This window comes from Dasypus novemcinctus, chromosome 10 (genome assembly GCF_030445035.2).
Source record: "Dasypus novemcinctus isolate mDasNov1 chromosome 10, mDasNov1.1.hap2, whole genome shotgun sequence".
Lineage (NCBI taxonomy): Eukaryota > Metazoa > Chordata > Mammalia > Cingulata > Dasypodidae > Dasypus > Dasypus novemcinctus.
The window spans coordinates 93,121,075-93,182,022 of record NC_080682.1 but is presented as its reverse complement, the minus strand read 5'-3'; the positions used below and the strand labels follow the sequence as shown (position 1 = coordinate 93,182,022).

General features: G+C 38.6%; 1 protein-coding gene, 1 non-coding gene and 1 pseudogene across 4 annotated transcripts; 2 read left to right on the top strand and 1 right to left on the bottom strand.

The window, feature by feature from the left end:
* The first annotated feature begins 1,313 nt into the window (after positions 1-1,313).
* LOC101417671 (olfactory receptor 52H1-like) lies at positions 1,314-2,253 on the top strand (annotated as a pseudogene).
* A 17,184-nt stretch (positions 2,254-19,437) lies between these two features.
* Positions 19,438-44,109, top strand: LOC101416095 (tripartite motif-containing protein 5). Of its 3 annotated transcripts, none has more exons than XM_023587812.2 (8): positions 19,438-19,494; positions 22,381-22,864; positions 23,425-23,520; positions 24,170-24,400; positions 36,252-36,274; positions 38,130-38,230; positions 38,517-38,543; positions 38,799-40,120. In XM_023587812.2, exons 2-8 carry the CDS (start codon positions 22,442-22,444, stop codon positions 39,440-39,442), a joined length of 1,545 nt encoding a protein of 514 aa, XP_023443580.2. In that variant the 5' UTR covers positions 19,438-19,494; positions 22,381-22,441; the 3' UTR covers positions 39,443-40,120. The 3 variants fall into 3 exon arrangements, with proteins under 3 accessions (XP_023443580.2, XP_071074328.1, XP_004455066.2); XM_071218227.1 differs by lacking the exon at positions 38,799-40,120 and adding an exon at positions 42,374-44,109 and having other exon boundaries at positions 19,459-19,582; XM_004455009.5 differs by having other exon boundaries at positions 19,459-19,582.
* Positions 44,098-44,200, bottom strand: LOC111763314 (U6 spliceosomal RNA). Its single transcript, XR_002796196.1, has one exon. It is a non-coding gene; the product is annotated as a U6 spliceosomal RNA (small nuclear RNA).
* Positions 44,201-60,948: the final 16,748 nt, after the last annotated feature.

Sequence of the window (60,948 nt, the reverse complement as noted above, 5' to 3'; positions counted from 1 at the left end):
GTAATTTCTAATAAATATGATGTGGAAACTAGGGTTGAGGCTCTCAGTTCCAGAAGCTGTTGAGTCCCCTGGTCCCATATTTATTTTCTCTCTTGTGTCTTTCTTTCTGTCCTTTTATTTCTTCAGTTCTGCGTCATCTTCCCTTCGTGCAAATCAGTTGCTGAGCTGGTCTCAGCAGAACTTCATATAATAGATGATACAATCTGTGCCAGAACTCATGGGACACTTTCAGTGCAAAAGCCACTTCCAAAGGTGGGCTCTGTTTAGGACAAAACTGAAGATATCCACAGATGGGGTCCAAATATTAGTGACCAAAAAGAAAACATTAAGTCAAGGACATTTTTTATTATTCCTGATTTCATCCCGAGAAAGTGAGAATCTTCTCATTCTCAACTTGACTTCAACTGTGCCAAAGGACACTGATTAGTATTTGTTATGAAACCATTGCCAGACTCACTGATGGGCAGCTGCCTCTCCCTTACTTAGGGAACACAGATTTTCCAGATGACATGAGGTCACACGTCATCTCTCAGCCCACTGCTCTCTGCCTAAGACCGGAAATGTTGCTCACTGCCAGTGTGTGTTTTCTAGTAGATGCATTCTCTTTGAGAGTAAGGGTGCATCCTAAAATGAACCATATTCCAATCCTGTGTGGCGAAACTTGCACCAGTACAAAACTAGAATCTTCCCTTTCTTTTTCCTTCATCACTTTTTCCAGCTTTATCCAATCTCTATTTTATTAAATACATTTATCTGAAACATAACTTTATATAAAAGTCAATCATTCCATTTCTTCACAGTAAATCTTATTGTATATTTTTATCATTTTGTCTTCCTCCTCTATCTCTATTTGTCTTCCTCCACCACCTCCTCTTCCTCCTCGGCAATCTCCTCCAACTTCTCTTTTTCACTCTCCTTCTCCCTCTCTCAGCTGATACTTTTCATTTTGAACCTGAACCCATCCTATATAAATCTGCATTAAGAAAGGAACCCATCTATTTAGATTTAATATAAAAATGCTAATTGTCAGCTCCTTTTTCCTACAAAAAGAACATTCCCATTCAGCTCATTTGTGAATGTAGAGAGAAATGAAGAGAGGTGAACAGTAAAGAGAAGGGGCAATAACTAGTCATTTCTCTAAGTGCCAGTTCATCCAGGGAATAGGAGATTCTTCTAATGGAGGAATTCTGAGTGTGACAGTGACAGTCCCTATCTGACTTCAGAACCTGACTGGAATTAGTTTTCATGGCACATTCTGACATCTGTGTTGTCCTCAGGGCTCAAGACCCAGTGGATCCCAGACTGAAGAGGACATGTATAACTTGAGCTGTTATAACCCCAGTTCTTTTATCCTTGTTGGGATTTGTGGCCTGGAGAAGTTCCACATCTGGATTGGGATTCCCTTTTGTGTCGTCTATACTGTGGCTATGGTAAGGAATTGCCTCCTCCTGTACCTCACTGCAGTTGAGTGTAACCTCCATGAAACCATGCTTTTTATCCTCTATCTGCTGGCCATAACCGACCTCATCTTGTCCACAACTGCAATGCCCAAACTTCTCAATAACCTCTGGCTAGGCACCCAGAAAATAACATTCTGGTTGTCCCATCCAAATGCTCTTCCTCCACTTCAGGTTTTTAGTGGATCCAGCCATCCTATTGACCATGGCATTTGACGGCTATGTAGCCATCTGCTTCCCCTTGAGATACACCACCATCCTGACTCCGCAGTTGATCATCAAGCTTGTGGTTAGCCTTGTTGTAAGGAGTTTCTCAGTCACCCTGACAGATGTTGTTCTGTTAAAACTCTTGCTCTTCTGCAGGACACATGTCATCCCACACATGTACTGTGAACATATAGTTGTTGCTTGACTTTCCTCCGCTGACAGCTCCATCAAGATCTGGTAAGGATCTTCCATACCTCTAATGACAGTCATCTCAGATGTCAACTTTATTGTTGTATCCTACACCTTCATCCTCCATGCTGTCTTTCAAGTCTCCTCCCCGAGTGCCTGCCAAAAGGCACTGAGCATCTGTGGTGCCCACATCTGTTTTATCTTCATCTTTTACACACCTGCCTTCTTCTCCATCCTTGTTCATCGCTTTGGGCACAGTGTCCCTCGACATTTGCTCATCCTATTTCCCAACCTCTATGTGGCTAGGCCTCCTGCTCTAAATCCTGTTTTTTATGGAGTGAAGACCAAGCCGAACCAGGACAAATTTATTCTAGTCTTGTCTTTGAAGATGACACAATGAAAGGGTGCACCACTGAAGAAGCACTTCAAGTAACTTGATTTGGTGAAATTTTATATGACATAGATATAAAAAGAAAGCTGTAATCTGTTTAATTTGAAATTTCAGTCTCCTAACCATGGGTAATAAATAGACAGGGGGAAGAAGGGAGGAAGAAAATCTTTTACATTTTTAGACAATCAAACATTTTCTTAGATTTAGCTGTTTCTCAATATTTGTTTGGAGAAGATGAGGAGAAAGAAGAGAGCTAAGACTAAGGCTTACATATTTCCTATTGCTAATTATAGGACATTTGAAGTCATTCTAGACATTTCCTAAGATGCAGCTAACCTGTTTTCTCAGTTTCTGTATTAGAGACAAGGCCTCCTTCCATCCTTCTTACTGCTTTTTGCTTTTTTTAGTCTAAATTTTGTACATACTCAAGAGATGGCCTCCTGTGTTCCACTGAACCCAATGGAATTCCTTCTCCAACAAATTTATCCATCATCATTAACTCTTCACAGAAACAATGTTTTCTTTTATGTTATTTTTCTTCTCTTGTGATGTTCTTTCTTTTCCAGTTCTCTAGGATGAAGGCTGCCACTTCCCACAAACCCTTTTTCAGAAGAATCCAGTCATGCAAAACAGAACCAAATCTGTTAAGGTTACAGGTCATTAATTTTTCATCACATTACAATGATTTTGAAAAATATCGTTTGGTTAAATTTCCATACCATCTACCATCTTATATCTGTTATCTGTCAAATTCTGCTACTACCTTGATTCAGGGAAGACTTATTCTATTTGTTCTTTCTTTTCCACTTCAAGCATCCATTCTGCTTCATCTTCTGTGAATACCTGGATTTTGTAAGTTCTCATACCTACAATAATCAACAAATACTAAATACAAGTTCCCCTATCTGACTGAGATTACAGCTCTTGTGCTTCTTTGCTATGACTTCATTTGCTCCTAAAATAAACTGTCTACTGTCCTGGCCAGACTGACTTTATTTCTTTCTCTAACCGTCTCAGATTACATCTTGTTGCATATTCTTTGTATCCATTTTCTTCAATTACATGCTCCAAGAAGAGACTAAACTTAGTTTTTCACTATCTTTTGCCCAAATTTTATATGTATTTTACATGTACATTGACATTTAATTTTTAAAAAGTGATTGTGAAATGAGTTAACAATAGTCAACTCATTTCACAAATGAGGTATAGACTTATAAAAATGACAGAAATATAATAATTATATCTTGGATTGAAGCCCAGGTCTGTCTGATTCCAAATAGTCAACTCATTTCACAAATGAGGTATAGACTTATAAAAATGACATAAATATAATAATTATATCTCGGATTGAAGCCCAGGTCTGTCTGATTCCAAATTCTGAATACTTTATCCATTTTGTTTGGATCCCGGAACATCTGTGGGTCACTGCCTCCACACAATGGTTTTTCTTCCATTGCTAGAATGACAATAAGTCTATAGTACAATACTAGTAAGTTTATTTATAGTCCATAGTTCTTTTCCCAATCCTGAGTATTCTGTGATGTTGATGCGCATTCCACCATTAATTGAGTGGGGCTTCTATCCTATTCATCTGATGGCTAGGACTCTCTTGCTTGCAATTGTCGGCACTCTTGGTTCCTTGGTATGTTGTTTATCCATCATCTCCTCCCCATTTGTTTTCCTGGGTGAGTCCATTGAACTGGAGAGTAGGTATTACAACTCCGTTGAAATTCAGGGCTCAGCTGGCATATGGATAGCCCAAAGATTTACATGTCTTGGATGTACACGTACCAAATCTAGTACTAATTATAGTTCAAAAAGAAGGACAGAAGAGTCAGGCTTAAGGAAACCACTGCTGCATCTAACTCTGACACACTGGGGACCATAAATACCAGATTAGGGCCCGCTGGTAGGGGACCACATTCCTGTGCTATCTGCCCTGACTACAGTCTCTGGAAGTCTAGAAATAGCCCTTTGTCATTAGAAATTTTGCTGACTTTTGATCTTGATTTGAATCATCATATTGTCATATTTCATTGTGACTTCAGAGACTCAACTCCACATGCACTACTTTTTTTCTTTTCTAAAATTATTGATTTCCATAATTTGTATGTTTAATATATTTATATTCATTTTTAAAAATAATTTGCTTAAGACTAAAAGTTTGCATCTCAGAACAGCTTTTATTATTTTTCAAGTTTTACCATGTAATGTGGTACTTGGTGTTATTTTCTAGTCTGTATTTGCAGGTTTGTCTTCCTCCCTTATTAGTTGTTCCTTATTTATTTACCTAAACATATTTCTTAAAATCTTTATTCCCATTCAGATTTCAGATAGATAAACAAGTTTTATATAATGTGACAGTTCTCTTGCGATTACTTTTACATCCCCTCCCACCACAAGATAGTACTGTTGCCTCTTTGCTCATTGTTTGCTCTTTGTTTTTGCTTGTTGTCTGCTCCTTGTTTGTTTTGTCTTCTTTAGGAACCAAACACAGGACCTTCCATGTGGGAAGCAGGCATGCAACTGCTTGAGCTACATCTGCTCCTACATTTATTTTTGATTCAGGAGGAACTTTATTTACTTAGTATGAATTGTGGGTCTTGGCACATTTTTCTTACAATAAATAATGTGATTTCAATCATTTATGGAATGACCCACTACTTTTTTTACTGATTTTAATTCTTCCAAATTCATAAAGCATTATTAAACTAAATGCAGTTTGGTGTTATAAATTCTGCTGTATGTATATATTTATTCTTCTGCAAGCAATGGACTATATAATAATTTGTATATGAACTTAATAAATGTAAGTTAATCATCATATATTTAAATTTTAACTAAAGGGCATGATCCACTTCTTTATTACCATTTTAAAAACTTTCATTACATTCTTTAACCTTCCAAATATTTAAATGTGCTCTGAAATTATGTCAAAACTTAAAAAGAATCTAAAATGAATATTGATTAATGTTGCTTACTTATAAAAATAATTCAGTGAATAAGTTTTCATACTTTATTTTAATAAAAGCCTATTTCATAAAACAAATAGATTGCATATCTATGAAGTTAAAAGTCAAAATACTCTCCCCCATCCACCCCTTCAAAATTCTCTGTATCAATACTGCTATTAAAGATGTTGCATATTCTTCCAGGCTGTTTAATGCAAATATGAACTTGAATAACAGCTCAACACTAGTTGCATATACTAACAATTCATTATAATTTTCCTTTTTAATAAAATATACTTTGGCATCTTTTGATTCCCATACACATATTTTTACCAAATGTTTTTTAATGGTTTCATACTCTTCCACTGAATGTATATACTGCAGATTTGAAAATTATTACCCTATTAAAAATTTATGCTGACACCTGCTTTTCAATATTATACATGTTGCTTTGGTGGAAATCTTAAGTTCTTGTTCATTTGTATAATTGTACCTTCAGAAAAAAAGTCTACATTTGCAACTACCAGAGCAATGTGTATGCATTTTACGTTTTGGCAAGGATTGCCAAATTAGTCTCTTATAAGGTTGTAGTAAACCCCTCTGAAATAGTCATAATAGTTCTTATTTCCTCAGACTCTTAAAAGAACTGAATAATAGCATAGTACCATCAATCTTTTTTAAGTCTTTGCCAATTTGATAAGTAATGTATCTCATTCCTGTTTTATATTCAATTTAATAATTTAGAGATTGAAAATATCCATACACTTAATAAAAATTAACATCTATTTTTATTTGACTTACTTGCACATATCCATTTCCCCCCCCTTTTTTAAATTACTGCATCAAAGGATTGCCTTTGCAATCTGTAGGACTACTTTAAAGAAATATTAAGAGAATTATGTAAAAAGTTTCATTTGGATTAGTTATTGTTTGTGGCATCTGTGTCATGGAATTCATTGCCTCCTGTTTATTTATTCTCTCTTTATTGTATACCAGTTTGTCCTTTATATTTTCTCTTTCTTTTTTCTTCCCTCAGGTAGCATCACGCTGCCTATGTGATAGGAGATATGGGGTGTTGAGCTCCTTTACACAAAATGGTATGTTAGGGAGGAGAGAGCCTTGGATCTTGTATCCTGATCCCCAGTTCAGTGTCTTTATGCACTGGCCTTTGCACTAACTGAGTCTTTTGATAATGAAATGGACCTTGCCTAGATTTGAGTATAGATGATATCCACTGACTGCCAGCCTTTGAGGACCCCTGGCTCAGCAGCCCCTACTTCCTGACCTGTTCAGCATCCCGGTGTCTTCTCAACAGAGCACGTGAGTAATTCTGGATTCAGTGAATGACGTGCAGGTCATTGGGAACAAGTTGCATTTCACTTTACATTTCTTAGCACATGTCTTTGTAAGAAGTAAAATATAATTTCCCAACCCATATCAGACATGCCACAAAATCAAATGTCTGTGTTTTCCTTTTACCACTTAACCGACCTGGTCTCTCCTTAAAAAAAAAAAAGGCAGGAAAAAAAACAAACAGGTTTTTACCTTGTGGGGCTACATGTTACCCCATAATCCCCTAGGGGTTTCTACATACTAAACTCACACGAATGTTTTTCCAAGAATTAGGGCCTCAGCATCTGCTCTCCTCTCCCTAGCTTGTTCTCTCTTCTTCGTATGGTTTTTCCATCTAAAAGTGGTAAACCTTCACTTTTTTTCCCTTTTGCTGAAGTAACCTCTATATCATATTTGCCTTTTTGTGGGAGCACTAAGCCTCCAGACTCAGCCTTAATGGTGGGTAAATCTTAAAAATACATTGGGAGATATATAAAAATATTCTCATTTTCTCTGTATTATTTCTAGTACTTTTCTGCGCTCTAAAATTGCTCAAGGAAAATGGATGCACTTGAGTTAGGAGACCTCTGCAAAGGTCTTGGTGAGGAATTATGGTATCTAGGGTAGAGCAGTCAATGTAAGGGTAGCAATAAGTGGATGTGATGCAGAGATATTTAGGGATTGAATAATGCAGTAAGGCTCTTGTTTAGAAGATAAGACAATTGTGCTAATAGCTAAGAGGAGAGATGTATATTAGAGATTATAAACTTGAGGATCTTCATCCCAGAAGTGGAAGTGAAAGCCACGGCATTTGTGGACATCACTCAGGTGGAGTTTGTTGATGAAGAAAGAAGAGCGCATGGGCAAAACACTGAACAATTCCAATAATTATGGGACAGAGGTAAAAGGGAAAATGAATGACTACTGAGGGTTGGCAGGAAAGAGTTGTGTATCACATCATAAAGTAGAAGAGTTGTGGAGGAAGAGCTCTACTCTTTCCATGAAGTCTCACAAGAATGAATCGCTACATGGATTAGGCAGAAACAAGAGTTTCATTACATAAAGTTGCAAGGTGACTGGGCTCCCCCACTCACCGTCTGCCTGCTTAGAAGGTTGTGAGCAGAGTTCTGTTTTCTTCTCATTGGGCAAAGCCGCCAGAGTAAGTAATCTAGGGTAGGCCTCTCTTTAAAATTTTCCACCTAGTTTAAACCACCTCAACTTTAGATTTTAGTGAGGAATATTCATTGCCTCTTTGTTAATTCAGTGAACCTTTCTATAAAAGCGGTGAGAAGCAGTGGGGATGTTTTCCTGTGAAGAGAGGAGTAAAGAAGAAAAGAGACTGCGCAGTCTACTTAGGTTTCAGGTATTATTGACTCTGCCTCCATTAGGCAGAAGATATTAGTCTGTGACCCTATAGAGTAGCTATTGCAATTCACCAGGACTGGGATTTTACACTGAACTTTGGTCTATAAACTCTGCCTAGTAATAGTGTTACTTTGTCTAATATTAATTTTGGGCACACATTTTGTTAAGAATCTTCCTGAGTTTCTGGTAGCTAGCAGGTAGTGGATTAAGAGTTAAATGATGGGAGTGAATGTGGTGTATGCAGTTGAATGCCCACCTACCATATGGGAGGTCCTGGGTTCATTTGCCAGAGCATTCTGAAGAAACAAAAACAAAATAGCAAGCAATACAATTGATAAGGCCAACTCAGGGAGGCCGATGTAGCTCAGTAGTTGAGTGCTGGGTCCTCATGTAAACAAGGCGCTGGTTTCAGCTCCCAGTCTCTAAAAGTTAAATGTCTCATGTCTCTATAAAATATTATTTCAGTATCGCTTATATTAACACTTAAGATTGTAACAAAGTTTGACAGCTATTTATCAATAAAGACAAGAGACAAGGGATAGTTTGTAATTTTCCAGAACAGAAATTGAGAGGGTGATATTGGATAAGTCTCAGAGGCAGATGTCTGCAGATAATTGATATGACCAGCCATGAAATTTTATTTCCAATTAATAAGATACATCCAATCTGACACCATGTTGGCCACATTCAATCTGGGCCATTCATCCTATCAGGAAACCCAGGAATGGAAACGTTCCATATCTGGATCAAGATTCCCTTCTTCACTATCTACCTTGTGGCCCTTGCAGGCAGAAGTGTTCTTCTCTACCTTATCTCCATGGATACAGTCTTGATGAGACCATGTTCTTTTACTGTTCCATATGGGCTGTGACCGATTTCATCCTTTTCAATACATTTGTACCCTAAACTTTCATCATCTTCTGGCTTCCTCAGGAAATCACCTTTACTGGATGCCTTACTCAGATGTTTTTGCCATAGATTCTGCCATCCCGTTCACCATGGCATTTGATCACTATGTCGCCAGTTTTTCCTCCTAAGATAAACCACTGTTCTCACCTGTCAGATTATTACTAAGGTTTTGCTGGGTATAATGAGCAGGAATTTTTTATAATCTTCCCATATATGCTCCTATTAAAGCAATGGTCTTTCTGCCCAACACTCATCATTCCCCACAGATAATGTGAGCACATAAGTATTGCCTGGCTTGCCTGTGCAGACATCCCCATCAACATCTGCTATGGGTTTGCTGGGCCAGTAAGGACTGTCACCACAGACCTAATCCTCATTGGCATCTGATATACTGTCATCCTCTCTGTCTTTACCTCCCATTCCAGGATGCCTGCCAGAAGACCCTCATCACATGCCCTTCCCACACTTGTGTCATCCTTATATTCTACACACCAGCAATGTTCTCCTAACTCACCCACCATTTTGATCACAATGATTCTGCGCTACAACCACATAATATATGCCAACCTCTGTGTAGCCATCCCTCCTGCACTCAATTCAGTTATCTATGGGTAAAGCTAAGCACATTCAGGACAATATATCCAAAGGGACCCAGTGACAAGAGACAAGAGCTTGGGAAGGAGACAGTTAACCCTATTGATTTTGAAGTGTTTTTCCATTTTAAAGAACTGGAATTCCTACAATGTTGACATAAATATACTTGAAATCTCAGAAGTCCACTATAGATTGTAGGAATTTGTGAGAAAAGATAGGCAGGTAGACATTGAGACAGTAAAAAATAAATAAAATGAAGAATTGTCTGTATTAAAAGATAGTGCAGAGGAGTGTAAACTATAATGTCAACTGTAATCATGGTTAGTAGCAATGCTTCAATATAGGTTCATCAATTTTAACAAATGTACCACACAAATGAGGGATATTGTTAATGTGGGAAAGTGTAGGAGGGAGAGGGAGGGGGACATATGGGAATCTGCTGCAAGCCCCCCTTTGGACCCCATGTTGGGCACCACTTGCTCCATTCAGGTCACATTAGGTTGGCTCGAAGGGAAGGCAACACAGAAATAAAGGTAGAGACACAAGGGAGGAGACAAACCTGGGACAAGGGGACTCAGCTTCTGGAACTGAGAGTCTCACCCCTAGTTTTACCATTGCATTTATTGGGAAACTCCTAAGCAGCTGTTTGCTATCTGAACTGCAACATCATTTACAACAACAGGGAACAACCGCAACATCTAACAACTGCTATATTTAACAGGTAAGCCAATTTCCCACAACAGGAATCCCTTATATATTTTATGTGATATTTATGTAATCTAAAGCTTTTTAAAAATTAAAATACATTAACTAAAGGATAGATTGGCAGAAGAAAATTTGTATCTCATTTTGAGGTGAGGTTTTTGAAGACTTATGGAATAGAGCGATCATCATATATAATGAATATAAAATATCATTCTTATACACAAATTAAAAGAATTGATTATAGGCCTAGCAATTTGAGGTAACTTTGATGGGCATTCCCAGTTGGAGGAGAGTCAGTAACATGTGATTGGTTAAGAGTACATCATTCATGCCCCTCTTTCAAGACCGCATTCCCAGGAAAGAAGTCACCTATGACAACAGTTCTCAAACTTTCGTAGGTATCTGAATCACCTTGGGTGGAAAAAAAGAATTGTCTGGAGAGTTTATTGAAGTTACAAAGGTCTAGACTCTATTTTGCTTTGACGGTCTCTGATTTGTAATTATCCAAGGTGATTCTGATACATAAGAAATACTGGTCTTTTCTTGTTCAGAAAAATACTAACCTTTTGCAAAACTCAAAATCTTAAGTTATCATGTTTTTTCTGGGCTTGAGAATAAATTACTATATCCTTTATGCTCCATATCCTGGATTCTAGACTACTGTACAACTCTATTGTAAACCTCCCAAACTTTAAATATCATGACATCAAAATATATTGTGAATTATCTCAATTTACAGTAGTAATATTCTCAGCCTGAGTCATTCTCCCTTATATGAATATTTTTAGCTACTAGCTCAAAGCCATTTCCTCCAAAATCATTCTTGTCATGATTCTTGATGGTTTAAATGTCCACATAAGTGGCTCTTCAATTAACCTGTTGTGATAGGTTATCCAAAGTTGGCCACAACAATGTATTCCATCCTCCTTGCTTTTCTGCCATGCGAACTTGTCATTCCCCCATCAACAGTTGGACTCTAATTTCCCTAAAATGAATCTGGGCTGGACTTAGGGATTGCATGACAAAAGGAATGACGTTGAAGTGATATTCTGAGGCTCCTGAGGCTAAGTCATAAATTTCTTTACAGATTATGCTTGAAATGCTTGATCTCAGTACACGTCTTAAAACCCAGCTATGATGGTATGGGGATTCCAAGAGACATGGAGAGGCCATGTCTAAATATTAAGATGAATGATCCCAGTTGAGTTCCCAGATAATAGCCAGCAACACCTGTCAACTATTTTAGTAAGGCATATTGGACATCGAGGCAAGTTGAGAGTTAAGTCATCTGTAACCTTAGTTGACACATTAAAGTAACTGCATGAGAGACCCAAAGAAAGAACTACCCAATGGCTCAAAGTCAAGTCAGAGAACCGTAAGTACTCATCATTTGTTTTTTTTTTTTAATTTTTGTCTTTATTTATATTTTTAATATTACATTAAAAAATATGAGGTCCCCATATACACTGCCCCCCACCCCAACCCCCCATTTGTTGTTTTAAGCCATTTAATTTTTGGATGGTTTATCAGGCAGTGATAAATAAATGATGCCAAAAGTGGTATCTGGAAATGGAGTGTTACTGAGTTGAAAATCTAAAACACATGTTGGCTTTGAATCCAGATGATAGGTAGAAGCTGAAAGGATCTTGAAGAGTGTATTAATGAAGACTGAAGTACAGTGGATAATTATTATATGCAGCAAGAGAAAAAGGTATTGTGCTATGCAGTCACAGATAGAAGGGCAAACTGTTAATTGCAGTAATATGGAAAATAGAAAATAACCAAATGAACTTGTAAATTTGGCTAAAGATATTTTTGAAGTAGAATGCTAACATTACTTTTTATGCTATGTATGATAGGTACGGTAAAAAGATAAATAAAAATGAAACTGTTCAGGGAAAGGATGTGGCTCAAACAGTTGGGCTCCTGCCTACAACTTGAGAGGTACTAGGTTTGGTTCCAGTGCCTCCTAAAGAAGATGAACAGATGAGTGACACAATGAACAGACAACGAGCAGCCTTCACAACAAGCTTGTTTGTTTTTTTCTTAGGAGACACGGGGAGCGGAACCTCGAACCTCCCATTTAGGAATTAGGTGCTCAACCAGTTGGGCCATATCTGCTTCCAAAAGGTTGCAATTTTACTTTCTTGACAAAGTCTTTTTGTTCTTTTTTTCTTTTTTGTGACAAAGTCTTTTGAAGAACAAAAAAGCATTTAATCTTGAAAGGGTCTCATTTATGTTTTTTCTTTCATTGCTCATACTCTGGGTGCAAGGTTTAAGAAATTACTGCCTACCACAATATCTTGAAGACGCTTCCCTACATTTTCTTCTAGAAGTTTTATGATTGTAGTTTTATATTTGGTTCCTTGATCTATTTTGAGTTAACTTTTGTATAAGGTGTAAGATAGGGTTCCTCTTTCTTTCTACTGAATATGGCTGTTCAGGTCTCCCAGCACCATTTGTTGAAGAGACTTTTTTGGCCCATCTTGGTGGGTTTGACAGTCTTGTCAAAAATCACTTAGACCATTAAGTGAGGGAATATTTTTCAGTTTTCTATTCCATTGCATTCAATATTATAACTATCTTTATGCCAGTACCATGCTGTTTTACACTGTAGCTAAGTAATTGGCTTTACTTTTTTTTTTTTTTTCATTTTTTATTCTGATCTTCTGTACACGTTAGATTTGTTTGAAGAACATGTTTCAGTTTTTAAAATTTTTGGAAAATAATATTTGCCTTAGATGATCCAAAGAGTGCTAATATTGGGCAGAGTTATAGGCTTTAAAGTTAGGAAGTGAGAGTCCTCCAAATTCATTCTTCTTTTTAAAGGCATTTTTGGCTATTCAAGGCTGCTTACTCTTCCAAATAAGTTTGATAATTGTCTTTTCCCTTTCTGCAATAAAAGCTCTTGGGATTTTTTGGGGGGATTACATTGAATCTTTAAATCAGTTTGAATAGAATTGACATCCTAACTATATTTAGTCTTCCAAATCATGAATATGGAATGTCCTTCCTTTTATTTAGGTTTTTGTTTACTTTTAGTGATTTTTGTAGTTTTTGGAATACAGGTCCTTTAATGTTCTTGGTTCCATTTATTCCTAAATATCTGATTCTTTTTTCAGTTTATAAGTGGATTTTTTGTCTAACTTCCTCCTCAGATAGCTCATCAGTACTGTATAGAGATGCTACTGATGTTTTTGTATTAATCTTGTATTCTGCTACTTTGCTGAACTTGTCTATAAATTGTCGTAGCTTTGTTGTGGATTTTTTGAGATTTTCTAGATATAGGATTATATTATAAGCAAATAGCAACAATTTTACCTCTTCCTTTCCTGTTTGGATGGCTTTTATTTCTGTATCTTGCTTAGAGGATCTAGATAGGACCTCCAGCACAATATTGAGTCACAGTGGTGATAGTCGGCTTTCTTTAGTCTTTCACCATTGAGCAACAATGCTAGCTGTAGAATTTTCAGATATGTATTTTACCATGTTGATTAATCTTCCTTCCTTCCACTGTCTTTTGGAATGTTTTTAATCAAGAAATGATCCCTTACATTTTTCATGTAACATTTATGTGATCTAAGAATCTTTTTTAAAAAAATAAAAAACATATATAAAAAAAGAAGGTATACTATATTTTGTCAAATGCCTTTTTTTGCATCAATCTAGAAGTTTATGTGATTTTTCTTTGATTAGTATTGTGGTTTAGATTTTTTTGTGTGTTGAGCCAGCCTTGCATACCCAGGATAAAACTCACATGATCATGGTGTATAATTCTTTTAATGGTTTTTTGGATTGGTTTGCAAGTGTTTTGTTGGGGAGTTTTGTACCTATATTTGTCAGTGTTATAGGTCTGTAATTTTCCTTTTTCCTATTATCTTTATCTGGTTATTAGTGTGATGTTGGCTTCATGGAATCAGTTTGGTTGCATTCCTTCCTATTTAACTTTTTTGGAAGAGTTTGAGCAAGATTGGTATTAGGTTACATTTGAAAAATTGGCAGAATTTACCTGTGAAGCCATAGGTCCTGGGCTTTTCACCTTTAGGAGTTGTTAATGTCTACTTTGCTTTCTTTAATTGTGATTAGTTTGTTGAGGTCTTCTATTTCTTCTAGGTTAAGTATAGGTTATTCATGTGTTCCTAGGAATTTTCCCTTTCTCTAAGTTGTCTGGTGGTTGCTATATAATTGTTCATAGTATCCTCTTATGATCTCTTCTATTTCTGTGGGCTCAGTGGTAATGTCCTCCGTCCCATTTCTGATTTTATTTATTTGCATCTTCTCTTATTTCCTTTAAATCCTTCACCCCAGATATAATAGCAGCTATTAAGTCTTTGTCTAAATCTGACATCTGTGCTATTTTGGAGTTCATCTCCATTGATAATCTTTTGTTTTGAGTGTGGGTCATGTTTGCTTTACTTTTTATAAAACATATTTTTAAAAAGATACTTAGGTCACACAACATGTTACAGGGAAAAAAATATAAGGAATTCCCATATGCCCCACACCCCACACCTCCTACATTTCCCCACATTAACGATTTCTTTCATTAGTGTGGTATATCCATTGTAATTGATGAACACGTTTGTAGCATTGCCGCTAAGTATGGATGATAATTTCCATTGAAGTTTACACTCTCACTCAGTTTTGTAGGTTATGGCAGTATATATAATGGCCTCTATCTGTCATTTCAATGGCATTCAGGATAAATCCAATTCCCCAAAATGCCCCCATTTTTCACCTCTTTTTCCCACATCCTTGGAATGCAAAGGATATGTTATAGATACTGGATTTTGCATGTTTCTCTCAAGAATATTAATTTTTGAGGCAATTAATTGGATATAACTCAAATTTTATATTCTCCCCTGCAGGATGCAGCTGCTGAAATCTTTGTTCATTTCCTGTAGTCTTATCTGGGCTGCTTTGCACCTGTCTGAAATGTGTAGTTCAGATGTTTATTCAGAGTTTATATACCCAACCTGGGATTCCCCCTCTCTGGATTTCTCCTTTACAAGGATTTTCCCATCATCTTCCAGATGCTATGGTAGCCCCAAGTCCTTCCTCTTGTTCTTCAAGCCAATAAGCCTATAGATGGTTACCTGAGTTTCACTGTCCACCCATTTCAGACTGAGGTTTACCCTCCAGTGATAAGGCATAAACTGAAACTCACCCAAAGTTGTTCCTTTCCTCCAAGATTCAGTTTCTGTTTCTTGCAGTTCCTGTTTCTTGTTGTTGTAATCTACTAGTGTCTCCAATTCTAGTTGCTTTTTAGAATTTTGTCCATATTTTAGTGTTGACCATGGGAAAGGAGTGTTTTTTTGGTTAGAATATTTGCCTCTATTAGTGGAGGAGGAAAGTTGGTTTTTCCTGTCATGCATCTTCTTATGAACCAAATCATACAGGATAAGCTCTACTGATAAGGCATCTTCCACTTTTTAAAAAAAACAATTTATCACATTTTCCATGCATTAGTTTTTTTTTAAGATTTATTTCATTTATTTATTCTCCCGTCCCTTGCCCCTCGTGCTTGCTGTTTGTCCTCTGTGTCTATTTGCTGCACATTCTTCTGTGTCTGCTTGTCTTCTTGTCTTCTCTTTAGGAGGCACCAGGAACGTCTCCCGGGGCTTTCTGATGTGAAAGAGAGGCACTAAATTGCCTGTGTCACCTCAACTCCCTGTTTTTTGTGTGTGTGTCTCTCATTGTCTCTTCCTCTGTGTCTCTTTTTTGTTATGTCATCTTGTTGCATCAGCTCTCCACATGGGCCAGCACACCTTCCCCAGGAGTCCCTGGGAACCGAACCCGGGACGTCCCATATGGTACATGGGGACTCAATCACTTTAGTCACATCTGTTTCCCAGTGGTTCATATTTAACATGAGGTGCTTTACATTACACTAATTCACCATGGTTTGTTTATACATTAAATTGTTGATATACTTCTGGATATTTCCATTTAGGGACGGTATGAGTACAATTGATATGAGGATTTTCGTAAAATTTCTTTGTGGATATATGCTATTATTATTGGTAGTATTTTATTGTTTCATGTTATAAAAATCTGTAATTTTTTTTTTTAACTGGTGGCATTATTTTACATTCCCATGTTGTTCAGAAAGGAGATGATGGGATTAGGGAATATGATGATCAGTGAATTCAGAGTTTAAAAACAGTAGATACATTTTTAGGTATATTTTATGATTGATTTTTCTTGTCATGCTGAGGGGAGAGAAGGGCTAAGAATGAAAATTATTTGTGTGGCAAGCAAGTAGGGAGATAGGGGTATTGATGGTAGTGACCAAAGGAGATGTGCTTCCTCATACAAAGACCTCTTTTTGGTCCAGTGCTTTCTTTCCCAACCCTCCCATGAATAAAATATTCATCATTTTTCTCCTCTTTCTTTTGAATCTCTGAAATGAAACCACATTCTGGTTGCATAGAACCGGCGGGTTACCTGCAAAAACTTTGGACCAGTTACTTGCCTGTGGTGCAAGCACTGCTAGAAGCTGAGAAAGACACATGCTGGAGTGGATGTTTAAGAGCTGACTCTTTCTCAGGATCACTTCTCTACAACTCCCAAGAATCTCCCTTATGCCTAATTTTTTTCCCCCATCAGTGTTTCAGCTTGAGCTTAACACCCCAATCTCAGGTTCTTGCAGGACATATTTCAGGTGTCTTCTGATTTTTTACATGTTCTTCTTTGCTTAACATCAGTTTTCTCTGGCTTCCTCTCCATGTTGTGCCTAAACTCAGACTCCAGCACACATTATACATTTCAGAGTAGATTAAGACAGGACAGCATAGGACTACGAAAGCCTTGAATCATGCTACAACTTGTAACTCATGCTGCCTTGGGATGTCTGGAAAGAGACTATAAGAAATTCATTTGGAAATAGTGAGCGGATGCCAGAGGTCAGGAGGACTGTGACGATTTTCCTGGAACCTCCTCTGATGCATTAGATTTGAGGAAGAGAGAAGCTAGAGGAGAAAACTAGACCAGTAGGAAACCGGAATGCACCCATGCTCTTCTCTCACCATACACAATTTATCTCCAGAGCGGAGCATGTTGGCATGCTCCATATTCCTGCTTACACTGTTCTTAGTGACCAAGGAACAATAAATCTTCACCGGGGTCCTGTGTTTCCCCTCCAGTCCTTATAAATTTTACTAAAGAGGAATCTAATGAAAAATCTCCCTCTCTGACCCGTTCATGGTGATTTAACATTTCTTCTTTGAGAAAGCTGTGGTCAAAGTAAGAATTACTATGACTAGAGTGTGGTGGGAGAAAGGAAATAAACACAAAGCATTGAGATAAATCTCTGAGTAAACCTTCGGAAGGAAACAGAGAGACTATGAAATACTGTGTGTTTAAAATCTGCAAAATGGTTTATATAAATGTTAATTCTTTTGGAATTTCCATGTGTACTTCAGCAATTGTGTTCATTAAGAACACCAATAGAAAAGAAGACTTTCTTATTGCCATGATGTTCAATTCAATTAAAATTATATCTATAGTTATATATCTATATATCTGTATATTTATCTATGAAACCATCACTCTCTGTGTATTACACTTTGTGGTCAGTTTGAAGCAATATGAACAAAAAATCAACATCCCTGCCTGCCTTGATGAAAAGTTAAGAGTTTGAAGGTTTAGAGTGGGTTTGTGGGATTCTCAGTGATAGTAACACATGATAACTAAGATGAGAAAGGGAAACTAGCAGCACTATGGATGCAATCGGTATAAAACTGAGATAAGTAGTATCATTAAATTTGAAAAACATCAGTTTCTTAGTTGTGAGAACAAACTTCACTTATTACAAGAAAGTGAAACAGAAAAATAGCTAAGTTATGCAACTGCAGTTTTCAGTTCCTGCCCCAGATGTGAGTCAAAAAATGTTTGTGAGGATTAGCTTATTATTCTGTGGGTAACAACACAAAATCATCTGTGCTTTAAATCCCCTGCAATTGATTTCTTACTCACCTTACATGTCTGACTCTAGTTAATGTGTGAAGATGTGTGTCAGTCAGGGACCCACTCTATGGATGCTCCATCGTCTTGAAACTGGATCATCTGACACCTTTTCAGAACAAGAACAGATGGACAAGAGAGCACAAAAGCATTTGCAGTAAATGTAAAATCTGTCAGTTCTGCTTTTTGAATGCTGGTGTAAAATTACGAAAGGGGGATGAAGGGGAAAAAAGCTCTGAAAATGTATGCAAAACTCAATAAAAAATTACACTTGCATAGTACCATCTATTAACTTCTTTGTTCTAACCTGTCTCATTAGTTGCTGTATAACAGGACACTGACACAGTTGTCCCTCTATAAGTACAGGAAAGCCTTCCTATTTCAGCTTGCTTTGATAAGAAGCAGAAATTGCTTATCAACAAATGGACTGGGAACATTCAGTGATATTTGGACAAATTTTCTTCATGAACTAACAAATGGAAGATGCTTTATTAACCTTATTTTCCCATTCCACTGGAAAGTTCTTAAACTGCACACATATCAGACCAAATTACACAGAGCTTCATAATTGATTATGTCCTCCATCAGACTCTCTATTACAACAGGTCACATGCCAAGGCTTTCTTGGCCATTATTTTATCCCCCATGACTTGCAAATGGCCTGAATATATATGATAAGCTCAACTAGTACTTATAGAATTGAGCTGACATACTGAGAGTTCTGGCAAGGCTGCAGAGATGACATAATTGGAACTCAATTTCTTCCTATTCAGATAGTGTGTCCTCATTAAAAATAACTAGTTTTTAAAACGTTCACCTAATATCTCTTATAGGATAGGATGGAGATTTGGCGTGAAGATGGAACCCTGCACCTGAGGTGTATATTTGGGGCCTAGAAATATTTGGGAGAGGAACAAGAAAGCAGTCACTGCCTAGCTGGCCAGGCGCCAGAATGGATTCCACCCCACCCCGCACCCCCCCTTTTTTTTTAAGTTGTATTTTTTTGAAGATATTAGATCACTAAAAATGTTACATTAAAAAGTATAAGTGGTTCCCATATATCCCATACCCCATCCCCTCACTCCTCCCACAGGAACAACCTCTTTCATCATTGTGGCACATTTATTGCACAATTGGTGAACACATTTTGGAACACTCCTGCACCCCATGAATTATAGGTTACATTGTAGTTTACACTCTCCGCCAGTCCATTCAGTGGGTTATGGTAGGATATTTAATGTCCAGCGTGTGTCCCTGCAATATCATTCAGGACAACACCCAAGTCCGGGAAATGCCCCCACCTCGCAGTATTCAGCCGCCCTACGTGGCGGCCTCTCATTGGTCCCCTGTCTGCCACTGAGAATTTAACTTGCATTTCTCCGCGGCAATTCTGGGGGAGCCCATTGTGGAGATCAACTTCCTGGGTTTGGTGAGTGATCCCGGACCCCACTGCCCCTGGCCTGCCTTTTGGGAAGTTTGAGGGAGACAGAGATGATAGAACCTGTGATGAAAAAACTGTAAGTGCTTGCGGGAGTTTGATTTGGGGCCGGAACTGTGCTGAAGTGAAAGAAGGAGTCTCTTGCGTCAGCCACCCGAGTGCCGAGTAAATGGCGGTCTTGTCTCCTGGAGGAGGACCTGGAGACAGCCTGGGTCGACAGGCTGGAAGAACTGATCGCTGCCCATCCCTGCAGTGGCTCCCGTGGTCACTTTCCCCCCAGAATTTCCAGGCACAGGAAATAGGTTTTTCCCTGAGTGCTGGGCTCTGTCTGCCTCAGGAGCCTGGCCGACCCCGGGTGTCCTCTGTGCGCTAGAGCTTGTTTCCTCATCTTAGACGCACCTTTGCATTGCTTACTACCTCAATTCCCAGTTCACTTTCGCGTGCTCAGGCCTAGGGAAAGGAGTTGGTAATATCTCAGAAAAGGCCACGGTCTCCTCACCGTGAGCACTTTCCACCCTGTTGCCTGTGTTGCACAGATTCTAATGTGTATTTTCCTTTCCTCCACCTTTTCAGAGTTCAAGGCATCTGCCTCCTCATGAGACTGTGACTTACACTTGGACTAGGTCCATATCTGATGGTGGTTGACTGTTTAATCAACAGGGTCTAATACATTGAAACCAACAGATTCATTTTTTTTTTTTTTAATTTTTCCTAAAGTTTTAAGGCATAATGCTCCTGGGGTGACCAAATTGTAATTAAAAGCCTTTCAAAATACAATAAATAAATATTAAGTGCCTACAAGAGATTACATTTTGTGGTGGGTTTAAAGAAAAATGAAACAACAATTAAATAATACAGTATGCAAAAAGCAGCAATGTCAATGATACAGCATTTCAACAACAAGCAGGGGAGTGGATGTAGCGTAGTGGTTGAACGCCTGCTTCCCATGTGCTAGGTCTTGGGTTCAACCCCTCGTAACTCCTAAGAATACATAAATAAATAAAAATTAAAAAGTGCTAGATTAGGGCTGTAGTCCTGAAGGACTTTATAACTGTAAGTAGATTTCAGATTTGACCTCATTGTAAGAAAGTGATCTTGAATGGTTTTTAAGGAAAGGAGGGATGTAAAGGCTCTCAGATGGGGTTTTGTCTGGAATGGTAAAAAAAAAACCTATGGGAGAATCTAGTGTGCATTGGAGAGCAATGTGTAGAGAGGAGCAGGGGGTGGGTCAGATGGATGAGGCAGTGGGAGGGGATGGGCCATGTGACCTGAAGTCTATAATTATAAATTCAGGCTTCACTCTGGAGGATTTGGATTTGAGAAGAGAAGGGATGAGACTGATGTCTGCTTTAAAACTCACTCTGGCTGATGGTGCTTGCACAGCCATGAGGGCAGGTGGCTACAGAGTGAACACACTGTCCCCTCTCTGAACAGGGCATTCATGTATGCAATTTCTTCTAGCTAAGTAATCTTCCTCTATTCTTATCCCATATTTCCATCATATTCTTCATCTTTCAGTTTGACCTTTATATTTTCAAGATGGAATTCTTAAATAACTGTCTGTCTGCCCCATCATTTGATTCCCCAATAACACATCTATCTCTCATAGTGTTTGACATATGTGCTCTTTTGTACATGTATGGCTAATTATTTAATTTTTTTGACTGTTCAGGTGACCATTGTTTTCATAATGATTTAAACTCTATTTAAACTCATCTTTATATTTTGGGACTTCAGTCCAGCTCCTAGCATATAATCTATCAAGGATAGTTTGTTGAATGACATCATGCTATATTTGGAGACTTTTCTCCAAAGACCAACAGACAACCCATCTGTGTTTCTTTCTTAGGTCTCTGACATGTGTGATCTTTAAATATATCTGTACCCCTTCGTTCTCTACCATCCATACACACACACATGTGGGCTCCTGTTAATGTCTTTGGCACATCTCCCAGCCAACATGAACCTTCTGCCTGCAAACAGAAGACTACTCAGAACCTGCCAGCTGGTCTGGATATATCCATTTCTACACCCCCATATCTTTGGGTGTTAATGGATTTGTGTATTAACTTCTACTGAATTTTTGAACTCTGTGTGGTAGGAGACAGACCTCGGAAGGAGGACACTGAATACATTAGGTTCATCCCAGCTTTGTACATCGAATATAAGTAATGCTTGTTATTCACTTGCCATATCTCATTCCTCACTGGTGAAAGGCTTGTTCTTATCATGTGTGCACTCATTGTCATGTATTGTATAGTAACAGTAAGAGAAACAGTGACAATAGAAATCGAACTGGTTATGCTGTAGATAAAAGGTAGATAGAGTAGGCCCTTCTGAAAGGAGATGTGTAAGGGGAGAATATGAAAGGACTTGTAAAGAGAGGCTCATGTATGGGACTCACGCATTGGAAGTAAGTCATAGCAGAATCAAGGAACAATCAGCCGAGAGAAGAGCAAGTGCAAAAGCCCTGAGGCATCAGTGCCTTTGGTGTGGAAAACAAAACAATACCTGATGGGCCCCACAAGGGTCTTGGTAGAAAGGGCACCAGGGTTTCTTTCTGTGCAGTAAGAGTAAAGGAAAAGAACAACAACAACAAACAAATAAAGAAGAATGAAATAACAAAATAAAAGAAAGTAAAATAATCATTGCAGATAAGGATGAAATTTATCACATGACATGAAGTAGGAAGAAGGTTTGGAATCATTATGGAAATCCATTTTTACCCAGCCATTGAACTCCCTTTCTTGTTTTTCTCACCCTTGTTTTTGTCGTTCAGTATTTTGGTCTTGGCACATCTTGAGTTTTGCATAATCAATATCCTTTTTATTCCTATCTTTCTTAACCTGCCTCCTTTTAATTATCCCAATCATGCAGGAATTTATGAAATAAAAGAGCCTCAGAAGTCAGGACAGCGAGAAGCAGGGGAGCAGCGGCAATGGCTTCAGAAATCCTGGTAGACATAAAGGAAGAGGTGACCTGCCCCATCTGCCTAGACTTCATGACAGAACCCCTGAGCATAGACTGTGGCCACAGCTTCTGCCAAGCCTGCATCACAGGGAATAGCAAGCAATCACAGATCAGCCAAGAAGGGGAAAGCAGCTGTCCTGTGTGCCGGACCAGCTACCAGCGTGAGCACCTCCGTCCTAATCGTCATCTGGCCAATATAGTGGAGAGACTCAGGGAGGTGGAGTTGGGCCCAGGGAAACAGCCAAAGTTAATTCTTTGTGCACAGCATGGAGAGAAACTCCAGCTCTTCTGTGAGGAGGATGGGAACGTCATTTGCTTACTTTGTGAGCGGTCTCAGGAGCACCGTGGTCATCACACATTCCTCTTGGAAGAGGTAGCCCAGGTGTACCAGGTGAGAGCCCAAAAAGGAGGGAGACAGGGCAGAAAGTGGGACCTGACAGGAAATCTCCACTTTTCACCCTACTTTGTCACTATACTATTGAGGGCATTTACCACTCTCTATAACCTGTGTTCAATTTCTAAGGCCTTAAAGACATTCCTGTGCATTCCACCCATTTAAATAAAAGATAAGCCTAATATATACTCTTGGCCAGACATAGATTATTTTGTACCTTATTCTAGATGGGTGGAGATTTAATGCCCAAGATAAGTTCTCATTGTGCCGTGAGCAAGAGGGCAACTAGAGAGCTTCGTGGTTTGAGAAGAAAGGACATTCCATTCTGGAGCATCAGATTCTTCTAGGACAAGATAGACTCAAGCTCTTAATCTTGGCAAGAGAATGATGACTTCTGCTGCTTGGGACTTAAAGAATATTTTCACCTCCTCAAGTTTTCTTCCAAGCCCATCTCACAATTTCTATCATTTCTCATCTTCTAAGATTATTCTGTATTTACCCCAATACGTGTTAAGAAAGCTCATAGTTTGACTCTGATATTGATTTCCTTCCCATAGGAGAAGCTCCAGGAGGTTCTGGAGAGGCTGAGGACAGACCAGAAGGAAGCTGAGACTTTAGAAGCAGACATCAAAAATGAGAGAGCTCTCTGGAAGGTAAAAGCAGACTCCTCCTGAGGAAATTGTGAGAGGAATCTGGGCAGCACCTATGCTTCTTGTCACAAGGAGGCCCCTTCCTCTTTGTTCACGGACAGTTAATCAGTCCAGAAGTTACATGATTCCTGCTTTTCTTAGTCTCTTCCCTGATGGGGCCTGGAGACTGGAAAGTGCGTATGTCACGAATGATATTTTGGAGGTGAATATATAAAGGGACTCTATAGGCTGGTGAATCCTGCACTCTATCCTTGTTATTTTGTTTGACTCTGTGACACCTTGTGGCGAAGATGCTTGGCAGTGGCCTAGGATTCTCTCCACAGGATTCAACATTAAGCAGGAGATAAAGGAGGGAGTTGGTGGAGAATCATGCTGGAAGGACAGCTGCCTGCCAACCAAGCTTCACCCAGTATCCAATCTGGGGTCAGGATGGAAATCCCTGAGACAGACTTGAGGTCATTGTTCTGGGATGTGATGAAGGGAAAATAATGGGGGGAAAAAACAGCTTCTTTAATAAAGTCCTCCTGCTCTAAGTCCTATTCCTATGAGATCTCCCCATAGTACACAGCTCCCTTTATGGCTCCCAGTCTTTTGAAAATTTAGCCTTCTGCCTGCTAGACTGACTGGTTTTCTCTCTTCCTCCTTCCTGAAGAGTCATATACGGAATGAGGGACAACATATCCAGGCAGAGTTCAAAAAATTGAGAGGTGTCCTGAATAGCGAGGAGCAGAGAGAGCTGGAAAAGCTGAAAACAGAGGAGGAGAAAGTTCTGGATACCATGGCAAAGGAAGAGAATGATCTGATCAAGCAGAGCCAGCTTTTGAGAGAGCTCATCTCAGATGTGGAGCATCATTTGCAGGGGTCAAGTGTGGAGATGCTGCAGGTAAGACTTGAGAAGGAGCCTCTGCCTCTCAGATTAGGGAAAAGGGAAGATTTAGTTTTGTTCTCTTGTGTGTTGCTGGGTTCTTTCTGGTGGTGACACTAAGGTTCCTTTGGCCCTGCAGTGCCCCTTCCCTGCATCTATTTCCAAGGCTAAAGGAATAATTGAATGCATGAAGAGCAGGGGAAAATACCATTTGTATTAACTTTTAAATTGTTTTGCAAAAATTTGACCTGAAGTGTATCCAGTGATACCTTTTTTTTTTAATATTATTTATTCATTTTTTAAAAAATGTTACCTTCAAAAAATATGAGGTCCCCATTCACAGTGATATCTTTAAGCTTCTCCTGTTTTATGTCATCTTGGGCAGAGCGTTTGTCAGGCACCTCTTAATGTGTTTTAGGCACCGGCAAACATGGAAATTTTGAGTTCCAAGAGGCGTTATTTTATTTTTCTTTTTGTACTTAAAGAATGAGGTAGAATTTGTCCCCTCCTGAATTTCCTGGAAAAAAATTTGTGACGGATTGGTATTATTTCTTCTTTAAACATTCTGTAGCATTCACCAGTAAAGCCATTTTAATCTGGGGTTTTCTTTTTCAGGAAAGTTTTACAATTTTAAATTCTTTACTTGATTTACTTAGATTTTCATTTCTTCTTAAGTCAATTTTTGTTAATGTGTTTCTGTAGGCATTTGCTCATTTCATTTAAGTTGTTTAATTTGTTGGACTAAAGGTGGTCCTAATACCCCCTTATAATCCGTTTACGGACTATAGCACCCATAGTAATGACTTTCTTTCATTCTTGATTTTGGTAATAGGTTTCTTCTCTCATTTTTCTTGGTCAGTTTACTTAATGTTTGTTAATTTTGTTGATCTTTTCAAAGAGCTTAATTTTCACTTCATTAATTTTATCTATTTAATTTCCTATGTCATTTCTTTCTTTTTTTAACTTTATTCTTTCTTTTTTTTTTTTTCGCTTTTTGTGTGGTTTGCTCTTCTTTTTCTAGTTTCTTAAAATGGAAGCTTAGGTTACTAATTTGAGATCTTCCTTTCTGAATGTATTTTAACGGTATAATTGTCAGTTATACCATTCCAGACATTTTAACTTTTGTGGTTTCATTTTTATTTAAGCCAACATATTTCCAAATTACCTTTGTGATGACATTAACAACCATTAGAATATTTACATGTTGTTTAATTTCAAAATAATTTGAGATTTCTCAAAACTATGTTGGATTTCACATTCAATTCCAATGCAATCAAAGAATATGTATTTTATTATTTCAGTACATTTAAATGTTTGAAGCATATTGTGTATCCATGAAAATGTTCTATATGCATTAGAAAATAATGTAAATTATTAGGTGGAATATTGATTTTACTTAGGCCAGGTTGGTTGATTGTGTTGTCTATGGCTTCTATATCCTTGATGGTGTTTGTACTAGCTATTTCTATCATTTATTAGAGTGACTTATTGATATCTCCAACTATTATAGTTTATCTATTTTCCCTTTTAATTCTTTCAGTTTTGCCTTGTGTATTTTGAAGATCTGTTTTAGCCTCCTTTCCTTGTGTGTTTGTGTGTTAAATTATTTTAGGTCGGATGTTCTCAAATTTGTTGCTTGTCAGTCATCTGGAAAGTTAATAATGAACTCGAGGACCCAGGTCCATTGTAGGCCTTTCCATTTTCATTTTTTAACACCTTTATTGAAGTATAATTGACATACAGTAAACTATATGCATTTACAATGTACAGTTTTAAAAGATTTTTCCTCTCCTTTTCCTTCCATGACTGTCAATCACAGTGTTTTAAATCTCTCTGTAGTTTTGCCTTTTCCAGAATGCCGTATAGTTGGGATCAATTCAGACTGACTTCTTACATTTAACTGTGTGATTTCGGTCCCTCCATGTCTTTTGGCGGCTTAGTAGCACATATGGTTTATCACTGGATAATATTCCACTTATGGACCACAGATTGTTTATCTGTCCCACCTTATGGAAGACAGCTAGTTGCTTTCAGCTTGGGGTAATTAGGAAAAAAGCTGCCATGAGCATTTTTGTGCATGTTTTTATGTGGACATAAGTTTTTAAGTGATATGGGTAAACACCTAGTAATATGATTGCAGGTACATATGGTAAGACCTTATTGAGTTTCCTAAGAAACTACCAAACTGTCCTCTAAAGTAGCTGTACCGTTTTGTATTTCCATTAGCAATGAATGAGAGTTCCTCTTACTCCAACTTCTCCACGACATTTGGTATTGTCAGTGTTGCGGATTTTATTCATTCTAGTAGGTATGTAGTGGCATATCCTTGTTTTAGTTTTCAATTCCCTAATGACATAAGTTTTTGAGCATCTTGTCAAAGTCTTATTTGTTACCTGTATATCTTTAGTGAGGTGTCTGTTCAGATCTTTTGCCCATTTTTTAACTGGATAGTTTCTTATTGTTGAGTTTTGAGTGTTCTTGGTAGACTCTGACAATAAATCCTTTATCAGATATGTGTTTGCAAAGATATTCTGCTTGTCTATGGTCTGTCTTTTCATTCTCTTAATGGAATCTTTCACAAAGCAGAAATTTTTCACTTGAGAAGTGTCTATCCTTTTTTTTTCTTCAGTCATTGAACATCCTTTTGATGTTGTATCTGAAAATGCATTACCAAATGTAAGATCCTCTAGATTTTCTCCTACATTATTTTATGCAAGTTATGAAACTATAAAGTTTTACACTTAAGGCTGTAATCCATTTTGAGCTAATTTTTACAAAAGGTATAAGGTCTGCTTCTAGATTCATTTTTATGCATGTGGTTTCCAATTATACCAGCACCATTTGTTGAAAATGTACTTTTTCCACTGAGTTGACTTTGAGGCTTGGTGGTAGATCACTTGACTGTCTTTGTGTGGGTCTATTTCCAGTCTCCTCATTCTTCCATTGTTTTTTAGTTTCTTCCTTTGTCAATACCTCCCTGTCTTGATTATGTAGTTTCATGGTGAGTCTTAAAATTGGGTGGCATCAGTTATGGTTTTCTTGTTCTTTAGTAGTGTTTTGGCTATTCTGGTTGCTTTTGCCTTTCTAAAGAAAGTTTAGAATTTTTTTCATATCTGCAAATAATTTGCTGGAATTTTGATGGACATTGTTTTGAATCCTCAGATTAACTTAGCATACAGTGACAATTTAACAATATTGAGTCATCCTGTGCATGAACATGGAAAGCCTCTCTATTTATATAGATCTTTGATTTCTTTCACTGGACTTTTGATACTTTCCTCATATAGGCCTTGTAAATATTTTGATGTATTTTTATCTGTTTCTTTTTTTATGATGCTAATGTACATGATACTATGATATGAAGTTATATCTCCAATTGTTCATTGCTTCTGTACAGGAAAACATGTGATTTTTTACATTAACCTTGAATCCTGCAACCTTGCTATAATTGCTTATTATTTCTTAGAGAATTTTTGTTAATTCTTTGGGATTTTCAAGACAGATAATAATTTTATTTGTTAATAAAAGTGGTTTTATGTTTTCTAGTCCCATCTGTGTATCTTTGATTTCCTTTTCTTGTCATATTGCATTAGCTAGGATTTCAGTCTATATAACTGGTGAAAGGGAACACCTTCACCTTTGTTCTTAGTCTTAGAGGTCAGCATCTGATTTCTCACCATTCAATATGATAATGGCTGTAGATTTTTTGTAGATGTTTATTAGCAAGTGAGAAAGTTTCCCACTATTTTTATTTTGTTGATTTTTTATCATAACTTGGTATTGGATTTATCAAGTGATATTCTGCATCTTTTAAAATGATTTATTTTTAATTATGTTTTTTTGAAGATACATAGATCACAAAATGTCACATTAAAAAATATAAGTGTTCCTATATACCCCACATCCCACCCTATCCCATTGGAGCACTGCTGCACCACATGGATAATAGTTTTACATTGTGGTTTACACTCTCCCCCAGTCCATTCACTGGGTTATGGCAGGATATATAATGCCCAGCATCTGTCCCTGCAGTGTCATTTAGGAAACCCCAAGTCCTGAAAATGCCCCCACATTACATCTTATCTTCCTTCTTCCTGCCTCAGCTACTACTTTGGCTACTTTCTCCACATCAGTGCTACAGTTTCTTCAATTTCTAGATTCACAATAGTTCTATAGTAGAACACCAGTAAGTCCACTCTAATCCATATTTTATTCCTTTTTCCTGTGGACCATGGGATGGTGATGTCCACTCCACCTTTATATTGAGACGGGCTTAGTTCCTACATGTTTGATGGATGCAATTCGCCTGCTTGCAGTTGTAGGCACGCTCAGTTCCCTGGTGTGGTGGTTGGCCATCTTCACCTCCCTGTTAGCTGATCTGGATAATATATTTTTGTTTAACCTACTGATATGATGGATTACCTGACCGGATTTTCAAATTCTAACCAGTGTTATGTACCTGAAAGAAATCCTACTTGGATGTATAGTATAATTCTTTTATATAAAATGTTGAATTTAATTTGCTAATAATCTTCTGAGGATTTTTTCGTGTATGTACAGGAGAAATATTGGTCTGTACTTTTCCTTTCTTGCAATGTATATTTAACTGGTTTTTATATTAGGATAATTCTGGTCTCAGAGAATGCACTTAGAAGTTTTTCCTTTGCTTCTATTTTCCGGAAGAAATTATAGAGAATTGGTATAATTTGTTCCTTACATATTTGATAGTATTCACCAGTGAAACCATCTGGGCCTGGTGCTTTACTTTGAAAGGATATTTACTGTTGACTCAATTTCTTTAATAGATGTGGGCCTATTTAGATTATCTGTTTTGGTTTGTGTGAATTATGGTAGATTGTGTCTTTTAAACAATTGGTCCATTTCATCTAATTTATGAAATTTATGGGCATATAGATTTTCGTAATAATCCTTTACTAGCCCAATAAAGTCCATGGGATTAGTATTGATGACCTATATTTAATTTATGACAGTAATAATTTTTATTTTTTAAATTTTTCTTGGGTAACCTGTCTAAGGGCTTATCAATTTAACTGATTGTTTCTAAGAACCAACTTTTATGGGTGTGTTGATTTTTCCCCATTGCTTTCCTATTTTTCATTCATTTAGTTTCTGCTATAATTTAAATTATTTATTTTGTTCTCTCTGTTTTATTTTAGGTAAATAGTGTTCTTCTTTATTTAGTATCCTAAAATTGGAGCTTAGATTATTGGATTAAGATCTGATTCTTTTCTAATATTTGCTTTCCATGCTATAAATTTCCCTCTAAGCGCTCTGTTGGCTGCTTCCCACAAATTTAGAAAATTATACATTCAATTAAATCCACTTGACTGATGTTGCTGTTAAATTCAATTATATCCTTACGTATATTCTGCCCACTGGATGTGTCCATTGCTGATAAATGCATGTTCAGGTCTCCAACTATAAAAGTGGATTTTTTTAAATATTCTTTGCAATTGTATCATATTTTGCCTTACTTACTTTGGTGCTTTGTGAATTTAAGAGCATACATTAAGGATTGTTATTTTTCTTGGAGAATTGACTCTTTACCATTATGTAATGCTTCTCTTTATTCCTAGTAATTCTCCTCTTTCTGAAGTCTGCTTTTATTGAAATTAATATAGCTATTCCAGCTTTCTTATACATCTATTTGAAACATCTATATGTATATTAAGTCAAATATATATATATATTTTACTATTTTTTGCTCATTGATTGCACTTATTCTTTGTTTTTGTCCTCCCCTATTTTCCATCCCTCTCTGATTTTAATTGTGTTTCATGTGATTCCATTTCCTCTCTTCTTTTGGCATAGCAATTGGACATTTATTTAGTTGTGGCCTTAGAGAGTACAATATACATTTACAACACTGTTCTAAACCCACTTTCAAATAATATTATGCCACATCATGTGTAGTTTAAATACTTTATAAAAGAGTATTCTCATTTCATCCTGTCCCTTATAATATATCTGTTATTCATTTCACTTACAAATTTATAATCTCATATTACATTCTTATTATTACTTTGAACAATTGTCTATTAGACAAATTATGATTTAGTGAAATAAAATATTTTATTTTACCTTCTATGATTTCTTCTCCTATGCTTCTCCTTTCTTTTCTATATCTATGTTTTTGACTTAAACAATTTTCCTTATCGCTAAAGGACTTTTTAAAATATTTGTCTGTATTAATATTTTTTAAAAAGAAATATTATTTATTTATTTCTTTCCCCTTCCCCCGCTAGTTTTCTGCTTTTGTGTCCATTCACTGTGTGTTCTTCTGTGTCCACTTGTATTCTTGTTGGCGGCACTGGGAATCTTTGTCTCTTTTTGTTGAATCATCCTGATGCATCAGCTTTCCGTGTGTGCGACACCACTCCTGGGCAGGTTGTGCTTTTTTTCGTGTGGGGTGGCTCTCCTTGAAGTGTGTACTCCTTGGGTGTGGGACTTCCCTACATGGTAGACACCTCTGCATGGCAAGGCACTCCTTGTGTGCATCAGCACTGTGCATGGGCCAGCTCACCACATGGGTCAGGGTGCCCTGGGTTTGAACCCTGGACCTCCCATGTGGTAGGCAGATGCTCTATCAGTTGAGCCAAATCCGCTTCCTTAAAGGACTTCTTTTAAAATTTCTTATACACTGCTGGTATACTGGCAACAAATTCCCTCATATTTTGTTCATCTGAAAGTAATTCCTTTCTTTTCTTTTTCTTTTTTTTTTTAATTTAATGTAGGAATTTTATTTTAGAAGTAATACCCCCAGATGGCACTAGAGTAGGAAAACTTGCATCAGATAATCAGGATTATAACCCATGGATCCTGAAGTTCACTCCATTGAATTAGATCCCTTTTATTTTTGAAGGGTCTTTCAGCAGGGTACAGAATTCTATATCTGTGACTTTTTTTTTTTCTATCAACATTTATATATTCTATTCTCTTCTTGCTTGCAAGGTGTAGCAGCTTGATATGGTTATGAATTCAAAAAAATAGTTATGGGTTATGCTTGTAATCTGCTCTGTACCTGGGCATGATTGAGTTATGATTAGAAAGTTGAGTCCCCACCCACCTGACTCACAGATAAAAGGCATGGCAAAGAACAGAGTTGAGGATTTTGCGATGTTGGAGTTTTGATGTTGGAGTTTGATGCTGAAGTCCTAAGCTGGAGCCCTGGCAAGTAAGCTCACAGAGGAAAGAGAAGCCAGCCCCAGGAGGAAAGGAACCTTCAACCTAGAGAAAAGCAAGCCCCAGGAACGTAAAAACCCAGGAAGCCTGAACCCTTGCAGACATTGGCAGCCATCTAGCTCCAAATCGACTTTGGTGAGGGAAGTAACTGAAGCTTTATGGCCTGGTATCTGTAAGCTCCTACCCCAAGTAAATATCCTTTATAAAAACCATCCATTTTCTGGTATTTTGCATCAGCAACCCTTTGGCTGACCAATACAATATTTGGTACCAGGAGTGGGTAGGAGCTGAGGGTAATGGAAACATGGAACGGGTAGTGGAAAAAGGTAATGATAAAAATAAACTTCAACCATGTGACCAGTTACAGAAATAAGGACTAAAATGGTCATGACTCTTTTTTCCTTGTTTCATTATGATGATAGTATATATACACAAATAGAATTTCTTTGTCTTCTTCCCCCAATTTTCCCCTTATCATATAATACTTTGTATCCATTTCATGTCATAATATTTGAGGATGTCAAGTTTGAGAGTGACTATTACCCAAGAATTTGCACCCTATTCTGTATGGAATTAATGCGTTTCCGGTTGTATGCAGGTGAGTTGAACATTGTTAGGCGGAAATATATATATATGCATGTCTTTTATTGTTTTTACTTAGAGACTAAGTATGGTTTAAGATATTGTGTATGGTTTCCGAGTAGACAAGGGGTGGACTGTGATGGTTAGGGTAATGTGTCAACTTGGCTAGGTAACTGTGCCCAGTTGTTTGGTCAAGCAAGCACTGGGCTAACTGTAATACAAGGGCGTTTATGGACTTTAGTCTCCATTGACTTTAGTGCAGTGGTAAATCATAGATAGCTGGTTATAATTACATCAGTCAGGGAGATTGCTATCAGTAGTGAGTGATACATAACCCAATCAGTTGATTCCCTTAAAAGGGGAAGTGATTCCAGCATTGAGAGAGAATTTCCCAACTCGTCTTTGGACAACCAGCATCTCCCAGAACTTGTCAATAATCTTCATTGGACTTTCATCGGAGCTCCTGGTTGCAGCCTGCCTGTGGAACATGGACTTGTGCATCCCCACGGCTGCGTGAGAAACTCTGATAAATCGCTTACTACAGATATCCCTTATTGATTATGTTTCCCTGGAGAACCCTGGCTAATACACAAGGTTTCCATAAAAAAGGCTGATCTAATTATTATCCTTTGTCCTTTAAAGGCGAAGTTCTTCCCACCGTCCTTGGCTTCTTTCAAAATTTTCTTTTTGTCTTTGGCATTCTGTAGTTTGAATATGATATATGTGGTATAGATTTGTTAGGATTTATCCTGCTTGATATTCACTGAGATTTTTGGACATCTAGTTTGTTGTCTATTTTTAATTTTGGAGAGTTCTCAGTCATTATGACTTCAATAATTTCTTCTCTCTTCTCTCTATCTTTTCCTGGTATATCCTTTACAGATTTGTCATAACTTTTGTTATTGTCTAACAGTTCCTAGAAATTCTGCAGAATTTTAACTTCTTTTTTTCTCTTTGCATTTTAGTTTTGAAAGTTTCTCTTGATGTACCTATAAGCTAACTGCTTCTGTTCTCAGCTATGTCCAGTCTAGTAATGATCCCATCCAAGGCATTCTTTACTTTTGTTATACTGACTTTTCTTTCTAGCATTCCTTTTTGATTCTTTCTTAGAATTCCAATATCTTTACTTACATTGCCTATCTGTTATTATATGTTGTCTACTTTTTTCATTAAGTCCCTAGCCTATTAATCATAATTATTTAAAATTAGATGTCTCCAATATCTCCTATATCTCATTATGGTTCTAGTGCTTGTTTTGTTTCTGTAGACTGTGCTGTTTTTTGCCATTTAACATGACTTGTAATTTTGTGTTGAAAGCTCGATATGATGTATCAGATTACAGGAACTGAGGCAAATATGCCTTGGTACGAAATTCTTTTTGGTTTTGTTTTGTTTTTCTGGTTGTGTTTAATGTTTGCTATAGCTGTAATGTTAGAGTCTTTAATTTCCTATGGGGTCCTTGTTTTTGTCTCTGCTGTTATCCTTGAGTTTCATTCTAAAGCCCTTCTTAAATAGAGTGGTATCTTGCATCTCTCTCAGTTCTGATACCTTGTTGTTATACTGGAGCCCTGTCAATGTGGTGGTAAGTTACTGAGAAGGGAAAGCATTCTATAACATCATGATCAAATTTCAGGATTTTTTAGTGAACCTGAGTACCTGGGCTGTGACCTTTAGAGGAGTTTCTTTGTCTTTCTTTTCTTTAAGGTTATTGGGAGCTAGAGTTTTATATTTGTTCCTCCCCTAGATTGGATAAGGCCTTGCTAAAGTAGTTTCCCTTGAGGGCATTCCGGACTACTGAATCATCTGGGTATATTTTTCAATGATTAGTTTCCCACTGGACATGTTGCAAAATAGATATTTTCTCCTTCTAATGCTAGAAGCATAGGGTGCAGGATGGACTGGAATGGGTTGGGTTCTCTGATCTTTATCAGGAAAACCTGTTAGGGCTCCTGGAGTAAAAATTCACAAAAGTGTGTTCCTCTGGCCCCCTACTCCTGCAAAACTGAGTCCTGAGGATATTAAGTTTCAAAATAGTTTATACTCTGCCTCCAACAATTTCTCAGTTGTTCACATGGTCCTACCAATTCCTGGCTCCAGTAGTTTCTACTCCTGGTAAGTTTTGATTCTCTGTAATCTGTCTTTCTCTTGGTTTCTTGGGTGGCAGTTTACTTTGTGACCTGAATTTTCTGATTGATCTAAGGAGAGTTGTGATTTTCAGATTGTTCAGCCTTTTTCTTGTTTTATGGACAAGAATGATGAGATCTGAGCTGTTTATTAGTGGGAATAAAATAGCCTTTATATTTTTACCATATTACCAGATTCTGTTTCCAACTAAATTTCGGGAACTGCCTTAAGACTTTTTTCCATGGCCCTTTGTTCTAGTCTCCCGCAAGCTATATGCAATACTCATACAGTTGCCATCTCCATGAAAAGATCTCTCGTGTTTATACCATCTGTACTGATTCACACAGACATGCTTATTACTCCTTAATGGCTACCGTACTTGAATATCTTCTCCCAGTCATTTTTTTTTTTCAATATGAGCTAATAAATTCTTTTCATCTTTAACCTTGTCTTCCTTCTCTTTGATGTTTATAAAATGACGTTGCCATTCATGGCTTATAGCTGGAAGTAAGCCTATAAATTCCGGGAATGATCATGGGAAACTTGGGAATAATATCAGTATAGGAAGAGAAAAGCTCAGAAATATCATTGACATGGCATTTGAGCTCTCATACCAGTTATCTCTGAAACCAGATAGAATCTATTTATTTACATATTTATTATATATTTTAGTTTCATTGTTACAACCTGGAAGTTCTCTTTTCTGCTGCCAAATGTATCAGAATACCCAAGTTTCCTTTATATTTTGTCTGAATATAAGTTCAACTTAGAGGGAATAAATAGAATTTGGAGAAATACATAGACCAGATCTGATGATCAGGTTGACGCTTCAAAATTTAGCTGTGAAAAAAGTTATAACTGCCACCCCAAATCCTTTACTCTGCTTAATTCACCTTTATTTGGTTTAAGTCATATACAACAAAAGAACCCTAATACAGAGAGTAAAACCATTTTGGTATTTGTAGACACAGTTGTTGCCCTAATCTTTGGTGACATGGAAGAACATGGTTGGAGTAAGGAGACTAAATTTATTGTACATATCTGTTCATAAAAATAAATTGCATCTTTGGCTATGAAGGACAACAAATGGCTCAAAAACTGGCTTGGTAGGAACTGGAATTTAGGTCAAGATACTTAGACTTTAGGACTGTGTCTGAATAGATATTGGTAACATTATGGACAATGGGATATGAGAGAGCAGACAATGTAGTTACTGAATAGTAAGTTATGTATTAGGCAACCTATGTTGCTCCTTCCTGCAGCTTCTATACTACTGAATATATTAATGTGTTTTTAAAAGACAAATATGACTAAAAATAAAGAGTTGGGAATAGGAAGCACATATATGTGTGTGTTGAGTTTAAGGGAGTGGATGAAGTAACTTATACTTAGTGTACCGAATGAGAGGAGAGATGCTTGAGAAACACCTGTGTTAAAACACTTGTTTGTATCTCTGCAAAAAATAATGTAAACTTTTTCCCCACTGTTTATTTTTTAAAAGATACTTTGATTACAAATGTAAACTTCTTGAGGCTTGTAATCAGTTGTAGAGCTTATTTTCTCCAAAACCTGGTGTATTTGGCAAATAATAGTGTACCGCTTTACATATATTTGGAAAAATGAAAGAACAGTGAATTATTCACATCAGTTCATGGGTAACCACGTGCATTTGGGGGAAAAAAATGTAGGCCTCTTCCTTTTAAATATATCCTATTTTCACAAGGAAAGCCTTTTGCTATACTTCCACAAGAGGCAAAGCTAATTCTATGTTAGGGAACCCGATAGCCTCATATGAGTCTTTAGCAATTACTGTCTGTGTCTTTTGTATACTTTTAGGCCCCCACTGCAGGACCATCTCTGTAATCTTATCATATTAGGGGTTGGTGGGGATTTGATGAGACTTTGTATTTGGGGAGAGGAACTATCACTTCTTGACTCATGTCTTCTCTCTTTTCCCTAGGATGTGCATGGCATCTTGAGAAGGTATATATGGGAGACCAGAGATGGAAATTTTGTGTTGCAAAAAGTGGTTTGTACCCATGAAAGTTATCTGGAGATCAATTAACATGAAATATCTTTCAGGGCAAGAAAATTTGGATGTAATTTTACCCTAAGTTCATGATCACAAATCAATGTGAGAGTTTCCATAATTATTGAGAATGGACCAGATTCATGGTCAGGAATATGGGAAGTCACATTATTGGAGCCAGTAGGTGAGGAGGCCAGTGGGCGGTGTCAAGGGCGGACGCACAGCGGCGCAAAGAATGCTGCGGAGACGGAGAGTGGTGGCAACGCCTCTGCTTTATTGAGGAAGACAAGCGTTTATATAGGCTAGGGTGCTGGCGGTAGCAAGGCTAAGCCAAATAAGGCAATGTATGTGAGGGGAGGCCGCTAATTGGCTGGGGGACGGTTGGGGGTGAGGTACGAGGGTAAGGGGCGACGTGTGGGGTGCGGATTGGCTTAAGCTGAAGGCGACCTCCGATTGGTTGTTGGAGGCTGTTGCTAGGTAAAGGGGCAGAGGTGAGGTTATCATTCTGGCGGGGGGTATATGGGGGCTGGGGCAGAAGATAAGGGGAAGTTGTGGGTTGGGTTCTGGTGAGGCGCGGGAGAGGCAGGCCGATTACCCTAGGGCGGCCCCTATGGAGACTGGATGCTGGGTGGAGATAGAGGAGGCAGCCGTTATGGGCAAGAGTAGCAGGGGGGCGACAATCTACCGGCGCCAAGCACTCACCCAGCAGGAGACGAGGCCTCATCTCAACGTGCTGGGCCTGCCCAACGATGGTAGCATGCTTGTTACCTCAAGTAGGGGTATTAAAGGTGGGACTATTTTTCCATAGTTCAACCTTGTTCTTCCATGTTACCAAGATCAGACCCCTAAGATGTAGATTTTATTCTTCCCTTGTGCCTGTATACAGCTTTGGTTATCCTATTTCATAGGTGCTTCCTTTATCACGGGTGTGGGAGAGTGTCTTCTTTTTTTTTTTTTAATCTGACAAGTAGCCAGAGTCTTGCATAGTTACAACTCCTTTATATTTATATTTCTCCCCTGGGAATGGAAGAGGCCAGATATTTCTATGTGATTCTATGTAGATTTTCATGAACAGACTCAAGTCTTAGGGAATAAAGGTTTGGCTCTAGTGCAAACAAGTGATCCATCTTGGTTACTCATATTGAAGCCAGTACAGAAAGGTGGCATAAGACTGTCTAAAATTGCAAACCTACCTGGCATCATTAAGCTTTTTAAAATACATAGTTTGATGTTCAGAACTCCTTCATTACCAAGTGTTATAACTTTTTCCCAGAGAACCTACACCTCACATGTTTTTCTGTGGGCTTCTTACAGGGACACATACTTTGAATACTCTTGAGTTCCTCTAGAGAGGATTCCCACACTTGATATGTTGCAGCCACCCAGCATTCAAGTTGCGCAACTTCACTTTCTGCCTATGTCCTTGGGAACCCACATCCATGGCAGTGACTTTTCTATACATTAGGTGGTCTTTTTTTTTTTTTAGAGATACCAAAAGTTATTTTAAAGTCAATTCTTTCATAAATTCTAAATGATTTCTAGGAGTTAGAGAGGGAAGGGATAATTATTTCATTTTAGAAGAAAGAAACTCCTTCTGAGTGCTTAAACCTTCCCAAGGCATCTCAGAGTGTAATTGGGAGGGTGGATATGTACAGGTCCTCAGGCTCCAGACACAGGAGTTTTCTTTATTCCCTCTCAGTCTCTTAAGGAGAAGGGCGCCATTGTATGAGTGAGGTTTAAAGAGAGTATGCTAGTGGTATGCAGGGACAAATGATCAGAGGTGTGGGCGTCAAATTTTGTCATCCCTAGGAGTGAGAGTTTGACCCTGAAGAAGCCAATAAGTTTTCAAAACAAACAAAGGAGTGTATTCCGAGCTCCAGATCTGAGTGGGATCCTGCGAGTGTTTAAAGGTAAGGAGAGTCAGGGGAAGGTGTGTCTTGGGATTCTTCGTGGGAAAACAGACAAATGGGAAGAAGGTGCATTTTCTTGGTGAGGGGAATCATAAATGGAGGGATAGTGTGTGCTGAAGATGTGGTCATATTTATGGGAATGGCCAGAAGTCTGGTTTATTTTCTCATTGACCACTTCACTGCCTCATCATAGACCCCTCATTTTGCCCAGTCTGGAGAAGAAATTGATTTCAGGGTTGACTCTTTTGCTTGTATTTAATCTTATGGAATTTTTTTGTCATTTCAGAGCTGAGAGATGTCCAGTGCTACTGGGGTAAGAAAAAAAAAGTTATCTTCTTGCCACCCTGTTATGATCATCTTTCAGAATTTTGTCTGCTCTAGGAAGCCTCATGCCTTAATGTTCACTCTTCTAATGCCCACATACCTAAGATTTCTCCAGTGTTCCCTCTCTCCCTATGACCCCTGATGAAAGTTCTTCCTAGCTCCCTCTCAACTTATTAAGATCCTTATCAAATATCTTGAATAAAATATCTTCATATCCTTCACACGCTCTGTAATTTTCCCACAGTGCACATGACGCTGAATCCAGTCACGACCAATTCAAATATTGTAATTTCTGAGGATCGGAGACAAGTGAGATCTTCAGCCTCTTTGAATTTACAGATGATGAGCAATTACGTTTGTGATATCCTGGGCTCTCACATGATAACATCAGGGAAACATTACTGGGAGGTTGATGTGTCCCAGAAAAGTTCCTGGTTCCTGGGGGTAAAATGTGGAAACCAGACTGCCTTTTCAAATTTTGGTAGCTCTTCATTTCAGACTTCTTATTTCACCTACGGTATGAGACTAAGTTGTCAGATTCCCCCTCCAGTGTTTGGTAGCAGTGCACATTTTCAAAATGATTACTCCACATATCAACCTCGATATGGCTACTGGGTTATTGGTTTACAAAATCAATATAACTATAATGCTTTTGAGGATTCTTCTTCCTCACATCCCTCAATATTGACCCTCTACCTGACTGTTCGTCCCTGTCGTGTTGGGGTCTTCGTGGACTACGAGTCTAGAATTGTATCATTTTTCAACGTCACAAACTGTGGGTTTCTCATCTATAAATTTTCTAATTGTGTATTTTCTGGAACTGTTGTTCCGTATTTCAATCCTACAAGTTGTAGAGGTCCTATGTCCCTGTGTCCACCAAGCTCTTGAACTTTCTTATACCCTAACTCACTTCAAAGTGGTGACTCTTGTCCTGGAACACCACTGTTGCACCCAGTTCATCAGCACCATCCCGACTGTCTTTTCCTTGCTCTCTCCCTTCTTTTTGAAACTCCTCCAGTCGTCAGTAGGTTGTACAATTTGCCTCATGCCTTATTCTTCCAGTAGCTTGTTATCATTAGGAAGGAAGCGTATTTCATTGTTTTCCGTATTTCCAAGGAAAATTGATCCCCCAAAAGAAAGGTTAGCATTGGGGTAACACCTCTGCCAACTTCACTCCTCATTCTTTCTGGCTCTGGCCTTTTCAACAACCTTCTCTTTTATCTAAGACCTTGTCTAGGAGTTGCTTGGTAAAAAATGAGTTCTTAGGGGTGTGTCTGTTTACTCCCGTGCCCATATTTACCAAGGTGTTAGGGAGAAAATAATACAATAAGTATACACTAAAAGTGTAGGTTTTAATTCCAGGATGTCACAAGTCCAGAGTTCAAGTCCTTCTCCATATTCCAGCACTATTACCTTGAATGAAATCCTTCAATGGTTGTGCTTAACTTTTTGAAATCATTTTGGGATTATAATTGTTAATACTTAAAATCATTGTGGGGAACTTAATGTTATTAAATGTAAAGTTTCCTGTCTTAATAAATATTTGTTCTACTTCAAACTGGAAAATATGAGCTGTCCCAGAGATTTGTACCTTCAGGGGTACTTTATTTTTTTTTTTATTTTTTATTTTTTTTAATTTTTTTATTTTTTATTGACTTTGTAATAATATTACATTAAAAATATATATGTGAGGTCCCATTCAACCCCACCCCCCCACCTCCCCTCTCCCCCCCCCCAACAACACTCGTTCCCATCATCATGACACATCCACCGGATTTGGTAAGTACATCTTTGGGCACCTCCGCACCTCATATACATTGGTTCACATCATGGCCCATACTCTCCTCCATTCCATCAAGTGGGCCCTGTGAGGATTTACAATGTCCGGTGATTACCTCTGAAGCACCATCCAGGGCAGCTCCATGTCCCGAAGAAGCCTCCACCTCTCATCTCTTCCTGCCTTTCCCCATAACCTTTGTCCATTATGTCCACTTTTCCCAATCCAATGCCACCTCTTCTATGTGGACACTGGATTGGTTGTGTCCATTGCACCTTTATGTCAAGAGGAGGCTCAGATTCCACCTGGATGCTGGATGCAATCCTCCCATTTTCAGTTGTAATCACTCTAGGCTCCACGGTGTGGTGGTTGTCCTTCTTCAACTCCATCTTAGCTGAGTGTGGTAAGTCCAATAAATCAGATTGTAGGTGCTGGAGTCTGTTGAGGCTCAGGATCTGGCTATCACATTGTCAGTCCAGAGATTCAAATCCCCTAAATATATCTTAAACCCCAACATTAACTGCACCTCCAGCACATTAGCATGAAAGTCTTATGAAGGGAGATCCCATCTGAGTCCAGATTCATCACACATAAACACCATTTCCAAAGAGGGGCCATCTGCCCTGGTAGTTAACCCCATCGGCCACGACCATAACTCCCATGGGTCTCTTTAGCCCTCAAAGGAACCAATATCTGGGGGTTGTATCTGCTTTATCTGTCTCTCTGACTCTGCTCAGTTGTGCAGGAGGGCAAACCTTCTGCCAGCCTCCAGACTCTTTTTTAGAAACTCGTAGCCATATAAACTCATTTCTCCTTTCCATTTCCCCCTTACTTTAGGTCAAACAGCATTTTAAAGTCATGGTATTTTATGTAGACATGGATATTCTGCTGATCCGCATTGAACCTTCCATATAAGGTCATTTTCCAGTTGCATCATCAGTTGGTAGTTGATAGTGGTCCCTCGTTGCCAGGGAGGCTCATCCCCGGGTGTCATGTCCCACGCTGGGGGGAAGGCATTGCATTTACATGCTGAGTTTGGCTTCGAGACTGGCCACATTTGAGTAACATGAAGGCTGACAGAAGGAAATTCCCAGGCACAAAGTTGCTCTAGGCCTTGTTCTTATTTTGGGTTTATCAGCTCACAAGCATAGTCATTAGTATCAGGGGCTCACTGTTGAACCCTCACTCCCTCCCGGTCCCCACCACTGTACCTGGGAGACTGTCGCTGCTCCCCTAGGGACCACGACAGAGCACCACTGGCCAGGAACCCAGTACCCCCCCTGCTGTGGTTTTTAATTGTTGCCACTATGAGTATATCCAAACATTACCATGCACCCTAGACATATGTTCTGTACAGCTCTTCAGGGGTACTTTAGAAAGCTTTGCTGAAGTATCATTTTTCAGGGCCCAGATTCTGCTGTCAAAATTAATCCAGCTCTTCTTTGATTAACATACATATATGCGGTCACCCCTCCGGCTGAAGTGTGGTTTGCTGGCCTGGCGGGGGAGCAGCCGCGGTAGGCCTAATTCCAAGCCGCTGCCCCCATAATAGGGTGGTTGGTCGGGCCCACCGCCACCCCTGAAGGGAGCTCGGCATGGGCGTAGAGAGCCCTCGGGTCTCCCCTTCTCGGCAGCCATGCTTCCGTGGCCGCCCCTCCTCCCGGATAGCGCCACACGATGCCTTATGATGCATCACCCTTCTTCTTCTTTCTCCCTGCGCAGGCGCAGGGAGGAAAACTCCAGTCTGCCCTTCCCCCCCCTCCCCACAGCAGCAACAGCCAGGCATGGGCGGGAAACTCAAGTCTGCCCTGTACCCCAGCAACAGCAGCCACCAATCCCTAAACCCTGCCACTTCCCCCAGCAACAACAACAGCCAATCCCTAACCACCACCCCTCCCCCTTCCAGTACCTCCCACTGACCTTTCTCCGGCAGCCAATCAGAACAGGGCGTGGCTTCGACCAATCAGCCTTCCCCAGCCCCTATAAAACTGTTGCCTCTCCCTCAATGAAGTTGGACTTGCGTGTTTACCTTGTCTCCGCGGTAGTTCTTCTGCCGTGCGCCCTCCAGTCCTGAGAGCCCCTGACAAGGGCCTGGCCTCCCTTGTCCCCAGTTCGTCGCCTGCTTCTCTGGGCGACCCCCTCGTCGCCTGCTTCTCCGGGCGACCCCCTCGTCGCCTGCTTCTCCGGGCGACCCCCTCGTCGCCGGCTTTGCCGGGCGACCCCGTCAGCCGAACCGCGCAACCCCTGTGAGACCGACCCCTCGTCTGCTGCCAGACCGACCCCCCGTCCCAAGTGGGACCGACTCCTCATCCAAAGCGGGACCGACCCCTCGTCCGCAGCCAGACCCCACCTCGACCGACCGAGCAGGCCGCCGCACATATAAATTGTGAATTTCTCCTAATTTTGATGTTGTTGCATACTAGTCCTTATGAAGTAAACCCAATTTTATGGAATTCACTTTCTCATTTGTTAACTAATATAATGAAACTTACCTGATGGCGTATTGTGAAAATTAAATAATAGAATGTTTTAAAATAATTTCTGCCTTTTTCTAACATGTTAACAATGATCCATAATGTGCATATTAATTTTTAACTCCCTTTCTCTAGGACTTGAAATAACCGATTTTAAGATTAGATATTTTATTTTAAAAACTAGTACTTTTACTTTAAGAAATAGAGAACTGATCAAAGAATCACAGATATTTTTAGAAGTATTATCTAAGTATAAAACAGTATTTCAGCATTGTAATATACTCTTTGTTCTTATTATCTTCATAGCCATCTGGACTTATTTTATAAGTGCAGTAGCCCTTAATCTGATTACTTTAAAAGTTGATTTGATATCTTTCCTTTTTTTTTTTTTTGGCAGTAATTCTATTTCATTGGAAATTGTCTTCTCTTATGCCCAGCTTTTAAAAATTATTATTCACATAGTACAGGAATAGGAGAATTCTGCGGGATTTCTCAGCAATGGTAGCAGCATATGATTACTTTGGTCAGCCTCCCTCTAGTGATTTCAGGATTAAGGGTTCCTTTGTCCTGTTCTCCTTATCCTGTGAGGTAGAAGGGGAAATGTTTCTGTAGTGGATGCTCTTGCAGAACTTGGTGGTAACCCAATGTCTCTTGGCATTTTTATTTCCCACTCTGCCCCACCTGATTTTTGAGCTGGAAAAAATAGTATGCATGCATGTATGCTTTGCCTGTTGATCGATATTTGGATAGTTTACAATTGGGGTATTATGAATAAAGCTGCTATGACTATTGGCATATGTTTGTGAAATAGATGTTTTTCATGTCTCTTTTGTACACTTAAGGAAGGAATTGAAATGTTATCCTGTCAACTTGTGAGAGTTCCAGTTGTTCCACATCCTCACAAACTCCTGAGAGTGATCTTATTTTAATGGTAGCTAATCTAGTGTGTTTCTATTGATATTTCATTATGTTTTTTACTTTCATTTTTGTGATAATTATGTTTTTCATCGTTCTATATGTATCCTGGACAATTATGTAAATCTTTGTGAAATACCCTTTCACATTTTTGCCTCGTTTTAATTGGGTATTTGTCTTCTATTGAATTTTAAATGTAATTTCTATATTTTTTCTCTCAATTTTTGACTTGTCTATTGCATTTCTTCATATTGTGTTTTGAAGAAGGCAATATTATATTTTATCAATTCCAATTTATAATTTTTAATGATTACTTACTTTTTAACTTTTTATTTTGTAATAATTTCAAACACAGAGATGCTGCAAAAATAATGAAATAATATATGGAATACTTTGCGAATTTCTGTGTCTTCTTTGTACAGGGCCCATACTAATCTTCTCTGTATCATTCTGATTTTAGTCTATGCTACCAAAGCAAGCGTTACCTTTTTTTTTTTTACCTAGGAAATCTTTCCTTGTCCCAAAGACACACAGCTTTTTTTTTTTTAAAGATTTATTTTTTATTCATTTCTCTCCTCTTCTCCACCCCACCCACCTCCGCCAGTCATCTTTTCCCTGTGTCCATACGCTGTGTGTTCTTCTGTGTCCACTTGTATTCATGTCAGTGGCGCCCGGAATCTTTATCGCATTCTTTTGTGTCATCTTGCTGTGTCAGCATTCCGTGTGTGCGGCGCCATTCCTAGGCAGGCTGCACCTTTTTCGCTCTGGGTGGCTCTCCTTACGGTGAGCACTCCTTGCATGTGAGGCTCCCCTACGCGGGGAACACCCCTGTGTGGCATGGCCCTCCTTGCGTGCATCAGCACTGCGCATGGGCCAGGTCATCATATGGGTCAGGAAGCCCTACGTTTGGACCTTGGACCTCCCATGTGGTAGGAGGACACCCTATCCGTTGGGCCAAATCTGCTTCCCCAGACACAAAGCTTTTTAACTCATGTTTTGTTCTAGATGTTTTATAACACTCATGTTTAGAAGTTAGATCCAATTCAAGTTAAATTTTGTGTGTTGTGTCAGATAAAATTTGATGTTTTTTTCCTCCATACTTATATCCAGATTTTGAAGAACAATTTATGTAGAAATTATCCTTTTTCTATTTGATCACCCTTGTTAAAAGTAAATTGACCGGGCCAAAAAGTTCATGAAAAGAAGTTCAACATCAATAGCCATCAGGAAAATGCAAATCAAAATCCCAATAAGATACTGTTTCACACTGATCAGAATGGCTGCTACTAAAAAACAGGGAAAAATGGAAAAATAATGAATGTTGGAAAGGATGCGCAGAAAATGGTTCAAGCTTTGTGAAACGCAATTTCTTCATTCCTCAGAAAGCTAATTTTATAACTACAATTAGACCAGGCAATCCTGCTACTGGTTACATACCCAATAGAATTGAAAGCAGGGCCACAAACAGATATTTGCATCTGCATGTTCATAGCACATTATTCACAATTGCCAAAAGTTGGAAGCAACCCAAATGTCCATCAACCAATGAATGGATAAGCAAAACGTGGTATATATATATACAATGAAATATTATTCTGCTGTAAAAAGGAATGAAGTCCTGATACATGTGGCAACATGGATGAACCTTGAAGACATCGTGTTGAGTAAACTAATAAACACAAAGGACAAATGTTATAGGCTCTCCCTGCAGAACTGGCAGGAACATTCTCAAAGCTCTGAAAACAGTTAAAAGGGGTTTCAGTAACACAGCAAAAACAACATCAGGAATGTTATGGCACATGTGATGACGTGTTAAAATTGATTGAACTGGGTATCTGGGGGTGGGGTTCATATGTTGGAATTCTCTACAGGAAGCTTGTGTATGTTTGCAACTGTCCTGAAGTTTGAAATTATCCAAAAGAAAAAGATCAAGATAAAAATCAATCGACCATATAATGGGAAATTTTCTTGACTTTCTGTAATGAAAGAATATATAAATGTACATATACATACATACACACATTTGTCTTTTAGCATTTAAAAAGGGTGATTCCACTGCCTTATGGCCATCTCCTTAGAACAGTTATAATGCAGTCTCCCTTCCCATGCTTCCAAATCACCAGGTCTGCCTGGCTCCTATAGCCTTTACTATATATGCTATTTTATAAAATATCTCATGAAAGTGGAATAGTACTGGCTGTTCTGGGAAAATGACATCATTTTAGATGGGCCCTCCCTAGCTCTCTCACAAAAAAATGGCTGAAAAGGGGCAAAACCCTACCCAAATGAGCTGTTTTGGGAACCCACAGAGTGGCAGGCTTCTGGGCATCGATCTGGAGAAACTGGACAAAGATGAAGATCCCAAGGGAAAACCGTGAGTTGCTTTCCCTTGTGGTTGGAAGTGGTGGGTGGCTTAGCCCCACCATCAAGACAAATAGCCTCTATAGACCCTGGACTTTGAACAGCCAGTGAGTGGGAGGGAGCATACTCTGAGGAAGAGGGATCTGATTAAGGGTGGGGAGTGGTATCCTTTCCTTGACTTCAGACAGCTGAGTCTGTTTTGGATCTCAGGAAGAATACCAGTCAGCACAGAGTTGGCCATGGGAAGAGAGGAGAGTTGAATCTGCTCAGGCAGCCTGTCACTCCCAGCTGTCCTGGGAGAGAGGAATTTGAGAAGGCAGGGGGTGGAAACAGGCAACTAAGTGGTTTGACCACTGAAAACTATTAAAATTCCAAACCTCCCCTATAAGGCAAATGGAAGAGCCCAATAAAATTTCAAAAGCCTGTTTAGGGTACCCTGGGAGGGAAAGGGGTCTGGAAGAGGGTCTTAAGTGATTGCTTTGCTTTGAGTTTGGTCATGTGAGCCCCCTTGGCACCTCGAAGGGACCCTGAGCTAAACTAGAGAAGGGAGGGGAGATCCCCTAAGACAGATTGTCAAGCCTAGCTGTCCTGGGAGTGAAGCAGTTTGAATGCGGCAGGGACAGACAGGCAACTAATCAGCAAAATTTTGGCAAACTGCTAAGATTCTAACCTTCCCAATGGAAAGTGGGCAGATAGTTTTCTAAAAGGCTGAATGAAGGAGAATATTTAGCTCAGTGGAAGAATTCCAGTCCTGAATATATGAGGTCCTAGTTCAATTTGCAGCTCTTCTTAGAGAAGTGATCCACTGGATTATTAGACACCCACCTGATACTTTATGAGAGGGAACATATAGACTTTCTTTTTGTATTGGTTTTTCTTGGGTCTCTTATTTTTCTTTAACAAATTTCCTTTTTAAAACTTAACTTAGTTTACTTGCTAAAACCCAGTTCAACTCTGCAGAGGACAGGCTGCATAGTGATTGATTGATGAAAATCAGCAGAGTGAGAAGCTCCTTAGGGGTCTAAGAGGGAAGACTGCTTTACATCATTGTTTTTTGTTCTTTTAATTTTTCCTCTGTCTTTCTCCTTTTTCTTTCTTTCTAAATTAGGTGCTACTGACTTGTTTCTTGTATTTCCTCTTCCTTTGTTTCCCCTTATTTTTCTTTTGTTTACCAATGTCTAAATAATGCCATTTCTTTTGTTTCCTTCATCTTTCTATTTTCTGGTTCCGTTTTTTGTTTATTTTATTCTACCTATTTCTGCTTGGTCTTCAATTTTTGTTGTTTTTATTTCTCCTTCTTTCTCTTTTTTCCTCCCCTTTTAAATTTTTCTATTTTCTTTTTCAATTTTCTCTTTCTTTCTCTTCTCATCATTCCAGGCTTTTAATTCATTCTATATATATTTTTCCTACTCTGTTTCTCATTTCATTGTTTCCATTCCACTTTGTTATTTTTATTCCTCTGCATTTCTTACTTGTGTTAATGATTCTTTTTCTAGGTTTTGTACAGTCCCTCTTCTAACTTTTACTAATATTAGTACTTTTGACCTTTTTGTCTTCTTCCCCCATTCCATTTCTCTGATCTTAATTTTTTTTATCTCAAGAGAACATAGATGACAGAGAATATGAGGAACGATGTGTCAAAATGAATATGTACCACACACACACACAAATCATGAAAATAAAACCCTAAAGTAGAAAGAGAAGGTAATCAACTGAATAAACCCATCAAAATACACTGTTGCCTAGGCACCAACAAAAATTGACAATGCATACTGTAGCAGTTTGATATTACTGATGTATTCTGAAAAGAAATATTGGATTATGTTTGCAAACCGATCTTTTCCTCTAGGCATATTAGATTATATTGGATTCATAGGCTTACCTGATTAAATAATTATGTAAATCTCTTGTGCCAGTAGGGTGTTGAGTCCCAACCCTTTGGTGGGTAGGATCTCACAGAAAAGCCATGGCAAAGGACAGAGTTAAGGTCTTTTAATGTTGGAGTTTTGATGTTGAAGTTTGATGCTGAAACCTTAAGCTGGAGTCCCAGGAAGAGAGGAACCCTGAGCTCAGGAAGAAGCAAGCCCTGGGAAGAAAGGAACCTTGAAACCAGAGAGAAGCAAGACCGGAGAAGAGAGAAACCCAGGAAGTCTGAACCCTCGCAGACGTCGTCAGCCATGTTATTCCCAATACGTGAGAATAGACTTTGGTGAAGGAAGTAACTTACGATTTAAGGCCTAGTATCTGTAAGCTCCTACCCCAAGTAAATACCCTTTATAAAAACAAACAATTTCTGGTATTTTGCATGGACACCACTTGAGCCAAGTAATATACATACTAATAAAAGGGATGACATGGCTCAGCGCAGTGAACAAACTGGAAAACAGGAGGAGATGAAGAAAATGGAACAACTAATCAGAGTTGTCCAAACAAATATCATGAAAGAATTTAATAAAATGAAGGATGAGATTAAGGACATTAAGAAGACACTGGAGAGAACACACTGAAGAAATTGTAAACATAAATAGAAAAATTATGGATATGAAGGAGATGAATGGAACAAGGTAAGAAATAAAAAATACACCAGAAACACATAACAGGATATTTGAGTAGGCATAGGAAAGAAAGAGTGATGTGGAAGACAGTACATCTGAAATCAGACAGATAGTAGAATAGATAGATTAAAAAAGAAAGAATAAACCCAGCAGGGACTTAAGTATTTGAATGACAACACAAAATACACAAACATACACATTACAGACCTCCCAGAGAGAGAAGAGAAGGGAAAGGGACAGAATGTGTATTGGAGGAAATAGTGACTGAAAACTTCCCAACCCTACTGAGGGACAAGGGTATACATGTCCGTGAAGCACAGCACACCCCAAACAATATAAATTCTAACAGACCTAGTAAAAAACATATACTTATAAAATTGTCCAATTTCAAGACAAAGAGAGAATACTGAGAGCAGCAAGAGAAAAGAAATCCATCCCATACAAGGGAAACTCGATAAGATTAAGTGCTGATTTCTCATCTGAAACTATGCAGGCAAGAAGGCAGTGGTATGACATAGTTAAGGTGTTAAAATAATTAAAAAAAGAACTTGCAGCCATGAGTTCTCTATCCATGTCAGCTTGGATTAAAAAATGAGGGAGACTTCAAAATATTCATAGATAAATAGAAGTTAAGAGAGTTTGTCAGTAAGAAACTTGCCCTGCAATATACTAAAAGAAGACCTGCAGGCCAAAAGGAAAAAAGGAAAACAAAAAACAAAAAAAACAAACAGGAGACAGAATTGGAGGAGAGTATTAGAACAACTAAAACAGGAAAAGAGAAATAAAAATAACATGGCACACATAAACCTAAAGAAAATTTGACTAATGCAAGTAATTCCTTGACACTAATAACATTTAATGTTTATGTATTCAAATCTCCAGTAAAGAGATATATTTTTGCAGAATGGATAAGGATATAGGATCCATCTATGTGCCTTCTACAGGAAACTCACCTTACACACAGGGATGCAAAGTGGCTGTAAGCAAAGGTTTGTAAAATAATTTTACATGCAAGCAGTAACCACAAAAGAGCAGGGGTAGCTTTACTAAATATCAGACAAAATAGACATTAGCACTAAACTATTGCAAGAAACAAAAAATGCCACTATATACTAATAAAAGGAATAATATTCCAAGAAGAAAGAACAAATATAAACATTTATGCACCTAACCAGGGTGCCTCAATACATGAGGCAAACAGTGGAAAAACAAAGTGGAGAAATAGATGCCTTTATGATTCCAGTGGGGCACTTCAGTACATCATTATCATCATTAGACAGAGCATTTTGACAGAGAATAAAGAAACTAAGACCTTGAATAATACATCATAAATCTGTATGTAATAGACATGTATAAAGCATTACACTGAAATACAGCTGGACATACTTTCTTCTCCATTACACATGGTTCATTCTTCAGGATAGACCACATGCTAGGCCATAAAATAACTCTCAAAGAATTCAGAAAGATTGAAATTATAAAAAGTAAATTGTTTGACCTCAATAGGATGAACCCAGAAATCAATAGGGGACAGAGTAGCAGATTACAAACAAAGATAGGGAAGTTAAACAACACACACTTGGACAATCAGTGGGTCAAGGAGGAAATTGGAAAACAAATCAGTAACTATTATCTTGAGATAAAAAAAAAATACAGCACAATGTATCAACATCTATAAGATGCAGCAAAAGCTGTACTAAAGGGGGGAACTCACAGCCATAAAAGCATATATTAAAAAAGAAGAAAGAGCTAAAATCAGAGATCTAACTGCACACTTGGAGGAATAAGAAAATGAACAACAAACTAATCCCAAAGGAAGTAGGTAGAAGGAAATAACAAAGATGAGAGCAGAACTAAATGAAATTGAAAATAAGAATATACTAGAAAAATAAACAAAACCAAATGCTGGTTCTCTGAGAAGATTAATAAAATTGATAAACCTTTATCCAGGCTAACAAAGAAAAAAAGAGAGAAGATGCAAATACATAAAATAAGAAACAAGTAAGGTGATATCATCACTGACCCCAATGAAAAAAAGAATATCATAAGAGGATATTTTGAAAACTTGTAGGCAACATAATGAACAAATTAGAGGAAATGGGCACATTCCTAGAAACACACAAACAGTCTACACTGAGGAAAGAAGAAATGATGAACTCAACAAACCAATCAAAAGTAAGGAGATTGAATTAGTCATCACAACCTCCTAAATACGGAGAGCACAGGACCAGATAGCTTCACAGGTGATTTCTACTAAGCATTCTGGAAAGAACTAATACCAATCTTGCTCAAACTCTCCCAATCTATAGAAGTGGAAGGTACATTGATTAACTCATTGTTCCATGGCAACATAACCCTAATACCAAAGCCAAACTAAGATGCCAGGGGTAAGGAAAAACTGTAGAACATTCTCTCTAATGAAACTAGATGCTAAAATTCTGAATAAAATACTTGAAGATTGTATTCAACAACACATTGAATGAATTATGCACCATAAAAAAAGTTATTTCACCCTGGTATGCAAGGATGGTTCAACATAAGAAAATCAAACAATGTACTATACTACATAAACAGATTGAAAGGAAAAAATGACATAATCATTACTATAGGTACAGGAAAAGTACTTGACAAAATACAGCACCCTTTCCTGATAAAAACACTGCAAAAGGCAGAAAAAGAAGGAAACTTCCTCAACATGAGAAAGGTTATATATGAAACACCCACAACTAACATCATATTCAATGGTGAAATCCTAAAGGCTTTTCCTCTAAGAGCTGGAACAAGACAAGAATCCCCACTCTCAATGCTCTTATTCAACATTGTGTTAGAAGCACTAGTTTGGGCAATTAGGGAAGAAAGAGATATAAAAGGCATCCAAATTGGAAAGGAAGAGGTAAAAACTTCACTATTTGCAGATGATATGATCCTATAAATTGAAAGCCCTGAGAAATCTTCATCAAAGCTTCTAGAGCTTATGAACGAGTTCAATAAATTTACATGTTATAAGATTAATTCAAAAAAATCTGTAGCATATCTGTACAGCAATAATGAACAAGCTGAGGAGGAAATCAAGAAATAAATCCCATTTTCAACACAACTACAAGAATCAAATACCTAAGAATAAATTTGACTAAAGATGTAAATGAATTTTTCACAGAATACCACACAACACTGTTAAAGGAAATGAAATAAGACATAAATAAATGGTAGAATATTCCCTATTTCTGGATAGGAATACTTAATATCATTAAGATGCCTATCCTACACAACATGACTTACAGATTTACTGCAATCCCAATAAAAATTCCCACAGCATTTTTTACTGAACTAGAAAACCTAACCATGAAATTTATTTGGGAGGGCAAGAGACCCCAAATAGCCAAAGACACATTGAAGAAGAAAAGTAAAATTGGAGGAATCACACTACCTGACCTTAAATCATACTACAAAGAAACTGTGTTCAAAACTGCATGATATTGGGAAAAGGACAAACATACCGACCAATGAACTGAGTTGAGAGTTCTCATGTAGATCCTCACATAGACAGTCATCTGATATGCAGCAAAGCTTCCAAGTTCACTTAACTGGGAGAGAATGACCTTTTACTTATTTTTAAAAAAGATTTATTTATTTATTTATCTATTTATTTATTTCTCTCACCTTCCCCCCGCCCCCAACCCGGTTGTCTGTTCTCTGTGTCTATTTGCTGCATCTTGTTTCTTTGTCCGCTTCTGTTGTTGTCAGTGGCATGGGAATCTGTGTCTCTTTTCTTGTTGCGTCATCTTGTTGTGTCAGCTCTCCGTGTGGGTGGCACTATTCCTGGGCAGGCTGCACTTTCTTTCACACTGGGTGGCTCTCATTCCCGGGTGTACTCCTTGCGCATGGGGCTCCCCTACAGGGGGGACACCCCTGCGTGGCAGGGCACTCCTTGCGCGCATCAGCACTGCCCATGGGCCAGCTCCACATGGGTCAAGGAGGCTCGGGGTTTGAACCGCGGACCTCCCATGTGGTAGACGGACGCCCTAACCACTGGGCCAACTCTGCCGCCGAGAATGGCCTTTTGAACATATGGTGTTTTTAGAAACGGATATCCTTATCCAAAAGAATGAGACAGGATCGCCATCTCATGCCTTATACAAAAAATTAACTCGAGATGGATCAAAGATATAAATATAAGAGCTAAAATGATAAAGACCTTGGAGGATAATGTAGGGAAGCATCTACAAGATCTTGTATTAGAAAATGGTTTTATGAACTTCACACCCAAAGCATGAGCAGTAAAATAAAAAAGATAAATGGGATATTCTCAAAATTAAAAACTTTTGCCCCTCAAAGGAGTTTTACAAGAAAATGAAAAGCCAGCCTACCCAATGGGAGAAAATATTCACTAAATGTTTACCTTATAGGAGCCTCACATCCAGCATTTATAAAGAAATCCTACACCTTGAAATCAAATAACAAACAACCCGTGCCAAAAAAGGTCAAGTGATTTGAATAGACACTTCTCCAAAACAGAAATACAAATGGCGAAAAAGAACATGAAAATTTGCTTAATGTCACTAGCTATTAGGGAAATGCAAATCAAAACTACAATTAGCCATGACCTTACACCCATTAGACTGGTGGCTATTAAAAAAACAGAGGAATACCAGTATTGGCAGGAATGGGGAGGAATGGGAACCATCATTCCCTGCTGGTGGGAATGCAGAATGGTGCAGTCATTGTGGAGGACATTTCAGGGATTCCTCAGGGATCTAAGTATAGAACTGCCATACGATTCATCAGTTCCACCTCTGTGTTATCAGTCAGCCAAAGGGGTGCAGATGCAAAGTACCAGAAATCTGTTGGCTTTCATAAAGTGTGTTTACTTGTGATAGATGCCCACAGTTACAGGGCCATAAAGGATAAATTCTTCTCTCACCAAAGTCTATTGTCACATGTTGGAGCAAGATGGCTGCCTACTTCTGCAAGAGTTCAGACTTCCTGAGATCATTTCTTCCTCATTTCTTGCTGGGCTCAGCTCTTCTGCTTGCCCCACAAGGCCATCTCTACACTATCAGACAAAAGGCTTATCTCTCTTCCTGTGTCCTCTTCTGTGTCCAATTAAGTCTTCTTTCCTTTCTTATGTATCTACTTCTCCATATGTTTACTTTCCAGAGTCCAGAATCAAAACTCCAAACTCCCTTCTCTGGTGCAGTTTCTCTGTGAGTCCCCTTGGTGAGCAGGGTCTCAATGCCCTACTGACATGACCCAATCAAAGTCGCAATTATTATTTAATCAAGTAAAAGTGAAACCTCTGAATACAATATAATCTAATATGCCTGGAGGGAAAGACCATTTCAGGAGAATAATCCAATATCTATTTTTGGAATTCATAAACAATTATTAAACTGCCACATGGGTATATACCCTGAAGAATTGAGAGCAAGGACAGGAACAGTTATAAGCACACCAGTGTTCATAGTGACATTATTCACTATGGCCAAAAGTTGGTAACAATCTAAATGCCCATCAACAGATGAATGGATAAACAAATTGTGGTATATATATATACAATAGAATGTTACTCAGCTGTAAGAAAGAATGCAGTATTAACCCATGGGACAACATGGGTGAATCTTAAAGACTTTTTTATGATAGAAGCATGCCAGGCACTGAAGAGCAAATATTACAGGACCTGACTGATATGAATTAAGCAAATTGAGCTAACTCACATTGCTAGAGTTTGGAAGATATGTTTAATAAGAGATAGGAAGGGAGAAGAAGTTTGTGAGCCAAAACCAATAAGGGCAAAATATACAATAAGGTGGAAGTGTGTAGTTGTCCAGTGGAGGGGCATGACAGTGGTGCATTGATATTATTGGTTTGGGCACCTTGTGAGGGGCTAGAGTGGGTTGAGTGGGTTTGACTGTCCATGGAATTGGGGTAAACACGGGGTTTGTGGGGATGTTGTTGAAACTTAATATTGGGAATGTTCTTTTGTCAATATCAGGGAAGGGTTACTGGCTTAGGGTGTTGGATGTGGGGGGCATTTTGGACAGAGTGCACCTGGATAGGCTTCTAGGTGACAATGGTTCATCTTGTCACACTGTATTGAATCAGTGGGTGGACGCCCACATAATGAGTGGGAGTGTATTGGATTCCCATCCTGATGAGTCCTGCTATGATCTCAAATAAAGGGTGTGAGAGAGTCTCGAGAGCACAGTCAGTGACTAATAGAGGACATACCTGTATATCAAGCCTTCAAATTTCTTGACAGAAACTATGAATCTTAACCTTCAAAGGAGTGAAGCATGGTGGTTGCCATGTGCCCCAAGGGCAGAGGGAGGGAAGAATAGAATAGATGAAACAAGGGACATTTTGGGTGCAATGGAAGTGTTCTACATGACCTTGCAATGATGGAAACAGGCCACATTAAATTTCATCAAAATATATGAAAGTGTATTGTCTAAAATGTAAAATGTAATGTAACCCATTGATGATGGTTAGTAGCTATGTTTCAATATTCATACATCAATTGAAACAAAGGTACCATCAATATATAAAATGTTACTAATAGGGGAAAGGGTAAAAGTGGGAGGATGTTGGGTATATGGAAATCACCTATATTCTCTACATGGCTTTTCTATAACCTAAAACTTCTTTGAAGACAAAATGAATAAAGTAAGACATGGGGAATAAACAGAAGAAAATGTCTCTCTACATACAAGACACCAGATCTTAGAGTGATGAAAGACATGATATCAAAAACTTAAAAAAGAATTTTTTATTTTTCCAAATTTAAAATTTTCTTTTAAATTTGCATTTTACTTCTTATTTTTAAAACTATCATTATTATTTCATGCCCTTATTAATTGCATTTATTTATTTTTTAGCTTATTTTTTAAAAAATATTTTGGATCATAGAAGAGTTACAACTATTATAGGAGAGGATCTTTTTGTGGAGGGGCAATGATGGGGCATACATGGGAGGAAGTCCACCTGGGACACAGATATAAGGCACATAAATGTGTCCAAGTGTTCATGGAACATTGTCATGGTGGTTGGAGATTTACACAATAAATGAAAGAATACCAAATTTCAATCTTGGGAAGCAGATTTGGCCCAATGGATAGAGCATCAGCCTACCACATGGGACATCCAAGGTTCAAATCCAGGGCCTCCTGACCCGTGTGGTGATGCTGGCTCATGCACAGTGCTGATGCATGTAAAGAGTGTAGTCCCATACAGGGGTGTCCCCTGTGTAGGGGAGTCCCATGTGCAAGGAGTGCGCCCCAAAAAGAGAGCTGTCCAGCATGAAAAAAGTGCAGCCTGCCCAGGAGTGGGGCCACACATGTGGGTAGCTGATGCAGCATGATGATGCAACAAAAAGAGACACAGATTTCTGGTACTGCTGATGAGAGTACAAGTGGACACAGAAGAACACACAGGGAATGGACACAGAAAGTAGACAACTTGAGGGGCAGGGAAGGGGAGAAAAATAAAGAAAAAAATAAATCTTAAAAAAATTTTTTCCATACTGGGGAGGTCTGCCACATTCTCTAGGGAAAGGCAAGGATCCCTGAGTACTGGGGCAATGACTTGTCAATGAGTTTGGTCTGTTGGAGATTTGGGCGTGGAGGGTATCGGGAATGAAACAAAGAGAAAGAGAGAATGAAACAGAGAAAGAAAGAGAGAGAGCTGGAATCATTGGGTCTGTGAGTAAAGACTCAAAAGACAACTTTATTATTTACAAGGGGCTCTCTATAAATCCCAGTCTACATGACAACAAACAGCAAAATGCAGTTAACTATTAGCATTGCTAATGATCCAATGAACTCAAAAAATCTTATCTCAAGGTACAAAGCTTAAGTGTTCTATCTCACTATAAAGTGTATCTGCTCATCTTTTCTTTCAGTGTTTAACAGCTTCCTCCTGTTTGCTGGAAACTCTTAATTGCCGCATTCCTTAGGTTGCAAGCATAGCCATGGAAATAGCACATCTGTCCTTGTGATACCACTATGCCTCAGTTACCAACATTGGTCCATCAATGGGCTCTTGATATTGATGACTGTATTTATGAAACTTTACTTTTGAACTTGAAACTTAGCTTAGTATTATAGGATGTCTAAGAGTTACCTCCTGAGAGCTTCCTTGGTGCTTAAATGTTGCCCTTCTCTAAGCTGAACTCAGCATATAAAGGCACTACATTCCCCCAGCATGGGACATGACTCCAAGGGATGAGCCTCCCTGGCACCAAGGATTACTACAAAGCACGAACTAGCAATGAAACTAGAAAAAGACCTTTACCAAAAGGGGAAAAAGGTAAAGACAAATGCATTTATATGGCTAAGAGACTTCAAAGTGAATTGGGAGGTCATTCCAGAGTTTAAGCTCAGCAGGATCTCATTAATGGCCAAAGTAAATACTATCTCAAATAACGTGGCTCTTGAGTGCTCTGAAGACATCCAGATACTATATTCAGGGCAGATAGCTTAGGAATTTGATGCCTGGCCAGTGATCCCTACTTGGGAATTTATGCTCCCCAGGGTGACATATTAGAACTCAGTTATGATTTCCCCACACGTTGCTCTTCTGGCCCTTCTATTTGAATGATATTTAGTAGTAGAATTGATAGGTATATGTCCAAGAGACTTAAATCTTTGGTTCATCCATGTGCCAGTTAGGCCCCGAATCTCAAAGTAGTTGGCAACTCCTACTCTCCAGTTCATTGGTCTCACCAAGGCCAACTAACAAGGAGATGATGATGATGATGGACAGCGACCATGCCAACAAAATGGGAGAGTCTACAACTGCAAGCATGACAGTCCCATCCCTCTACCCATGGGACTGAAGCCCCCCTCAATTAGAGGTGGAATGGGCATCACCATCCAAGAATTCTCAGGATTTGGAATGAACTATGAACTAAAGTAGACTTAATGGTATTCTACTAAAGACTAATAGTGATTCTAGCAATGGAAGAAATGATATCATTGATGTGGAGACAGTGGCACTTGGAGGTTATGAGGGCAGGAAGAGGGAGAAACAGATGAAACAAAGGGGAATTTTGAGGAATTGGGACTTGTCCTGAATGACATTGCAATGATAGATACAGGCCTTTATGTATTTTGCCATAACATATGAAATTGTGCAGGAGAGAGTGTAAATTACAACTGAAAATATAATCCACGCTAAGTGGCAATGCTCCAAAATTTGTTCATCAATTGTAATGAATGTACCACAGTAATGATGATGCTGTTAATGTGGGAAAATGTGGTAGGTATATGGAGTGGGGCATATGGGAATCCCCTATATATTTTATGTAACATTTATGTATTCAAAGTTCCTTTTTTATTTCCTATTAATTTATATTTTTAAAGACACCTATATTACATATATATTACACAAATTTACATAAAAATATAAGGGCTTGCCATATGCCCTGCTCCCTATCCTACCCACATTAACAAAATTTATATGTATCCAGTACCTTTAAATGAGAAATGTATGTTTCATTGTTTTTTTTGTTTTAATTTCTTTTCCAATATTTTTAAAAAATTTTATTTATTTTATTGTTTTTTAAAGATAGATAAATCACACAAAATGATACATTTAAAAAAATAAGAGGTTCCATATATCCCACTCCCCACACTCCCATTCTTCTCCCATCAACAACCTCTTTTATCATTGTGGCACATTCATTGCATTTGATGAATATATTTTGTTTTTGTTTTTGTTTTAAGATTTATTTATTTTATTATCCCCCTTCCTCTCCTCCAACCTTGCTGGGTTTTTTTTTGTTTTTGTTTTTTTTTGTTTTTTTTTTTTTTGCTGTCTGTGCTGTCTTCTCTTTTCATTATCTCTCCTCTAGGATTCATTGGGATTCAATCCTGGAGACTTTTGATGGGGAAAGAGGTTCCCTGTCAATAGTGCCATCTCAATTCCTGGATTCTGTGATGCTTCACCTTGAGTCTTCTCTTGTCTCTCTTTTGATGCATCAACATCTTTCTGCATGATTCACTTGGATGGGGCACTGGCTCACCACATGGCCACTCACATGGGCACTGGCTTGCCACACAACCCCACTTTCTCTTCTTCCTTTTCACCATGAAGCCCCAGGGATCAAACCCAGGCCCTCCCATATGACAGGGGGAAGACTATCATTTGAGCCACATCTGCTTCCCTGATGACTACATTTTGGAGCAGTGTTACACAGCATGGATTATAGTTAACATTGTAGTTTACAGTTTTCCCAAGTACATTTGATGGGTTATGGCTAGATATATAATGTCCTGCAACTGTCACTGTAATATCATTCAGGACAACTGTAAGTCCTGTAAATGCCCCTATATGAAATCTCTTTATCATTCTCTCTGCCCTCAGCAACTCCCATGAGCACTGTATCCACATCAATGATACAATTTCTTCCATTGCTAGAGTCACAATAATTCTATACTAGAATACCAGTAAGTCCACTCTAATTCATATTTTATTACTCCATCATGAGGACCCTGGAATGGTGATGTCCACTCCACCTCTGAATTGAGATGGGACTTAGATCCCACTTGGCTGATGGATGGAATTCTCCTGCTTGCAGTTGTAGACTCTCTCATTTCCCTGGTATGGTGGTTGAACATCATTACCTCCTGGTTAGCTGACTTGGGTAAATCCAATGAACAAGAGAGTAGGTGTTGCAACTCTGCTGAGGCTCAGGGCCTTGCTGGCACATGGCCAGTTCAGAGTTTTCTGACCATACACCAGCCCCAGGGTCAACCACAGGTTCAGTAAAAATGACAGAAGAGGCATGTGTAGAAAGGACACATCTGAGTCCTACTCCATCACACTCGGGGGCACATATTCCAAAGTAGGGCCTACTGGAGGGGTTCTGAATTCCAGAACCATCTGCCATGATGGTAGGACCTGGGTGTCCCCATAGCTCTCAGGAGAACTACTACCTGGGGCTTGATCTTTGGCTGTCTCTGGGATCCTGCTGAGATGTGCATAAGCATGATCCCTCTCATAACCTTCCAACTTATTTTGAAGTTTCTTAGCCATATAAACTCATTTGTCTTCACCATTTCCCCCTTTTATTCAAGCTCTTTTTCTAATGCATCACCAGTGAGTGCTTGGTAGTAATCCCTCAGCACCAGGGAGGTTCATCCCTGAGAGTCATATCCCACACTGCGGGGAAGGTAATGCACTTATATTCTGAGTTCAGCTTAGAGAGAGGTCGCTGTATTCCCAACACTATTGAATGATGAAGTTATTAGTGTGAAGTTCCTAGAACTTCTGTTCACTAATTTATTCAACAAGTATTGATTCAATACTCTGTATCAAGCACTGTTTTAGGGATACAACAATAACATAAGTAAACAAGGTTTTAGTCCTTATAAAGTTTATAGTTTATTAAGTGATAAAAAATAAGTAATAGAAAATCAACATAGTGAAGTAACCAGTTGGATAATGACTAGTGCTATGACAACATGTAGAAACTCTCCTTAATTTAGATATTGGTTAAGAAATATTGGTGAAGGCATGTGAATGAAGGCATGTGATAAGGCCTTCACCTACCATATGGGAGGACCCAGGGTTGACCATTGGGACCACATGGTGTAAAAGAAAATAGAGCAGGCATGCCTGCATGGCGAGTCAGTGCCGGTGGAGAGAGCCAAGTCCATGCCCGGTGAACCAAGTGACCACAGAGTGAGCATAATGCATGTGCAGCATACCAAGTGACCATGTGGGTGCCCCCATGGTGAGCAGAGTGCACATGTGGGGAGCTGAGTGCTCAAGTGAGTGCCCACATGATGAGTCAAGTGCCTGTGTGGCAAGCCAAGTTCACCCACAAGTACCTGCCTGGCAAGCTGAGTGAACACAGGAGTGCCAGTGTGGTGTGATGAGCTGAGAGCCCACTTGGTGAGCCAAGCACCCATGTGAGTGTCCGCATGGTGTGTCAGGGCCCACACAGCAAACCAAGTTCCCGCGTGGTGAGCCAGAGCTCGTACAAGTAACACAGCAAGATAATGATGCAACAAAGAGATATAAGGGGAGACTCTAGGTGAAACACAGCAGAGACCAGGAACTGAGGTGGCAGAATTGACAGGAAACCTCTCTGCACATCAGAGGTCCCCAGGATCAAATCCTAGAAAACCCTAGAGGAGAAAGCTGATAACAGAATAGAAAGAAAAAGAGAAAAAAAATACAGAGGATCACACAGTGAATGGAAACAGACAGCAAAAACAGCAGGGTGAGGGGGGAGGGGAAATAGAAAACAAAATATTGGTGGAGAAATATTGGTTAGTGGAAGTTAGCTGAGAAAAAAGGAGGATGAAC

What these genes read in the sequence shown, in the direction of transcription:
- LOC101416095 (XM_023587812.2), top strand. Translation starts at nt 22,442, where the DNA reads ATGGCTTCAGAAATCCTGGTAGACATAAAGGAAGAGGTGACCTGCCCC. An exon ending in AGGTAGCCCAGGTGTACCAG is followed by an intron (nt 22,865 to 23,424) that starts GTGAGAGCCCAA and finishes TCCTTCCCATAG; the next exon opens with GAGAAGCTCCAGGAGGTTCT. An exon ending in GATCCTGCGAGTGTTTAAAG is followed by an intron (nt 38,231 to 38,516) that starts GTAAGGAGAGTC and finishes TTGTCATTTCAG; the next exon opens with AGCTGAGAGATGTCCAGTGC.